We start from the raw sequence: 72,089 nt of genomic DNA, 5'->3' as shown, positions 1-72,089 counted from the left end.
ACTATCCCTTCCCACTCTTACTTCATGTGGTTCAGGGGGGGCTGAATCCACCCCTCAATTCTGAGAATTAACCAAGACTCATGCCTGGCCCACCAGAACATTCTAGTCTCCAAGTCAGTATGTTTAGTTCAGAGATAGGCTCATGATCTAAGAGCAGTAATAATTAGTCTGGGATTTTTAATTTCATTATGCTCTGCTATTAGTTGTATATTCTCCATTTGAGGATGATGTGCTTAGGGCTGCTCATCTAAAACAGTGGCAGAGGTTCTTATGCTCATTTCCTAATAAAACTCTACCTTAGCTCTTTTTAGATACAAGTATACCTAACTCTCAGGGTAGAGGAAGAAAAGTATTGGGAGGGGTGTGTGTGTGTGTGTGTGTGTGTGTGTGTGTGCACGCTCGTGTGTGTGTGCACGCTCATGCGTGTGTGACAGAGGGAGGGAGGGAGGGAGAAAGGGAGAGAGAGAGAGAGAGAGAGGGGGAGGGAGGGAGGGAGGGAGAAAGGGAGAGAGAGAGAGAGAGGGAGGGAGGGAGGGAGGGAGAAAGAGAGAGAGAGAGAGAGAGAGAGGGAGGGAGGGAGGGAGGGAGGGAGAGAGAGAGAGAGAATCACTTATGCCATCACATGAGCACCTGAAACCAGACAAGTCTGAAATCTCTCCCTGGACACTTCATTTATACACAAAGCACACATAGGATGTGTACTGCACAGCCTGCACAATCATATGTCTAAGCAAATAAATTGTTTTTGTTTGACAACATGCAAAGTTCTATGTGTCTAAGAAGTGAGGCTTATTACAAAGTCTTGCTAAGTAGCATCTACTTAAGAATCATCCTACTCTAGGTACACACTGAGGTCCATAAAAACATGGTAGAAGTCATGTAACTGGACTTCGGTCTTTTTCAGGAGTTTTGTCTTTACATTGAATTAGGTCAAATTTTGGAGCAAAGCTTCTTCTATCTCCTTTCCCTAACCCTCACTCCTCCCCATCTCTGCAAGAGGAGGGCAGCAAAATAATTTTTGTCCAGAGCAAATTTCCAGAGAGTGAGACAAAGAGCAAAGTGCTATACTAGTTACCCTCTGAACGATTCATAAGTTGGATGCTATGAATATTTATAGGCCTGAAAAGAAGCTACTGAGAATGAGAGTGGAGAGAGGTGAGGGACCTATTCATCTGACATTTAAGTCAACTTCAAATTTAGAGATTTAGAGAGGATATCTGAAGATTTAAAATAAGTGCCTCTTAAGCTTCAGTACATAACAGCTTACAGGACATTGTGATTTGGTCAGTCATCTGAGCAACTGCTCCTGCCCTAGAGAAAGACAGAAGTGGGAGAAAGAAAAGGCAGTACCATCTGCCTGATAAACTCTGTCCCCTCTTTTTCCTTAATCCAAATCCCTGAGAATATCACCCTCATCTCTGAAAATTGCAAAACCCGAATCCCAGTTCTCTCTCCACCAAAATACCAGCCAATTGGACTTTCTAGGGCTCTCCCTATTTTAACAAATGAAAAAGCAAACTTCTGAGGTCCTCCTCTTAATTTGGGATAAGGAACTCCAAAGATGTTCATCTTAGTATCTTTCCTGACACCAAGTGCCATATCCATAACAGAAACTCAATAAATGTATCACAGATAAGGAAAACACTTTCTATTTGGCTAAACAGACTCTTGTAGCACCAATGATTTCTTAAAACACTTTAACAATCATCACCATTTTTCTTATTTTTACAGCCTTAATACATTTATTTCATTGAAAAGCTAGCTAGCTCTGGGGAGTTCAGGCCCCAATACGTTACAGAACAGGAATGATCTATCTCTGCCAGATATAGAAGGGACTCAGATTCAGAGGTTTGCAGTTACAAATGAATACAAGCCTCTTGGTGTTGAAATGCATTTATACTTGGCAAATCATTGCTTCTTGTTTTTAGAATAAAAGTTTCTTTAAAAGGCTCAAAAAGCTTCTTTGACATCAACCAGCTTATAAAAAACACCATTTTGATTATTTAAATTTAAATGAATCAAAAACACATGGGTTAAATTTCCTTTAAAATACATATGGTTTTTAAAATGAGAGGAAAAGGTGCTTGGCAAAAAAGCAGCTTGGGCTTTATTGAACCCAAAACTTTTCAAGAACAGTTTAAACTGCTTGATGAGCCCAAACCATGGTTATTTAAATTATGATTTTTAAAAAATGAAAGCCAAAGATATATTTAATAAAAATACTCAAATTCTGACCTTCTATAAAATATTATTAATAAACAATTTGACTTTAAGAGAGTTCATACAATTTACTTAATGGATTCCACAGACCTACAGAATTCTTTGAAATTGTTACCCAAGAAAATTACACATGGCCTAATACCTTCAGATGTGTTCTTTTTTGTAAGCTATAGATTATCTTTAGCCTCTTTAATGTATGGCAACATGCATTATTATTGGAAACATTCCCAGACAAACCTGACACTTTTTGAAGCTCTTTTAAGGACGTACTAACTGCTATGTTCTTTTGTCATCTATTTTTTTAATTGCAATTAACCCAAATTGCTTAGATGATACTATCCAGTTCTCTTATCCTTCCCTACCATTCCCTTACCATCCTATTTCTTCCCCTCAACCAGAGAGTCTCTAAGAATATTTTCTCTAGGAATATATCCATGGCGTTAATTTCATAGATTCATCATAATTCAGGGAGAAAAAAAATGCCTCTGTTTTCTATGGTCAGTGCCATTACCAGTCATTTATTTAATTTAATTATATTAAGTATAATTAAATTAAATAAGTATATATTATTTGTTGTGTTGGGTTAGGCCTACTGGTGGCACAAAGATAAATACAGACATTCAAGTTTTCATGGGGGTTCCTAAGTAAAATTTGAATTGACCATAGGCTCTCAAAAATGGCCAAAAGTTAATCTGGAAGTAGACTCAGATTTCTGGTCTTTTCTACCCACCAACAGCATCCTCTCCCTATCTTTTCCCTGCCTCTCATCCTCCTAGTTTGTTATTGTTGAGGAGAAAAGAAACCTTTTTCAAGTTTGAGTCATGTATCTGTAGGGCTGGCCAATACAAGCCCCAATTTGCAGAAAGCCCCACTATATATGATGTGCGTGGGGATGGGTGTATAATGTATATTTGTGTTGGGGGACAATGTATTATGTGGGGGGGGGCTTAGCTTAAGTTATATTGCAAGAATGAGAAATCTTAAAGTCTCAGTGAGCTTGCAAAAAAAACAGTTTATTTCTTGCTTCTACTATTCATCTGTCACTGGCTACCTGTGACTCTGCACATTATTTTCTTCATTCTGGGACTCCAACTGAAAAAAAACAGTTCCCCACCTGGGACATTACATTGTCTGTGACAGATGGAAAAGAAAGAGGGCAAAGCCACATGATGGCTTTTAAAGCTTTTGCACAGATATGGCACATACCATTTTCACCCATGTTTCATGTTGGCCAATGTAAGTCACCTGACCAGGTCTGACACCAGTTTCCATAGGAGGGGGGTATTTTGAATAATGATATTCCTACCACACTATATGTAGACCCAGCTGTGGTGTCACGGTTAAAATACGACCCAAAGTATATCTTAGGTCTGTTCTTCAAAGAGTTTGCTAATTTATATTTTAAAACTGTGTCAAAACTCCTTCTAGGGTTAAGTCAATGAGGTACTATAGAGCTGGTTACTGGACACTTTTGTACAGGAAAGGATATCTTCTTAGACCATGGCTTTCCCACTAGTTGTTCCATACTATGTTGCTGTAGGAGATTTTCTATTTGTCATCTCCAGTATCCTATCTGAACATGAATTTTCCCCTTAACAAGCTTAAATTTAATAAATTTAGAGTAAATAAAACACTAGACTAAAAAACCCTCTACATTTCCAATGTTGCTAATTTAAATTTTCTCCTTGAGAATCATTATTATACCTAACTGAAATTATTTTGTTTACACTAGTCTTTAGATACTTCTATGAGATTGTTTTTCTAAAGCAATGAAAAGTACTCTTTTTCCCCTTTTCCCATAACTCAGCAAGGTTTAACTGATTTTAGCCATTTGCCTTGAAAAAAAAAAATCTCATCTTTTTGGTTTAAACCAAGTATGGAGAATTTTAGCCCCAAAGGAATATTTTGGAAGACAGTTGTATCAACAAAAGAAAAAAGAACTTGGATTAGAAAGACTTTTCACATTTAACTACAACAAATCCAGCTAGTTTAGGGCCATAGAATAAATACAGAAAATATTAGTTTGTTCTTAGTGATGATGATGATGATAATAATAATAATAGCTAACAATATATGTAACACTATCAATACAGCTAACTTTTATTGCACACTTACTGGGTATAGTATATTATTTCATTCCATCCTTATATCAGTCATATGAGGTACCATTATTCTCTTATTTTACAAAACAGAAAATCAAAGATTTGAGAAATAAGAAAAGGCAACCAGGGCACCTGGGTGGCTCAGTCGGTTAAGCGTCCGACTTTGGCTCAGGTCATGATCTCACAGTTAGTGAGTTCAAGCCCTGCATTGGGCTTTGTGCTGACAGCTCAGAGCCTGGAGCCTGCTTCAGAGTCTGTGTCTCCCTTTCTCTCTTTCCCTCTCCTCTTGCACTCTGCCTCTCTCTCAAAAATAATAAATAAACGTTAAAAATATTTTTTTAAATAAAAAAAATTTTTTTAATAAAAAAATTTTATTTTTAAATTTTTATTTAAAAATTTAAATAAATTTTATTTAAAATTTAAAATTTTATTTAAAATTTTATTTTTAAATAAAAAAATATTTATTTAGTTTTGAGACAGAGAGAGAGCATGAACAGGGGAGGGTCAGAGAAAGAGAGAGACAGAGAATCTGAAACAGGCTCCAGGCTCTGAGCTGTCAGCACAGAGCCTGACGCGGGGCTCGAACCCACGGACCGTGAGATCACGACCTGAGCCGAAGTCAGACGCTTAACTGACTGAGCCACCCAGGCCCCCATTAAAAATATTTTAAAAACTGCAGCTAAATTTGCACAGTGAAGGAAACCACCACCAAAACGAGAAGGCAATCTACTGAATGGGAGAAGACATTTGCGAATGATGTATCCTATCAGGGGTTAATATACAAAATATATCAAGAAGTTATATAGCTCAACACACACACACACACACACACACACACACACACACACACACCCCTTCAAATAATCCAATTAAAAAATGGGCAGAGACTCAAATATACATTTTTTCATAGAAGACATATAGATGGCAAACAGACACATGAAAAGATGCTCAACATCACAATCAGGGAAATGTAAATCAAAACTACAATGAGATATTACCTTATACCTCTCAGAATGACTAGAATAAAAAAGACAAGAAATAACAAGTGTTGGTGAGGATGTGGAGAAAAAGGAACCCTCATGCACTGTTGGTGAGAATGTAAATTTCTGCAGCCACTGTGGAAAACAATATGTGGGTACCTCAAAATATTAAAAATATAAATAACATATGATCCAGTAATTCCACTACCAGGTATTTACCCAAAGAAGATGAAAACACTAATTCAAAAAGATATATGCATCCCTATGCTTGCTGAAGCATTATTTATAATAGTCATAGGGCAGAAACCTGTGTCTATCGAGAGATGAATGGATAAAGAAAATGTAAGCTATTATGCAGCCGTAAGGAAGCATAAGATCTTGCTTTTGTGACAACATGGATGGACCTAGAAGGTATTATGCTAAGTGAAATAATCAGACTGAGAAAGGCAAATACCATATGTTTTCACTCATATGTAGAATCTAAAAAATGAAAAAAGGAAGAAACAAGAAAGGAGAAACAGGCCCATAAGTACTGAAAACAAATTGATGGTTGCCAGAGGGGAGGAGTCTGGGGGCATGGGCAAAATGGGCAAAGCAGAGTGGGGGATACAGGCTTCCAGTTACGGAATGAGTAAGTCATGGGGATAAAAGGTACAGCATAGGAAATATAGACAATAGTATCATAATAGGGTTTTATGGTGACAGATAGTAGCTACATTTGTGATGAGCACAGCATAACACGTAGATGTATTGAATCACTATGTTGTATACCTGAAACTAATGTAACATCATGTGTCAACTATACTTCAATAAAATAAAATAAACTTTCCAAGTGCCTACCAGTTGATTTATAATTTAATAATGGAAAACCTCACCTCTAAAAGCAAACAAAGAAAGAAAATTAACTAGTATTTAAAAAGAGAGAGAAATGCAACAAATATCTTAAAGTTAGTATATGGCTGAGTAGGTCTAACTCACTCTAGAATCTAAAACTAACCACTAGCCCAGTGGTTCTCAAGAGTGATCCTCTGGAGCAGCTGCCACAGCAGCAGCAGCAACAACAGCAGCCACATCTGGGTACCAGCTAGAAATCCACATTTTTGGCCTGCATAACTAGGAATTCTAGGGGTTGGTTCAACAATCTGTGTTTTAATAATGCAAACCTTTTGGGTAATTCTGAAAGTTTGATACATACTATATTATTCTATGCTTCCTCCACCAATACTTTTTACCAAAAACTTTGTCTTCCAGCTTTTTAATTTTTTATTGAGATATACATACAGAGTATATATAAACAGTATAAAGTACACTGTCTCCTGATTTTGGCATGTCCAAGAATTTTTCTTTGTTTGCCAGTTTCTATGACTGTTACGTCATTTAGTATTGGATTTTGTTGCCTTTCTTTAAAGAGGGTTTAATTAGTTATCATAGACTGTTAAATTAGTTGCATTTTATTTTAGTTTCATCTTTATGAGACTTGTTTTTAAGAATTTTTAGAGTGGGTCTAGAGTAGTTGTTACTGGATAGTTTAGCCCCACTGTAAAATAGGTGACCCTTCTGAGATCTCTACTGAATGTTCCAATTAACTAGTGAGGAATCTCCAATTTGGCTGTTGCAAACTCAATTCTAAGCCCTGTGTAAATTCTGAGTAGTTTGGCTCATGGCTTTTTTGTTCTTTTCCTGAGCTCAGAGGGTTTTACCTTTTGTGTGCAGGTCTTAGTGTTCAGGAAAAACCCAAGGGGAAACCTATATAGATTTCTGAAGCTTTTTCAGTTTGGCTGCCTCCCCTCTGGAATTCTTCCCTGCAAACTACCAGCCACCTCAGATTCCCCAAATTCTCATCTCTAGCTCTTCAATTCAACAAAGCTGCTGTGCTCTCTGAGAACCTTCTTCCTATTCTACAATTCAGATTGTGCCTCAAAGCAGTAAACTGAGGTGATCATATGGATCAGTTTATTTTCTTTCTCTTGGAGACCACAGTCCTTTACTGTCTGTTGCCTAGTGTCTGAAAAAAGAAAAAAAGTTCATGTATTTTGTGAGGTCTTCCATGTGGTTTAGATGAAAAGGTAAAGCTAGTGCCTGCTACTCCTTCATGGAGGGTAACAGAATTTCACCATACATTTTTATAAAGTCATTGACAAGCTGATTACAAAATTAATTATAAAGGCAAAGGACAAGAATAGCAAATATAATTTGAAAAAGAGAAAAAGTGGAAGACTTATACCACCTCATTTCATGATGGACTATAAAGCTACAATGTGGTATTAGTATGAGAATAGACAATGCTTTCTCAATGGGAGTAATATCACCACAAGGAGGTAGAAATTGGCTCTTGGAAGAAAATATTCTTATTCTTTTCATGTATAAAGCATAGGTATACCTAGAATATATAAATTAATACATAATATACCTCTGATATTAAAAGTTCATGGGGGAAAAGGGCTATTAGGAATAAAATGTCTAGAAAGGCTCATTAGAGGGGTGATAATAAAAAGGTTGAGAAACATTGGAGTAAACAGATAAACAGAACAAAAGAGAAAGTCCAGAAATAGACTCACATATAGCAGTCGATCGAATTTTAGTCAAGCCACTAATGAGGAAAGTCTTTTTTCTTAAGAAGAAATAATGCTTTTATTTCTTTTAAATGCTTATCTACTTTTGAGAGGGAGGGAGGGAGGGAGAGAGAGAGAGAGTGAGAGAGAGAGAGAAAAGGAGAGAGAGTACACACACACACACACACACACACACACACACGCATGTGTGAGGGAGGGGCAGAAAGAGGGGTGAAGGATCCAAAGCAGGCTCTATGCCATCAGTGCAGAGCCTCAATGGGGCTCAAACTCACGAACTGTGAGGTCATGATCTGAGTTGGAGTTGGACTCTTAACAGACTGAGGCACCCAGGTGCCCCATGAGGAAAGTCTTTTTTAACAAATAGTGAACTAGAGATTCATAAGGATGCAAATGAGCCCCAACTTCTATCTTCTGCCACTCGCAAAAATACACTCACATCCACTCATAGATCAAAAATAAAACTTGGAAACTTAAAGTTTCTCTAAGAAAACACTGGAAAATATCTTCGCAAATTTGGGAAGATAAAAACAAAGATTTTTTTGTTTAGAACACAAAAGTACGAACCTTAAAAAAATATTGATAAGTTAAACACTTCATTTCCTCAAAAGACACCATTAAGATCAATAAACAAGCCACAGTCTGGGGAAAATGTCTCAACATAATTTATCTGATGAAGGAATCATACGCAAAGGATACAAAGAACTCCTACAGGGGCACCTGGGTGGCTCAGTCGGTTAAGCGGCCGACTTCAGCTCAGGTCACGATCTCGCGGTCCGTGAGTTCGAGCCCCGCGTCGGGCTCTGGGCTGATGGCTCAGAGCCTGGAGCCTGCTTCCGATTCTGTGTATCCCTCTCTCTCTGCCCCTCCCCCGTTCATGCTCTGTCTCTCTGTGTCTCAAAAATAAATAAAACGTTAAAAAAATAAAAAAATAAAAAAAACAAAGAACTCCTACAAAGACAATTAAAAGAACAATAACAAAAATTGAGCAAAAGATGAACCATGATTTAAGTAAAAAGGCAAATATAATAAAAAGAACAAGAGAAGATGCTCAATAGCATGAGTAATTGTGAAAATCTAACAAAACATTCTTTACCCTCACTAGAATTGTTAAAACAAAAACGACTGACAGTACCAAAATGTAGGCAAATGTGTGGAGCAACTAGAAAGGACTCTCATGCATTGCTCTTGGAAGTGTAAAATGGAACAAGCCTTTGGAAAACTGGTTTTCAGTTACTCATAAAGTTAAGCATACATTTATACTATGACCCAGCAATTCTACTCAGGTATTTACCCAAGAACAACGAATACAAATGTTTACAGTAGTTTCTCAACTGATGGTGAATCTTGACATTCCCATGCCCCCTAATCAAGGAACGCTGGCAATGTCTGGAGACATTTTTTTATTGCTACAACTGGGAAGTACCACTAGCATCTACCACTAGTAGATAGAAGCTAGGGATCCTGCTAAAAACCTTATGATATATACAAGGTAACCCCCAACAAAAAGATTTTCCACACCTAAAGTCAATAGTTCTGATTTGAGAACCATAGTCTGTACAAAAAGTTGAAAATGAATGTGTTTTTAAAAAAATGAATGTTTGGGGCGCCTGGGTGGCTCAGTCGGTTAAGCGGCCGACTTCGGCTCAGGTCATGATCTCGCGGTCCGTGAGTTCGAGCCCTGCGTCAGGCTCTGTGCTGACAGCTCAGAGCCTGGAGCCTGTTTCAGATTCTGTGTCTTCCTCTCTCTCTGACCTTCCCCCATTCATGCTCTGTCTCTCTCTGTCTCTAAAATGAATAAACGCTAAAAAAAAAAAAAAATTAAAAAAAAATGAATGTTTAAAAAGTACCCTTATTCATAGTAGACCATAACTGGAAAATCCCAAACATCCATCAATAGGTGACTGGATAAGCAAGTTGTGAATGTATGAATAGCAATCTGCAATATAAAGAAGCAAGCTACTAAAATATACAAAAATATGGATGAATTTAAAAATCATTTTGTGGGGCGCCTGGGTGGTGCAGTCGGTTAAGCGTCCAACTTCAGCCAGGTCACGATCTCGGGGTCCGGGAGTTCGAGCCCCGCGTCAGGCTCTGGGCTGATGGCTCGGAGCCTGGAGCCTGTTTCCGATTCTGTGTCTCCCTGTCTCTCTGCCCCTCCCCCGTTCATGCTCTGTCTCTCTCTGTCCCAAAAATAAATAAAAACGTTGAAGAAAAAAAAATTAAAAAGAAATTAAAATCATTTTGTGATAAAAAAAAGCACAAGATGTAAACGAGCATACCTATTTGATTCCATTATATGAATGTCTAGGAAAGAGAAAACAGGAAGCAGATCAGTGGTTTCCTGGAACTGCAGGGAAAGAGTAGTGATTGGTTGTAAAGTCGCATGAGGGAACTTTGGGAAATGATAAAAATGCTTTATATTTTGATCATGGTGGTGGATACATTGGAGTCTACTTTTTTCAAATTTATTGAAGAGTACACTTAAAATGTGTGCATCTTATTACATCTTAATTGTGCCTCGATATAGTTGATATTTAAAAAAGAGTCCCAGGGATTGCATTGTATTTATAGGCCAATTTGGGAAGAATGAGTATCTCAAAAATACTCAGCCTTCTAATCCACAGGTATAGTTTATCTCTCCATTTATTTAGTTCCTTAATTTCTCTAAGGAAAGTTTTATAATTTCTAGAGTAAAGTTATATGTATATTTGCTAGATTTATTACTAGTTATTTGATATTTGATGATGATATTGTAAAAGGGATTTTAAAAAATCTCAATTGTTGTTATGTCTGTTTGCTTTTAACTTACAAAGCTGTGGAGAACTGATGATATGAGATTTTAGAATGCCGTAAATAGGTATGGCAGCACTACTTCAAAAACGTGGATGAAGAGACCTGGTCTTTATATAAGAGGTGCTCCAGCAAGCATTATGAATTATATTTTAGACAACGTCTGCTAGGTTTCCAGCACATTTACTACCAGAGTGTATTATGTTACAACACTTGTATAGTGAAGTGGACTCACTAAGACCATGACATTTTGTATGGTAGTCATGGAGGTTACGTATCTCCCTTCAAGAAGCAGCTTGATTCATCTGCAGAGATGTTAACAGCTTCTAGCTGCAGAGGCTTCAGTATTCTCCTCAGCTTTTGAGCTGAGGCCATGTCTTCCTGGGAAGTCTTCACCCAATGACTGGGCATGGCAAGGGTGTTAGGGCCTGGCCACTCTGCCTAACTTGGCCTCCACTAGCCAGTTATCTGCACTTGGAAGCTCTGTGCTGGGTTGGCCAAGACTTTGTTGGATTTCTATCATGGTCTGAGGCTCTTCCTTCTGAATTCACTTTCCCCAGGCCCCTTTCCTTGTGTAAGCCGGTGTCAGAACTGTATCTCTGTCTGAAGGCTTTCCCCGGCCAAATCAGCTTCCTCCCTCCTTTATCTTTCCTCACATGTATTCCTCCTCCACTCCCTGGTCTCCCAATACTATTTGAACTCCACTTTATCTCAGCATCTTCTTCTCATAGGATGTAAATGACAATTTCACAATACATTTAAAGAAATGAGGATCTTTGCTTCAGTTATCCCTGGTATCAAGCCTACCAAATTTTAATATTTCTTTTACACTCGAGGCCTTTTTCCTCCCTTGAACGTAGAAGCTTTTCCCCTTCTGAAGCATTTGTATCCAACTGCATGGCACATCCTACCTCAGTTCTGGGGTTACTGTGTGAGATTCCTCCTCTTTTTCCAGAAGAAAGCTCTGAAAGGTTCTTACGCACAGATTACAAATCTCACCCAATGAGTTTGTCTTGCACATGGATCCTTTGTGCTCTTCCCAAACTCTACATTTTATATTATCAGTGTGTCAATTTACAGCTGCATAACTCCCAAATTAACATCTCTTCCCATCATACTACAAAACCACTCTCTCGTTGGTGGGAAACACTGTTGAGTTTTCTTTCATCATAGAAAGGTTTTTTGTGTTTTTTTTCCTAAAAAAAAAAAAAGTACTGCCAATTCTTTATGCTTGGTTTGAGTTGTAAGGCTAAGATTAAGAAGGGGGGAAAAACAGTGTTTTTCTCTTCAAAAGTTCTTTCTTTAATGGAATATGTTGTTTGAAGGCTTTTGTCCAAGTCTCTGGGGTCTATAGAGTAAAAGATTTCTGGATTCCTCATCACTCATTGATTTTCTAAAAATGCCTGAGACATATAGTGGTTCCTATTTAGACTCTAACAACATTGCCATGCTCTCCTTCCATTCCTGTGTGGTCTTTTCAGGAAAGAGTAATTGCCCTGTGGCTTCCCCTCTACCATTCATTCATTCAACAAATATTTATTCAACGCCTACCGTGTGCCAGGCATTTTAATGCATATTTCACTTTATTAGACAAAATACAACTAAAAAGCAAAATTAAAGCATTGCACAATCATCATGTGAATTTTAAAACTTGTAATAAAAGAGGTTTTTTGTTTTGTTTTATACCAACAGGTCAATAGGAGGTTGTATAAAGTGGGTGGTAGGGAAAGGAGAGTTAGATAATCTGTTGTTCTCTTCATGTTCTGTAGTGTAGTAGAAGCTTCTAGCTAACATGCATCTCAAAATTCACTTATCCAAATGGAGCTCCTGATATGCATATCCCAAGTCTCCTTCTCTCACAAAAATCCCCCATTTTAGTAAATGTAAACTCCACAGTTGGCACTCAAAAAAGATTTGTTGAGTAAGTGAATCTAAGATAATATTAGCAAAATCCCAGAGTGGAATGTATTTTGCTTTTTTATTGTTTGTATACCACAATTTCAAAATCATCTCTTTGTTTTTGTTTTTAAACAAAATGAAGGGGCGCCTGGGTGGCGCAGTCGGTTAAGCGTCTGACTTCAGCCAGGTCACGATCTCGCGGTCCGTGAATTCAAGCCCCGCGTCAGGCTCTGGGCTGATGGCTCAGAGCCTGGAGCCTGTTTCCGATTCTGTGTCTCCCTCTCTCTCTGCCCCTCCCCCGTTCATGCTCTGTCTCTCTCTGTCCCAAAAATAAATAAACGTTGAAAAAAAAATTTAAACAAAATGAAAATCAATGCTTTATAAAACTTATATGCATGTCACTTTATACTATACTTAGCAGTCCTCCTGATTCCATAATTCCCTCAGGAACTCCCAATATTTAATTCTCATCATCAAAACCTTTATTCCAGCCCATCTGTGATGGTCTGAATGTTTGTGTCCCCTCAACATTCATATGTTGAAATCCTAATGCCCATGTGTTGGTATCAGGAGATTTGGTCTTTGGGAGGTGCTTAGATCATGAGGGTGGAGTCCACAGGAATGAGATTAGTGCCTTATAAAAGATATCTCAGAGAGATCCCTCACCCCTTTCTGACTTGCAAGGACACAACAAGAAGTCTGCAACCTGGAAGAGGGCCCTCACTCAATGCTGCTGGTACCCTGATCTCAGACATCCAGCCTCCAGAACTGTGAGAAATAAATTTCTGTTCTTTATAAGCCACTCACTATGATATTTTGTTAGAGCAGCCTGAATGGATTAAGACACTAAGACCTTTAGGTTTTGCTTAGTTTTTTTAATGTTTATTTACTTTTGAGTGAGAGAGCGAGCAAGTGAGGGAAGGGCAAAGAGAGAGAGAGAGACAGTGACAGAATCTGAAACAGGCTCCAGGCTCTGAACTGTCAGCACAGAGCCTGACGTGGGGCTCGAACTCACAAGCCGTGAGATCATGACCTGAGCCCAAATGGGATGCTTAGCCAACTGAGCCACCTAGGCGCTCCTTTTAGGCCTTTGTTTAGACTTATTTCTTTATGGCTGTAGAATTGGCACCTCTATGAATTATTCTCTACTCCAAACTGAATCATTCCCCTAACTCTTCCTCCAGGGTTGGATTCACCAATTCTTTAGTCAGCTACACTGTGGCTCTTTTGTCACTCATGCTCAAGATCTGTACCCTTTTGAGTGATAAAGTCTTTCTTGAGCACAAGGTTTTGTAACTCAGAGACCATTCCAGTGAGACAATGGGGGAAAAAACCACACACCCCTTCTTACTTGTCACCACAAACTGGCCTCATAATTAACACAATGAATGGAGTTTGCTTAATATCATGTAGAAACAAAAGGTAAAATTCATGCCAAAAGCACACACATAAATATTGTAAAGTAGATCCATCTACATCACCACTGCCCTTGCTTAGCCCCCATCCTCTCCTGACCTTTTATAGCAGCCACCCTAGTAGTCCTGTCTCATAATAATCTCACACTGCTCACAATTACCTCAGAAAAAAATATAGATTCTTCTGGGTGGCATAGAAGGCCTTTCTTGATCTGGCTTCTACCTGTCTGTCCAGCCCAATTCACCACCTAATCTTCCCTGGCCTTGTATTTCAGATTCTGGTTACAAAACTAACTAGAGATTCCTAAGTAGACCACAGCCTACTACTTTATGTTTTTGTTTATGATGTTTCCTTTGTCTAGACTATCCTTTCCCAGTTTACCTACATGACTCCTATTCATCTGGGGGAGGCAGTCTTTGAAGGGCCTCAACATAGAATATGCCTCTTCTTCATCATCAGTTCTGAATAAATTGAAAAATAAAAAGGATGACAGGGCTGGAGATCAAAAGAACACTCTACTTACTGTGGGAGGTGAGATTTGAGGTCACGGCTTTAAATCTGTGAAGATATAGTAAGGATGCTAGAGTTGGGCAGCTCGCCATCCTACTGAAGCAGCACTGGGTGGGACTAAGCTTCCCCCATGACCAAGGAAGACCTTACCCTGGTGATGAAGGCGGATGCTGGTAAAGCACAGTCACATGTGTACCCTGAAGGCAGCAGATCCCATGAGGAAAATAGAAACTGAGCCTAGTAAGCCCAGGGATCTTTTGTAAACTTTCCAATCAGGCCAGCCATTTCATTTCTTCTGGGACAGAGTAAATTAAGAGGCAAGGAGAGGCCAGGAATATGCTTTTAAAGATCCTTATACATGGACACTAGAAGTGGGAGAAAGGCAGTCCCATCTAACATTCTTCAGGCTTTGTTTCAATGTTTATTCCTGTGTGTCTCCCTCCCTAATTTTTGCTGAGATTTAGAAGCTCTTTCCCTAGTGGTTTTCAACTCCTAGTTGGAAGGGGATTTTCAACTCCCCTTCCCCCCAAAAGGGGGACATTTGGCAATATCTGGAGACATTTTGGGATATCTCAACTGGGACTGGGGGTGCCACTGGCAGTTAGTAGGTAGAGGCCAGGGATGCTGCTAAACATCCTACAATGCACAGGATAGCCCCCAAAATAATTATCCAGCTTAAAATGCCAAAGCTGAGAAACCTAGCCTTACATATATATTGCTCCTAACTTGTACTTTCCTATCCTTTGTCCCTAAAGTCCCCAAAGGCACATTATGTGTTTCAGTTTTGGATTTCCAGTATCTACTAGGTGATCAAAAAACATTTGTTGAAAGACTTAATGAATGAATGAGCCAGGTCATAAACATTAAAACTACAAGAAAATAGTCAACCAATCCTCTGGATGACTTAGATATCATTTATATCCTAGGACTGCTAATTTAGAGGCTGAATGCATGGCGTTTGTAAACTTCTAAAATTCCATGTAAAATGGTGTGTATTCATATTTGCATTTTTCTGAGTAGAAGGCCTAGATTTTATCAGATTTTGAAAGAAGTCTATTATTCCAACAATACTTAAAACCACATTTAAAACACTAGTTAAAAAAAATTATACTATGAGAATCATTGCATCAGCCCCTCTTTCTAGGAAAGGTTTGGCCATACCTGTCTGTCATGAAAGGATTACCTTGTGGTTCTGACTCATTATACCCAAATTTAAGAACCACAAGTGCTTTTTTTATGTCTTGAGCCTCCTGCCTTTGACTTTCTCATTGTACTGTTATTGTTCATGACCCTTAGATCAGATCACATTTGCTGTGCTGACACATAGGTAGTCTTCAAATATTGTAACCTGACTGTTTTCTTAATCTTATTCCATTTTGTTTCCAATTATGCATCCATTTTTCAGAAGCACACTAAGTTTTAATCGGGATGCTAGAAGTTATCTGCACAGTGCAGTCATTTTAAAGATGACAAAATGGATGCCCAAAAGAGATAAATCAACTGTTCAATATCAGGACTGCAAGGGTCTCTTGTCCTAGTTCAGTGGGCTTTTTAGCATATCAACTAATGTTTTAACTATCATGACTACCTATTTTAAGATGTGATCATAGCAAAAATCAAATTAAAAAAAAGGAGGGAAAGAAAGAAGATAATACAATAAACTAGAAATAATTATTGACCTTGGAACAAACCCCAAAGAGTTCCTTGCACAATATGTCTTAACTTACAGTTCTTGGAAAATAAAGGTTGCTTGGGATGTTCTCTATTCTTAGGTGAAAACAGAACTTAGTACCAGACTACAACAGGTCCACAGGGCTGACTATACATAGAAGTCTGGCTTGAATAGATCTACTGATCTGGGGTTTCATATCATGAGTTCCAGAGGGCAGGAAATGCATGTAGAATGGAAGTCAAAATTTTGATCAGGTAAACTATTTGGCAGCAGGGGAGCAGAACTTCGTGCCTACCAGGAAAAGACCTGTCTCACCTAGTATTAACACTGCAATTCAGAATCAGCTCCTCTGCTATTACAGACATATACAAAGGATTTCCCGTGAGGAAATGGAAACATCTCTTAAACCTGGTTGTTGTTGTTTTTAATTATTTTGGCCATCTAGTAGCTATGTAATCTTCAGCTAAATACCATTTCTAAGTCTCAGTTTCCTCATTCGTAAAAAAGATGACAATAATGGCAGCCACCTCATAAAGTGCTTGCAGGATGCTCAGCTATTGAAAGTTCTTAATAAATATTAACTATTAACATTTGAATATTTTAATGGCATTGTTTTGGAGAGTAGCAATACTCCAGCTAACTATTATATAAATTCAGTTTCTTGGGTAGTTAATAAACTCTGCATGAAAATTGAGCTTTCTCTTTCAATATTTTTGATGAAACATCTTCTTGACATTTTAGACAAGAATTTTACCACTGAGCAAGAGAAGTTTGGGGTTTAATTTCATGTTGGTAATCTACTAATCAAAATTGCTGTTTAATTACCCGATTCTTCAATTAACCTGCACAAAGAAGGTTCACTACATGGAGTGGGTACATTTTGACTAAATTAATTTGAATTCTATTTTATCTTTACAAGTTCCTTTTCAGCATTTGATATTATTGATTCACTAAGACTGTAGGTAGTAACTGATGTGGATGTGGTGCTGATTGGGCACAGAAATCTGTGTAAGGAGAAGATGAAAATAAAAGCACAAACCAGCTTAACTGCCTTAATTGATTTGGCTAGTTGTTAAACACAAAAATAAACCCTTCCAGTGAAGGCTTTAAAAACATTTTTGTCTGGCTTGGCTCCTTCAGAGGGTGTGTGTGTGTGTGTGTGTGTGTGTGTGTGTGTGTGTGTGTGTGTGTTTACACCCTATATTTGGGGATTATGGGAGAATCTGTGTCAATGGGACAAGGCATTGGCACTTTTTTTCTTTTGGACTCCAAAACACAGTTGTGTTCATTACACTCTTGGTTCCTAGCTCTATGCAGATCTTTTCTCGTTTTATTTCTTTTTTCTTTTCCCTTTCAACCCCAATGCCCACTCCTTCACCAATAGAGAGGCACTCTGATTTGCTTAATATGTCCCTGGATATGCACATACCTTTGAAAACTGTGTCAATATGTGCATTGTTTTTGTCATTTAACACTATTTTTTAAAGATCTATCCATGTTGCTGTATGTACACCGAGAATATGCTTCTGTTTGCTGTATGATATTCCAAATATTCATTTGCTACATTTTATTTATACATTTTCCTAGTGATTGCACCTAGGTTGCCCCAAGTCACTCTTATCACATACCATTTAATATGAACATCCTCATATGTAACTACTAGGGATCTCCAAGAATATCTTCTGAGGTATAGACTCAGGAATGGGACTGATAGGTCAGTAAATAGAGAATATATATATGTATATATAAAATTAATATAATACATGTTTTTATATATATGTATACATATGTGTATATATGTACATGTATTTAAATATAAGTAGTGACAGACTACTCTCCAGAATGGCTATTCCTGTTTCCATTCCTACCAGCAGTGTTCTGGTTTTCCTGTTTCCAAGTACATCTCACCAATACTTAATATTATCCTATTTCTAGTTTTTGCATCTCTGATCAGTAAAACATGACATTTCATTATTTTAATATTATTTTTTCCCCTCTTGATTATCATTGAGGTTGAGCATTTCTTTGTACATTCATTGGCTATCTTCCATTTTGTGTATCACTTCTATAGCCATGGTTCCTTTTCTCTGTATTTTCATTTTTTTAGTTACTAAGCACTCTCTTTAGAGCCAGTAAACATTTTCCCCAATGACCTCTCTATTAGCCTTGTCTATGGTGCCCTTCATTGCATAGTAATTCTTAAATTTTACATAGTTGTAGCCATCTATTTTGGGCAGTATTGTGTGTACTTCCTTGATCAAGAAGCCATTCCTCAGGATGAAGTTAGAAAACATTCCTTTACATCCTATTTATTAGCTTCATGGTTTAATATATAAGCTTTATACTTTATGGTGTGAAGGAGAGCTACTTTATTCTTCTTTATATGGTAAACCAGCACAGTCAGAGTCATACGTTAAAAATCTGTTTTTCTCTACTGCTTTGTAATGCTTCCTCAATCATATTCTAGTTTTTATATGTTTAAGGTCTATTTATAAGCTCTCTGTTTGATCACACTGGTCTCTTGTTTATTCTTTGCCAATACCACATTGTTTCTATTGCTGAGAGTCAGAGGTATATCTTACTGTCTGAGGTGAATCATCCTGTTTTGCTCTTCCATTTAAAAATTGTAAGAGTGATGTGGGGACTTTTATTCTTTCATACATTTTATTACCAGTTGGTTAAATTCCTAAAAACATACTGCTATAATTTTATTAATATTTTCAGGCCAACGTTGAAAGAAAAAAATGTTGTCATTTTATTTACTCAGACTTTCTTTTTACGTTCTTTTTTTTTTTTTTTAATTTTTGAGAGAGAGAGACAGAGCACGAATGAGGGAGGGGCACAGAGGAGGACACAGAATTCGAAGCAGGCTCCAGGCTCTGAGCCATCTGCACAGAGCCTGATGCGGGGCTCGAATTCACAAACCGTGAGACCATGAATGACCTGAGCCGAAGTCGGACGCTCAACCAACTGACCCACCCAGGTGTCCCTCTTTTTAATTTTTTAAAATATTTTTATTTATTTATTTCTGAGACAGAGAAAGACAGAGCATGAGTGGGGAAGGGGCAGAGAGAGAGGGAGACACAGAATCTGAAGCAGGCTCCAGGCTCCCAGCTGTCAGCACAGAGCCTGACGCAGGGGTCGAACTCACAAACCATGAGATCATGACCTGAGCCGAAGTTGGTCACTCAACCGACTGAGCCACCCAGGCGCCCCTAGGTGTCCCTCTTTTTAAATTCTTAATACAGCTCTAAAATTTTCCTTGAAGATTTGTTCATTATAGATTTTAGTTCTTAGGCTCTACAGTTTTGAATGTAACTATAAATGGTATCTCCTTCCTATTAATGTTTTTTGGCTAATTATTGCCAAAATTGAAAGTTGAAATTTTTAAACTAATTTTGGCAAATTTGTCAAACTCTGTCAAAATTCCCAATACTTTTATATTTTGTCTGCTAATCCCTTTGAGTTTTTTATACAGATACGAAAAATAATAGTTGTTCCATTTTAATCTTATACCTCTTATTTTGTTTCTAATATTATTGTTCGGCCAGCATTTCTAGTATTACACCAAATAATGGTAAGCACTGCAGCCAACTTTCAAAACTTCTCTATTCAGGGGGCACCTGGGTGGCTCAGTCGGTTAAGCGTCTGACTTCAGCTCAGGTCATGATCTCACAGTTCCTGAGTTTAAGTCCTGCATCGGGCTCTGTGTTCATAGCTCAGAGCCTGGAGCCTGCTTCAGATTCTGTGTCTTCCTCTCTCTCTGCCGCTCCCCCACTCATGCTCTGCCTCTCTCTCTGAAAAATAAAAATAAACTTAAAAAAAAAACCAATTTCTCTATTCAGTATAATGTTGGCTGTAGATTTTTAGTAAATAAGCTTTATTTAGGGAAAAAATTCCTTTAGGTAACATTTATTAAAAATAATCTTTATCAAATTTTCCCCCAGCTATTGGAATAACAGATTTTTTTTCCTTTTAGTCCCTTCATGTGTAGAGATTCCTATGCTAAATGACCTTTGTATTCTCAAGAGAAAAACTTACTGATCATGATGCTATTGTTTTTTAAAACAACGCCACTTGATCCCATAAGATAATAATTTTATTTATAATTTTTTAATCTACATTCATAAGTAAAGTAGATATATTTTTTTTTCTTACACTGTTTTCACCTGGGTTTGAAATCAAGGTTTTATTAGCTTTATAAAATTACTTAAACAGCTTTCCCTCTTTTTATATTTTCTGGAATTACTCATATAAAGTTTAACAGTTCTTTAATAATTTAGTGAAACTCAGCTGTAAAATTATAAAAATGCTTGATTACCATAAAGAAATGTAATTGTATTAGTCTATTAAGCTTTTCTATTTCTTTTTGGGCCAATTATTCATTTTATGTTTTTTCTCAAAATTTATATATTTTATCCAAGTTTTATTGTTGCTATTCTCTATTTCACTGCTTTGTTTTTTTCTTTTACTCCTTTGATTGAATTCTTAGCTCATGTGTTTTCAGACTTTCTTGTCTTCTGATAAATATATTTAAAATCTATATTCCACATTAGCTATATTTGATTGCCCTCTGGTAACTCCCTTTGGTGAGGGAGGGATTTTCCCACCCGAAACAGTATGAAATGGCCAAACATAAGACACCTGACATGAAACATATGAGACTGGCAGTTGTGTTAGTAATATACCTACAATCCAGGAGAGGAGGACACCACACCATGGAGGGCCACAAGGGTTGTATGTGGGAACAGAATGGTCTATTTTTTTCCTACTGGAAAAATTTGTCCAACAGCACATTTTATGGGAATCTTATGTTATCATTTTCTCAGCCTTACATTACTGAGAATATCATAAAACCCTAAGTTCAAAGATTTTTCCTTTAACACTTGTGTTAAACAGTAACACAAATATTACTCTATTGTCTTCTTCTATCTGGGAAAAGTTTGATAATAGCAATAGTTAAAACTGACAGAATGCTTACTATGTGCAAAAGTGTTCAGAGCAATTTACATACATTAACTCATTTAATGTTGATAATAGCAATATCATTCTTGTTTCTTTATAGATATAATACCCTGTCCCCACACTCCACTTCCATTTTGGAAGCTTGTAGAATTTTTCTGTTTTGGTTGATGCTCTTAAATGTTAGTATATTATGCCTGGGTATGATTTTTTTTTCATCCACTTTACTTACCAGGTCATGGCCTTTTTATTTTTATTTATTTTTCAATATATGAAGTTTATTGTCAAATTTGTTTCCGTACAACACCCAGTGCTCATCCCAAAAGGTGCCCTCCTCAATACCCATCACCCACTTTCCCCTCCCTCCCACCCCCCCCCCCATCAACCCTCAGTTTGTTCTCAGTTTTTAAGAGTCTCCTATGCTTTGGCTCTCTTCCACTCTAACCTCTTTTTTTTTTTCCTTCCCCTCCCCCAAGGGTTTCTGTTAAGTGTCTCAGGATCCACATAAGAGTGAAACCATATGGTATCTGTCTTTCTCTGTATGGCTTATTTCACTTAGCATCACACTCTCCAGTTCCATCCGTGTTGCTACAAAGGGCCATATTTCATTCTTTCTCATTGCCACGTAGTACTCCATTGTGTATATAAACCACAATTTCTTTATCCATTCATCAGTTGATGGACATTTAGGCTCTTTCCATAATTTGGCTATTGTTGAGAGTGCTGCTATGAACATTGGGGTACAAGTGCCCCTATGCATCAGTACTCCTGTATCCCTTGGATAAATTCCTAGCAGTGCTATTGCTGGGTCATAGGGTAGGTCTATTTTTAATTTTCTGAGGAACCTCCACACTGTTTTCCAGAGTGGCTGCACCAATCTGCATTCCCACCAACAGTGCAAGAGGGTTCCCGTTTCTCCACATCCTCTGGTCATGGCCTTTTTAAATCTAAGGTCTTATATATATCTTTAGTTCTGAAAAATTCTTGTTTATTATATCCTCGAATATTTCCTTTCCTCCACTTATTTGGATTGGTTTTGTGGGTTATATTTTCTAGCTTTATTGAGATATAATTGACGTATAACATTGTGTAAGTTTAAGACGGACACTTCACATATGGAATTTAAGAAACAAAACAAATGAACATATGGGAACAGCGGGGGGGGGGGGGGGGAAGAGGAGAGAGGGAAACAAATCACAAGAGGCTCGTAACAACAGAAAACAAACTGAGGGTTAATGGAGGTGGGGGATGGGTTAGATGGGTGATGGGTACTAAGGAGGGGACTTGTTATAATGAGCACTGGGGTGTGTATGTAAGTGATGAATCACTGAATTTTACTCCTGAAACCAGTATTGCACTGTTTGTTAACTAACTAAAATTTAAATAAAAAGTAAAAAAAAAAAAAAAAGATGGACATGATGATTTGATACATTGATATATTATGAAATGATTACCACAGTAAGGTTAGGTAACATATCCATCACCTCACATAACTACCTTTTTTGTGTGTGCTGAAGACATTTTAGATCTACTCTCAGTAACTTAAGTATATGATAAGGTACTGTTAACTGTAGTCACCATGTTGTATATTACATCCCAGAACTTATTCATCTTATAACTGGAAGTTTATACCCTTTGACCAATATTTCCTCCTTTCTGTCACTTTCAGGTCTTGGCAACCACCCTTTTACTGTTTCTATGAATTTGGCTTTTTTAGATTCCACATATAAGTGATATCATACAGTATTTCACTTTCTCTGTCAGATTTATTTCACTGAGCATTATAATCTAAAGGTACATCCATATTGTTACAAACAGCAAGACTTCCTTCCTCTATTTGTTCCCTCTTACCTTTCCTTTTATATTTTCTTGCCTGTTCCTTTCTAGGAGAGTTCTCCAGCTGATCTTCCAGCTTACTAATTTATTTTCAGTTTTCTTGAGTTCTTTCTTTATTTCAAGTCTCATGTTTTGATGCCCAGTTTCTTTCACTGTTATATTCATTCTTACAATGATTTGTGTCTGTTTTGTGTTCCTAACAATCTCTCTTATTTCTTTGAAAAATCTTTATTATGCTTCAAAATTTTTTTCTTCTATCTGGTACATTAAAGGTGCTTCATCTACTACAGGTTGTTCAGTTTGTCTTTTTTTAGAGTGCTTACACCTCAGAAAACGTCTACTTTGGCTGGTAATGTTTCCAAACTGAAGCAGCAAAAAGCCTAGGCCCTGTCTAGCACCATCAGAATGTTTTTGGTATTGGGGAGGGAATTCTCCTTGTAGAACAAGGTCTCTGATGTTATAATTCACTGTCTATCACTCACTCCACTTGTTTTCATCCCCACCAACTAGGCAGCTGGCTTTGAAACCTTCCTATACCTTGGCCTACTATTTATCAAAAACTACCTCTCTGAACTACAATCACCTATTTCACACGGTATTGAAAGGAAAAGGGAAGAGAGTGCAATAAATGCTTAAGGGTTAGCCTTCTACATGTATGGGTTTTGTTTGTTTGTTTGCTTGCTTGCTTTGTTTTTATCACTCTTCACCCAAGCTAGAGAGCTCTTCCCCGTCGATTGATGCAGAGCACAGGATGGCCCCTTGCTTTGAACTGTCATGCACCTCATACCTGGACCTAACCTCTTTCTGTCTCCCAGGATCTTCAATGTCAGCTTCTAGGATCCCTCAAACTTTTTTCTTTCTCTTTTAAGAAAGAGGTTGAGTTTCTCTTTTTTCCCTTTCTCTTTTGACAGGACCAGCCAAGTATTGTCTGGTATCCTAGTCCTCACTTATAAAATGTGTCATAGAAAACATGTCAGCCCAGAAATATATTAAGGCTGAGTTTTCACCCAGAAAGTTGTAGCTTTACAATGATAGAAGAAGGTATTTCACAGACTTGAGGTGGCAGTTTTGTGCCAAGGTATGTAGCTTTTAGAAAGAACATAGCCAGGGTAAGACAGTATGACAGGCCTTGATAACTACATATACCTCAGTCATATTATTAACCTCCAGTAACCCTGTAGAGAATTTATCATTCATTTTCCTTTTTTTCCTCTCCTCTCCCCACTCCTCTTTCCCTCATTCCTGACTGACCTCTTTTTCTGCATGTGAAATGATCAGACGCTGCTTGCCCACAGCAATAGGAATCCACGCAGTGGGGTGCAGGTAAAAGCGGATTTGCAGCAGGAAGTTTGGTGGAGGGACAGAGAAGCACTTTCCTCTGTAGTCAGAGGATTATGTCTAGACGAGGATGCCTGATTTGACTTCCAAATTAAAATACTGCAATGCAATTTCCCCAACAACAATAGGTGATTCTTATAAGCAAAGCATTATATGGTTCTTTGCTCTTCTAATTGTAATGTCCCCTCTGATTTCTTCCATTAACATGCTTCTTGCCAGAAGCAAGTCAGACAATTGAGTAAAGAGAGCTGGATTAATCATTCCAAAATATCTGTAGTCTACAAAAGAAAAATATTACCAGAAATCGGCAATTTTTATTTTCTCCCAAAGTAAAAATGTGCAAAGGACTATTCAAAAAATGTTATTTTATTTGTATTCTATGTTTATGTAAATTCACAAGAATAAATGGTTTCCTATGACATCATCTTCCCTCCTAAGTAGATAATTAACTGACTGGTACACTTTCCAAAAGAAGGCTTTTACCAAATAAGGACTGTTGCAAATGCAAATGCACAAAGTGAACACTCGATGAATAGAAAAATAAGAGAAAGAGAGGAGGAAGAATATACCTAAGTAACTCCTTCTTAAGAATAATAATGTTATTCATTTACTTCAGAATTTCTTATTCAGATAGTCTCAATTTATTCAATAAAGAAAGAAGGTTTATGAGGCTATTCTTCTGCATTCTTTAACATCTAAATTTATTTCATTATGACCAGAACCTATTTCAGCCAATTAATTTATCCTTCAAAAGTATGTCATAATCATTCCCTTCCTTCTTTCTATACCACTTATCACATCCTTATCCCCTGTCCTTATCCTCTGTTTCAGTTACTATTGCTGCATAACAAACATGCCAAAACTCAATGGCTTAAAACAATTATTTAGTATTTATCATGTGTTTGTAGGCTGACAGGGGTTATTTGGGGCTCAAATGCTTCCTAACAATCTCTCTATAGTCTGTATAGACTAGCCAAGACATGTTCTTCTCTTTGATGACAGCAGAATTAAGTCCAATCACACAAGTGCTTCTTGAGTCATACTAACATTCTAGCAGCCAAAACAGGTCACAATATCAAGTCCAGAGTCAAGGGGTGAGAGTGGTATGGTGGAAGAGAGAGGAAGTGAATATTTGGAATTGTAATTTAACTTACCTTATCCCCGTATTTACATATTTTGATATATCAACCTCTTAGCCACTCTTGATGATTGTAGAATCACCCTTGTCCAATGCCTACTATGTATATTTTCCAGATTAGTCTTCCTTAAACAGCACTTATATCATGTCATTCATCTCTTCTAAAATCATGAATGGATCTCAATTTCCAGCTGTACTTTGTCTAAAGTCTTCTTCCTGTCTTTCAAAACCCTTCATGATTTGGCTATTCTCCATTTCCTCAACACATATCCTCCACTCTGATAAAGCTAGGCTCTCCAATATATTATGAACATTCTCATCTAGGTACTTTTGTTCATACAGTTCCTCCCACCACAAATGCCACCTTGTTTTCCCCAGTCCTAATTTCATCTTATCCACAAAGTTCCCTAGGTAATTTTCCCCAATTTATATCCCTTTTACCAAACATTGCCTGGCATTATAGTAAGTGCTGGAGATACCATAGGGAAAAACACCCAGTTCCTATATGATAACAAATTGGATAACTTAGAAGAAATGGATAAAGTCATAGAAACACCCAACCTTCCAAGATTGAATCACAAAGAAATAGAAAACCTGAATAGACTGATTACAAGTGATAAAATTGAATCAGTAATTTAAAAATTTCTAAGAAACAAAAGCCCAGAACCAGACCATCCACTTCATAGATGAATTTTACCAAACATAAAGAGTTAGTACCCATCTTTTTTGAATTATTCCAAAAAATTGAAGAGGAAGGAATACTTTGAGGCCAGCATTACCGTGATATAAAAAGCAGATAAAGACACCACAAAAAGAAAATTATAGGCCAATATCCTTGATGAATGTAGATACAAAAATTCTCAACAAAACATTAGTAAAACAAATATATCGAGTGGGATTTATTCTATGGATGCAAGAATGGTTCAACATATGCACATCAATCAACATTCTACATCACTTTAACAAAACAAAGCATAAAAACCATATACGATTACATCAATAGATGCAGAAAGAGCATGTGACAAAATTCAACATTGATTTATGATAAAAACTCTCAACAAAGTGGATACAGAAGGAATGTACTTCAACATAATAAAGATCATTATGACAAATCCACAACCAACATCATGCTCAACAATGAAAAGCTGAAAACTTTTCCTCTAAGGTGAGGAACAAGACAAGGATGCCCATTCTCACCACTTCTATTCAACTTAGATAAGATGTCTTAACCATAGCAATTAGGCAAGAAAAATAAACAAAGTCACCCAAATTGAAAAGGAAGAAGTAAAACTGTCTTTGTAGATGACATAATATTATACAGAGAAAATCCAAAGGACTCCACCAAAAAGTTATTAGAACTAATAAATTAATCCAGTAAAGTCACAACACACAAAACTAACATAGAGAAATCAGTTGCATTTCTATACACTAATAATATACTGTTAGAAAGACAATTTAGGAAAACAATCTCATTTACAATTGCATCAAAAAGAATAAAATACCAAGGAATAAATTTAACCAAGGAGATGAAAGACCCATACACTGAAACTATAAGACATCAATGAAAGAAACTGAAGCCAATACAAATAGAATACTATTCCATGCTCACAGAATGGAAGAATTCACATTGTTAAAATATCCATATTACCCAAAGCAATCTACAGATTCAGTGCCATCCCCATGAAAATACCAATGACATATTTTTCACAGAACTAGAACAAAGAATCCTAAAATTTATATGAAACCACAAAAGACCCTGAAGAGCCAAAGCAATCTTGATAAAAAAGAACAAAGCTGGAGATATACCAGACTCCCTGATTTCAAACTATATTATGAAGCTATAGTAATCAAAACACTATGGTAGTAGCCCAAAAACAAATATAAAGATCAGTAAAATAGAATAGAGAGCACAGAAGTAAACCCATACATATATGGTCAGTTAATCTATGACAAATGGGGGAAAAGACATTCTCTTCAATAAATGGTGCTGAGAATAGTGGACAGCTACATGCAAAAGAATAAAACTGAATCACCGTCTTTACACCATAAACAAAAACAAATTCAAAATTAGTTAAAGACTTGAATGTAGGACCTGAAACCATAAAACTCCTAGAGGAAAAGATATGTTTAAGCTCTTAAACATATTGGCAATTTATTTTTAGTCCAGTCTCCTCAAGGCAAGGCCAATAAAAGCAAAAATAAATGAGATTATGTAAAATTAAAAATATTTTGTATAGTGAAGGAAACCATCAACAAAACTAAAAGGCTAAAAAACTAAAATATTTGCAAATCATACATCTGTAATGGCTTAATATAACAAAATATGTAAAGAACTTACACAACTTAATATCACACAACTTAACTAAACAATGGGCAGAAGACCTGAACAGACATTGTTTCCAAAGAAGACCTGATGGCCAAGACACATGAAAAGATGCTCAACATCCATAATAATGACGGAAATGCAAATCAAAAGCACAATGAGATACAGCCTTACATTTGTTAGAAGGGCTATTATCAAAAAGACAAAAAATAGCAAGTGTTGGCAAGGAGGTGAAGAAAATAGAACCCTTGTACACACACTGTTGGTAGAAATGTACATTGGTGCAGCCACTATGGAAAACAGTATAGAGTTTCCTCAAAAAAACTAAAACTAGAACTACCATATAATCCAGCCATTCCACTTTTGGATATTTATCCAAAGAAAACAAAAACACTCATTTGAAGAGATATACGCACATTGTAGCATCACTACAATAGTCAAGGTATGGAAGGAAATTAAGTTTCCCTCAACAAATGGATATATATATATATATATATATATATATATATATATATATACATACATGCACCCAACACAATGGAGTACCACTCAGCTATAAAAAAGAATAAAATCTTGCCATTGCAACAACATGAATGAATCTAAAGGATATTATGTTAAGTGCAATAAGTCAGTCAGAGAAAGACAAATACATGATTTCACTTACATGTAGAATCTAAAAAACAAAACAAATGAAAAAAAAAAACAGACTTATAGATACAGGAAACAAATTCTTGGTTACCAGTTGGAGCAGGGGCTGGGGAGAGGACAAAGTAGGTGAAAGAGATTAATAGGGACAAATCTGCAGTTATAAAATAAGTAAGTCATGGGATATAATAATGTACAACATAGGGAATATAGTTAATAATATAATTTTGAATGGTAAGAGTTACTAGACTTATTGTGAAGATCATTTCATAATGTATAAAAATTGAATCACTATGATATACATCTGAAACTAATAGGATACTGTATGTCTATTGTACTTAAATAAAAAAATAATGAAATAAATATAAATAAAAGTCAATAAATATATTAGGTAAAAAAAAATTTCCTAGTCCCTGTCCAACATGCTGGTTGACAATCTCTTAGGAAATAGTAAGGTGATAGAGCTGTAGAGAGGTGAACACAGAGGACACAGAAATGCATATGAGGAGCATTTAATTCCTATCTTGGGAGACTATGGAAAGACTTGGAGGACAAGTTCTCTAGAGTTAAGTCTATGTGGTAAGTGAGAGTTATTCAACTGAAAAGGGATTAGTAGAAAGCATTAACAGTAGAAGGAACTAAGAAAGGAAGAAAGACCCAGCATATTTGAAGTGCTGCCCACAATCCTGCATGGCTGTGGCATTGAATGTGAGACAGAGAGAGGTAGGAAATAAGGCTGGAGAGGAAAGCCATGTGTAAGGAATACGAAACTGACTGAAGTCAGCAAGGAAGTACGTAGCATGCTTAAGCAGGGACATGACATAATCAGATTAGTGTTTAGTTTTTTTGTTTTGTTTTGTTTCATTTGAGATATAATTGAAATATAACACAGTAGTTTTAGGTGTACAACATAATGATTCAATATTTATATATATTATGGAATCATCACCACGAATCTACTTAACATCCATCACCATACATAGTTGCCATTTTTTTCTTATGATGAGAACTTTCAACATCCACTGTAATTTTTAAATACACAATATGGCGTTATTAACTATAGTCACCATTCTGTACATCACATCTCTATGTCCTGTTTATTTTCTATTTGGCAGTTGGTACCTTTTGACCCCTTTCACCCATTTCATGTCTCACAACCACCCACTTACTGCTGGCAAACACCAATCTGTTATTGATATTTGTGACTTCATTTTTTAATTCCACATATAAGTGTGATCATATGGTATTTGTCTTTCTTTGACTTATTTCACTTATAATGACCTCAAGGTCCATCCATGCTATTGCAAATGGCAAGATTTCCTTTTTTATGCCTGCATTCCATTTTCATATATTATACATCTATATATTATGATTACATATATAACAGTATTTATATTATATATTATAAATTTTATTATACTTATAAATTATTTATAAATGTTATAAATATAATATATATAATATATATGTAATAATATAGTATAATATGACCTAATATAATAATAATATGTAATATGCCTATATCATTTTCTTTATCCATTCATCCACTGATGGACATTTAGTTTGTTTTTATGTCTTGGCCATTGTAAATAATGTTTCAATGAGTATGTGGGTGCAGGTATCTTTTTGAGTTAGTGTATTTGTTTCCTTTGGATACAGAATTCCAAAAGTGAAATTGCTGGATCGTACACACAAGTACACAAGTGTTCTTTTTTCTCCATATCCTCCCCTGTTTTAAATTTTTTTAACACAGATTAATTAGTATGTTAAAAAGATCACTTTGGCTGCTTTGTGGACCATGGATTAAAGGGAGATAAGAACAGAAGCAACACTCATACGTGGAATTTAAGAAACAAAACAGATGAACGTATATGGGAGGGGGGAAAAGAGAGAGGAAACAAACCATAAGAGATTCTTAACAGTAGAGACAAAATGGAGGGTTAATGGAGGGAGGTGGTGGGAGAATGGGCTATATGGGTGATGAGTTCTAAGGAGGGCACCTGTTGTGATGACTGCTGGATATTGTATGTAAGTGATGAATCATTGAATTCTACTCCTGAAATCAATATAGCACTGTATGTTAACTAATTGCAATTTAAATAAAATTAGAAAAAAAAAAGAGAAGAGAACTAAATCCAGTTCAGGAGGTTGTTGTAATAATCCAGGTGAGAGATGAGTGTGGATCAAACTATAGTAGCGGAGAAAGTAGATTATTTCAGAGATACCTAGAAGTGGATTTAACAGGTCTTGGCTACTAAAATGAAATGAGGGTACAAGGCAAAGAGCAGTGCCACTAGTTTGGGGAGCCAGAGAGGGAAAAGAGGAGATATGGAGAAGTGGAAAGTAGTGCAGAGCAGGATGCAGAGGTGGACAATAAAGGGGGGGGGGGGCTGCACGCCACACCTTGATGCTAATTAAAGAATGATGTTTGTTGTAGATATCATCAAGTAGGCAGATAAGGAGGTCCTTCCTAGCACCCCTGAATCACTCCACATAGGTGAACACTTATAAGTGTCCTGCTGGTGAGTGGAAGTAAGTTCAAGTTGGAATGGGCCTAGGAGGAGTGCTATGGCCCAAAGTTGCCTGAGATCCAGATCAGCCCAGTTATGGATACCAGGGGTGGGGTACAAAGTTGCTGAAGGTAAGACTATGGGTCTATGTGTACTTTCTCCTTACTTGACTTAGAACACTGATAGTTAACAATTCCTCATTCCTTAAATACATATCCAGTGATAGTGTTCCTGAGACTTGCAGCTCAACCTTACTCATTTGATGTTGCTACACTAATAGTGTTCTACCAAACAAGAAATGAAAGAATTAACTCCAAAAAGTCAGTTTTACATTCAATAAAAATTTATATTCCTTTTAAGGAAAATGAAATTAATAATCATTTACATCTGGAGAAATAAAATTTCCTTTGCTGGAAGAATGGTCAAAATATACATATTGGATCTTAAAAACAAAGACAGACATGGAGTTTTTATGTTAATATCAGTGATATCGGAATGTTGCCCCAAAAAGAAAATAGCATCCATAGGAATGACAGCTATACACTCAAGGGAGGGGACTGTGTGCTTGATGGTTTACAATGCGTTCAATTACTGGGTAGATCAGCGACTCAAGGCTTTTAGCAGTGCAAAAGGCTATTAGATCACTTACCAACCCCTATTCCATACCCCCACCAGCACAGGATTCTTCTCTTTGGTATGTTCATAAGGACTCTGTTCAGTCTCGTTTTAAAGGTCTTACGCTTGGAGGTTTTAATCACCTTCTTTAGAAGACTCTTCCCTCCTATCATAGGAAGTATGTCCTTAAGGGAAATTCACTGATACTTAACCCATATTTTACTTGTTATAATTTCCTATTACTCTAATTAATACCTTTCTCTGAGCTTTTCCTTGTGACTCACCCACCCTGTATCACCTCTTCCTCTGTGGTGTTTTTGCCATTTAGATCCCTTGCATGTGGATAGTCATCCTGAATCTCTAGTCAGTCTTAATAGTTAGGAAATGTTTAAGCCTGTAGTACTAATAAATCAGGTCAAGGTATAATTAGAGGCTTAACTCTGCGAAGAGAAGATGTAACCCATTTGTTAATAACATCACTTAGGTCTTTTGAAAACATTCCTGCCTAAAATAACTGAGTCAAATTAAGAACTAGCCTTAAACAAAATGTCAAAATAATGGGCTTTGAGGACACTGAGAGCCCAATTCCTCTACTGAAAGTGTAGCTAAGAATGCGCTGCCGCTTTCTGCTAGTTATTCCATAGGCAAGTTGACTTTTAGCTTCTCCAAAGTTGATTAAAATTCAGTTGTGATTAATATTCGCTGATGTACTAGATACTTTCATTTAACCCCCACATTATACTCATAGACAGTACACTACAGCTAAGAGATGTTAAGTAACATTTATGATACCATACAGTAGAAAGTGAAAGACTCAGGATATAAATCCACGTCTTTTGACTCCAAATCCTGAGCTCTGGAAATGTTATTCACCTGACTCGGAGATGATTACATTATTACTTAGTGGGCTTGAGTCTCTCCACTACACCCTGAGGCCTTAGCAAAATATCTGCTTTGTATTTTCTGCTGTGCCATAAAGCATCTGGGCACGAAGAACAAGCATGTTTATGGATGTATATAGAGCTATGGAATTCATATTCTCCACTTTGTAGTAATCCATACTTCCTTGCTCAACCTACTTCACATTTATTCCTTTTGTGTTCTTATACAAAATGGCCGCTGCCCCCTTTTATGGACAAGGTGCTCTTAAAAGTTTTCCAAAGAGCACAGAGTAAGTAGAAAGTGGCTGAGTTCAAAATCAAACACAAATCTCTCTGATTCCAAAGCTCTTCCTTCATTTGTTGAAAATAAGTGAAGGAAGCCTACTTTGCTTCCTCATCAGGAATCTTGTGAGGGGGGCGGGGGGGGGGGGGGGCGGCGGATAACCAAAGAGTGATTGCAACATGTTTTGCAAAGTAAAATATGTCAGGGAAGAACTGATAGTATCAACAAGCTCCATAGGAATTGTGTAGATGATGAACTTTAAGACTCACTAAACTAGTTTTTCTGTTGTGTAATTCCTTTTCTTGTCACTCTCCTAAATATGCAATGTCATCTCTTATGTACTGTAACCTGTTTAGTGATAGCTAGTTCTAATTTTATTGCTACTTGGGTAAATTATGTTGAAAATTAAAGTTAGTAATTTTTAATGAAGAGAACATTTTCTATGACTAAGTAAAATATCAAAAGAGCATGTAACCTGACAAACACTACTTCAGCCAGGTGGTCAAGGTGATTATCAACAGTGATAAATCATGGGATTAAATTGGCACTTTATGTCTGTGGTCTTGCTTCCAAAGATTGTAACTTCCATCCAATTGAGAAAAAAATTAGAAAAATCTCATTAGAGGGACATTTTACAAGATACCTAATATAGATATAGCTAAAACCGAAAGTACTCCTCAAACCTGTCAAGGTCATCAAAAACCAAGATAGTCTAAAAAATTGTCACTGTCAATAGAGGCTTAAGGAGAAATGATTAAATGTAATATGATATCCTGGATGATATCCTGGAACAGAAAAAAGGACACTGGGTAAAACTAAAAAAATCTGAGTAGAGTACAGACTTTAATTAAAAACAATATATTGATATTGGTTCATTAATTGTGACAAATATACCATACTAAGGTAAGATGTTAATGACAGAGGAAACTAGTTGTGGGTTATATGGGATTTTCCATACTATCCTCATAATTTTTCTATAACTCTAAAACTGTTCTAGAAAATAAAGTTTATTAGAAAAATAGCTAAAATGAAAGATTATGTAAATAGAATTTTGCTTTGAATAAATTCCTTAAAATATATATTCTCCTCCCATTCTCATGGTTTTGTTATTTTGTTAAATTTTTTCTAATATTTTAGAATATTCTAAATAAATAAATATTTTTGGGAGAGCGCAAGTGGAGGAGGGGCAGAGAGAGGGGGCAGAGGACCCAAACTGGGCTCTGCTCTGACAGGCTGACATCAGTGAGCTGATGTGGGGCTCAAACTCATGAACCGCCAGATCATGACCTGAGCCGAAGTCGAATGCTCAACTGACTAAGCCAACCAGGTGCCCCTCATGGTTATTTTTTTTAATTGCAAGCACACAGGAAAAATAGCATTTTTTAAGTTCACAGTAAATGTGTTTATCATGGAAGTGTAAAAAATTACCTTTCCCTTGCTATCATGAACAGAGATTAAGAAACTCAGGACTATTTTTCTTTAGCTTATCATTGATTAATTATGATCTTTAAAAAGTCATTTTTCCATTTGTAAAATAGATAAAATTCTACTTTATGGGAGGCTTATATAGTTTAGTGAAATGAAATAGATAAATAGTGCCTAAAAGAGAATTACTTTAGGGCTAAAGTTATAATATCAGAGCTTTTTTTTATTTTTTATTTTTTTATTATTTTTTTTTATTATTTTTTTTTATTTTTGGGACAGAGAGAAACAGAGCATGAACGGGGGAGGGGCACAGAGAGAGGGAGACACAGAATCGGAAACAGGCTCCAGGCTCCGAGCCATCAGCCCAGAGCCTGATGCAGGGCTCGAACACACCGACCGCGAGATCGTGACCTGGCTGAAGTCGGATGCTTAACCGACTGCACCACCCAGGCGCCCCTTATATCAGAGCTTTTTAAAAATAATCAATGATCCATTTCACCCACTGACCAGAATATTTGACTTTCCTGTCAATGAATATGACTATAATGATTTTATTCCTTTGTTGAATTTTCTTCACACAAATCAGATGCACTTAAACTTGGCTTAAATACCAAAACATGCTGACACAAGTTGAGGACAGAATTGCATAGACAGTCCACACCCTGGCTCCTGCTCAGTTTTTAAAATCCAAGACACAGTATAACCCAGCAAGTCACTGTTTCATGAATCAGCCCCTCGATGTGAGGGGGAAAGTCCTTGGCAACCTGACTGTGCTGTTCTAAGGTAAGAGAAGTGATTGCCTAGGGAGAAGACATCAAGGCCACCACATGTACAGACTTGCTCTGCCCAGGATATGGGGAATTTTGCTTTGCTTGGAATCAGCCCCAGAATTCAGAAGTAAGCTAACTATAGCTTGCTTCTCTAATATCCTAAAAATTCATGCTTTTCATAAGACCCTATGTGCTGGTTTTCATATCTGTGCTTGCTTTGCTCTGCTCACCATCCCTGAGCCCTTGGAGTTGACACTCCATTGCTTGATCTAGTCAGGTAATGTGAACTGGAGTGAGGCAATCAGCCATTCAATTCAGTCACAGGTGTGAGTGTAGAAACAACCTCACATGTAATCAAAGGAAGTCACAAGACAGCAAAGGCAACTGCAGGTTTTGAAAAGAGACCTGATTAGGTCTATACCAGAATCTAGGTAGCTAGAGTGGGGTATGGTCACCACTTCTGTGGTGTCTGTTGTTGTTATGGTTTATGCTATCATTGCTTAATTCAAGAGAATCTCACCTGGTGGGACCAACAGGAGATAGAGAGGCTACTCTTCTGTGGGGTCCAGTCTCTGACCTAAGGTTATTTCCAACTGCTCCTTTTATTCCCTCAAGTAGGCCCATGGAACTCATGTGATTAGACTTATGACTCATGGTAGTTACTAACAAGAATTTTATGGAACATAAATTCACCACATGACTTTAAAGTTGTAAGACTGAATTTCATAGCCTGCATTCCTTTTCTCTTTATTGCTGTGCCTACTGCATCTATCCCTAGAGATTCCTCTTTTTTCTCATCTCCAAGACTGGCTGTGAGTGGATCATGTACTCTCTAGTACTTAGTTGTTAACAGTATGGACATGAACACCATTTCTGCTTTAGAAGTTTAGACCAAAGTACTATAGGAATGCTGACACCAGAAAAGAAAAGAATGTAGTAAGCATGGGGGAAGTTGTAAAACAAAAACAAAAACAAAAACAAAAACAAAACAATAAATTATATAAAAGTCTTCCAGTCATAATCCCTAGTCTGAAGTTGTGGGATAACACCCATTGGTATTCAGTTCTTGTTCATAAGGGTGAAGTTTGAAAGAAATAAACTTATATTTCCTATCTAGGGGTAATGCTTATTTTTCAGAAACTTTCAAATAAATGTTACCAAATGTAGTGGGCATTTTCACAGGAATGGGTATTTAAGGAATTACCACCTCCTTAAACATACTGAGATACTTACATCCCTATCCAAAATTCTTTGAATGCTAAGGAGTTATTCAGTCAATATACTCAAAAAGAAGAACTTGACTTCAAATTTTACTTCTATCATTTGACTCATGAGGGTAACTAACCAGAATTTTATTGAATATATATGTGATTCTGAAACAAATGCAGAAGGCTCTGTGGCTTGGTTTCTAATTTCATTATCATGTCTCTACTCAGCAATGTTGCTTGGACTCAATGCTAGTCTAGGGTTTTTTTCCTCATTTAGATACAGAGCTTCATCTGACAGAGTTTAGGCTTATGTTCGATAAAGTTACTAGAAAACTTTATTAATTTATAACACTAAGAACATTAATTTTTTTTCTCTAGATACTGACCTCAGAAATGAACCAAGGACAGACACAGGCCTAATGACTATGGAGGTAGGGAATAAAGCAAAGAGAACGTTTTTTAAGCTGAAACAGCCTGAGGAAACTTCCCCTTACAATTATGGCACCACAGACTTATATCTGCCCAGGAGCCTAAATATTCCTGTCACTAGTCTGGGGGCCCTTAGTTTAGAGACATGCCCACAAATTCTTACTTTATAATTCCCATCTTTCTGGATGCCATATGTACCCACACTTTCTGTATCTTCACCCTCAATGCAACCCTCTTACAACCTTTGAACAATGTCTTCTACGTTCCATTTAGCTGACTTCTTATGGGAAAAAAGTACCTATGTATATTAATTGCTGTCAGTCCCACAGTAGGACTTGCCTTTTTTTCTCTCTTTTTAAAAAAAAAAATGTTCTAGCATTCATCTTATTTTGGTCTGTTTTGTATATCCAATTATTACAATTGCATACAGCAATTAACTCACCACATTTCAAATTTGTAGTTATATCATCAGTTGACTAGGTACCATAAGCACAAACAAGAGCAAAAATGGTATTATAAAATCACAAAGGAGAATCATATAGGATATACATTCCTTTTTTCCTCATCCTATATATGTGAATGGGGGAATTAATATAGGTTGACATAATGGTAGGGATCTTGGCACTTTAATACATAACAGTAAATGAAGGAGTGTAATTGAACAATTGCCAATCTTGTGTTCAGTCATTACTGACTTGGGGTTTTATTTTTAAATGTTTATTCATGTTTGAAGGAGAGAGTGTGGTAGGGGAGGAGCAGAGAGAGGGGAACAGAGGATCCAAGGCAGGCTCTGTGCTGACAGCAGTGAGCCTGATGTGGTTCATGAACCATGAGATCATGACCTGAGCCAAAGTCAGCCACTCAACCCACTGAGCAACCCAGGCACCCTACTGACTTGAGATTTTTAATTCAATGGACATTTGTTTCGTTCTAAATAGGAGTGTTTACAAATCTTTGACAGAATAGCAGAGAAGCACCCAGAGTGGGGAAATCGTATTGTAATTATTATTAATAAACACACTATAATTAATATAGCCTCTGAAGTATTTTTACCTAAATTTTGAAAGGATCCTGTGATTGGGATAACTGGATATGAAAAAGAATAAAATTGGACCCTTATTTCACACCATGTATAAAAATTAACTCAAAATGGATTACTGACCTGAATCTTCATGACCTTGGATTATGCAATTGTTTCTAGACATAACCTAAAGGCACAAGTGATAAAAGGAAAAACAGATAAATTGGATTTCATCGAAAAAAAAATTTTTAAGTTTATTTATTTGAGAGAGACAGAGACAACGTGAATAGGGGAGGGGCAGAGAGAGATGGAGAGAGGGAGAATCCCAAGCAAGCTCTGCACTACCAGCACAGAGTCCAACGCCGGGCTGGAAATCAAGAAACCATGAGATCATGACCTGAGCCGAAACCAACAGTCAGATGCTTAATGGACTGAGCTGCCCAGGCACCCCAAGCTTAAAAACTTTTTAATTGTAACTATGTGAGATATGTTAATTAGCTTAATTGCAGTAATCATTTCACAGTCTATATGTATACCAAATCATCATGTTGTACACTTAAATATATACAGTTTAAAATATATAAATTACAAGATTAAAAGCTTTTTGCTTCAATGGACACTGTTGAGAAAGTGAAAAGGCAACCCACAGAATGGGAGAAATTGCAAGTCATATATCCAATAAGGGACTTGTACCCAGAATACATAAAGAATTCTTATACCTCACCAATAAAAAGACAACCCAATTTAAACATGGGCAAAGATTTGGATAGGCATTTCTCCAAAGAAGATATATAAATGTCCAATAGCACTTGAAAAACTAAACATCATTAGTCATACAGCAATGCAAATCAAAACCCTAATGAGACACTACTTCACACCCATTGGGATGGCTATAATCAAAATGACAGACAATGACAAGTGTTGTCAAGGTTATGGAAAAACTGGAGCTCTCATACATTGCCAATGGTAATGTAAAATGGTACAATGCTTTGGAAATAGTTTGATAGTTCTTCAAAATGTTAAATATAGAAACACTATAGGAGTCAGCAATTCCACTCCTACTGAACTCATTCCCAGTTATATCCCATGAAAAAATGAAAACAAATCCACACAAGTTCATAAATAACCAAAAAGTGGAAACAACCAAAATGTGCATCAACTGATAAATGGATAAACAAAATGTGGTATGCCCATATAATTTTATATTATTTGACCATAAAATGGAATTAAGTATCCATACATGTTATAACATGGATGAACCTTGAAAACCTTATGCTAAGTGAAAGAAGCCAGACACAAAAGACCACATATTATATTTTCAATTTGCATGAAATGTCCATAATAGGCAAATCCATAAAGAAGGTGATTAGTGGTTACCAGGACCTGGGGGAAGGGGTAATGGAGACTGCTAATGGATATTGGGTTTCTTTTTGGAGTGATAGAAACATTTTGGAACTGGATAGCAATGATAGTTGCAAAACTGAATATACCAAAACCCTGGAGTTGCACCCTTTAAAATGGTGAATTTCATGGTTTGTGAGGTAGGTATATGAAATATCCACACTTTAAGGTAAAGAAACAATGGTTCAAAAATGCTGAGGACTTTATTAGACTAATGGTTCTCAAAATGTGGTTTGCAAATCAGCAGCATCAAAATCACCTGGAAGCTTGTTAGCAATGCACATTCTCAGGTTACTCCCCAGGTCAAACGAGTCAGAACTTTCGGAGGAGGAGCTCAGCAATCTGCGTTTTAACAAGCTCTGCAGGTAATTCTGATGACACTCAGGATTGAGAGTCACTGGGTTAGTTATAGCTTTAAAGCCATATTGCTCTCCTGGTCACTAGATGTATAGCCTTTGGCAAGTTTCTTGACCTTTCAGTGCCTCAAATTATTCATCCAGAGAAATCGTTCTTCACAGGGTTATTATGAGGATAAATGTTTAAACACAAGTAACTTGCTTGGAAGAGAGTTTGCCACTCAATGAGCTGAGTACTCAGTAAGAATCAGCTTCTGTTATGTAACAGTACTGAGCTGATATAGGAAACAAATGTAGATCCCCTCACTTGGGGAAACTGAGTCACAGATATAAGTTTTCTAGTAGCCACATTAAAAAAGTAAAAAGAAATGATAAATTAATAACATTTTATTTAACTCAATGTGTTAAAAATATTAGCATTTCAATATGTACTCAACACAAACTTTTTGGATAGCTTACACTTTCTTTTTCAAACTGAGCCATCAAAATCCGTGTGTTTTATACTTAGGGCACGTCTCAATCTGAACTAGCCACGTTTCAATTGCTCAGTAGTTACCTGCGGCTGGTGGCTGGTGTACTGGACAACACAGCTCTTACTCAAATGCTATGCTCTTTTCCTTACCTAAAGTTCCTAAAAAAAATTCAGCATGTAGTCTTTGAGGATATTCAAAGAGTGGAATGATGAGGTGGGGACAAGCACAGAGCATCCTTTACTAACATATTCCATCTTAAAAGGTGATGTTGGGTTGCAGATGAGCTTTGAATCCATGTCCTCAATTGCATATTATTACACAGGAATTATCTGGTGAACTGCCTGAGAAGATTTTTTTTAAGCTTTAATTCACTTTATTTTTCTTACAGCTGAAGTCTGGGTCCTCTGCATGGAGACTCTGGTGTGGATCTTTACAAGATGGTCAGTAAATTCCTCATAAGGAGACTTGGTGAACACAGTCTCTTTCCAGAGGTCAGGGGTAGGTCTTGGAAATGGCATCAAAAGTGGCCTTGGCAAGGTTGCCCAGGGTGGCAGTGCAGCCCCTCACTGAGGTATAGCAGTTGTCCATACCGGCCATCATCAGTAGCTTCTTTGGCACAGGGGCTGAGACAATGCCAGTGCCTCGGGGGGCAAGGATGAGGCACACCAACAGAGACCCACAGTGGTCATGGGACAGTGTGGGGCTTGCTGATCTTGTTCCCTGAGTAGCCTCCTTGCACAAGGACAATGGAAAGCTTGGCCACGATGATGGCCCCACAGATGGCAGTGGCTACCTCCTTGGAGCAGTTAACACCCAGACCGATGTGTCCATTGTAATCTCTGATAGCAACAAATGCCCTGAACCTGATCGGCTGGCCAGCATGGGTCTGCTTTTGGACAGGTATAATCTTCAATACCTCATCCTTGAGGGATGCCCCCAGGAAAAAGTCAATGATTGATGGGCAGGGAGAAGACAGAGATTTCCTCCAGGGAATTGATCTTCATGTCCTTGACCAGGTAGCCCAGCTTGGTAATGGGGATCCACTCCTTGTCCTCCTTGAGGAGAATCTTACTGGAATAACATAGTAGACTGCAGGCCTTTGCGTATTGTTTGTTCTTGTTCATTCTCGTATCCATAGAATCTAGAAAACTTGCTAGGCACATTGCAGGCACTCAGCACACTTTTTTCAACTAATGAATGAACATTGAGAGTGATTTTCTAACTTAACTTTTAATTTTATTACAATTTTTTTCAAATATCTGAAAACATCTAGTAATTCCTTTCATATTGTCTTTACTTCTCAAAAGCAAAATCCACTTTTTGTCTTCTAAATTGATTTATGCTTTTCCTTATGTTTAAATATTTATCAAGTCCCTAGTAAAGATTAGATTTCAAGAACATGAGCCTGTAACAGAATTGCCAATATTAAGGGTTTATTTTCTGTGACAGAAGACATAGTTCATATATGTGCAAATATCGTACAAAGATCACAAATGCAATTTTGTTTGGATTTTTTTATTGCTGGTCTAAGAATAAATGGAAGCAAATATCCAGAGATTCTTTTTTTTTTCAACGTTTATTTTTATTTTTGGGACAGAGAGAGACAGAGCATGAACGGGGGAGGGGCAGAGAGAGAGGGAGACACAGAATCGGAAACAGGCTCCAGGCTCCAAGCCATCAGCCCAGAGCCTGACGCGGGGCTCGAACTCCCGGACCGCGAGATCGTGACCTGGCTGAAGTCGGACGCTTAACCGACTGCGCCACCCAGGTGCCCCCAAATATCCAGAGTTTCAATATTGATGAGTCTTCCTCATTCTCAGTAGCAGTAATTATAGGACATACTTTTACATTAAGGGCCCACATCCCTGGATAATGCTGACATTAGTAAAACTTACAGACTTAAGTAACCTGAAGAAACACTATTGATATATGGGTGGAATGGTTTCCTAGGAAATTTGATACCTGGAATGAATTAGTTTCTTACTGAGTTCCTAGAATCCTAGAAGCAAGATATTGTGGGTAGTTAACTCACATGGAGTAAAAGACAAGGTCCTGTTAACAACCTAGGCTTCCTTGACTCACTCTATGGTTTTCTTTATGCTCACTCCCCTCCAGCCACACTAGCCTCCTTCCCGTTCCTCAGACACACCAGGTTTGCTCTGACTTTCCTCCTATACTTAATGTTCTTCCCCCCAAATTCACCTGGCTACCTCCTTTCACTTCCAGTCTTGCTCAGATGTCTCTCCTCCATGAGTTCTACCCCAGTTGCATTATTAAATACAGTCACCTGCTGGGATTCTACCCCCTGTCCCTCATCTTTTTACCCCACTTAGCACTCATTACTCCTTATGATACACCATCCTGTGTTGTTTATTGTTCATTGTGCTAGAATGTAAGTTTCACAAGAACAGAGATCTTGTCTGTTTTGTTCACTGATGTACCCTACCTAGAGTAGTGGTTGGCTTACAGCAGGCACTCCACAAATCTTTGTTGAATGAATAGTTCACTCATAGACCAGATTCTTTAACAGATTTCTTTTCCTTTTCACTTTTTTAGCCTGCTCTAGTATTAAGATCAGCTGGAAGGTTTTGCAAGCCTAACTGTGAAGCTGAACTCTCCCAGCCTTCTAGTTGGGCTTGCTCCCTGAAGGGTCCTGTCTCTGGAATTCATTTCTCTGGGCAGGTTGCCAGGAGCCTGAATTTGTCGTCTTTGGTGTATGATGCAAGATTTAGGGTTTTTGTTTTTCTTTTTGGAGGGGCGTGTTTCAATTTTGGCTAACTTTATTGTTTTGTCTGGAGTTTTATTCTTGTGTTGAGTTTTGTTTGTCTGGGTTGATCAAGCAATTTAGCAACTATTCTTCACAGAGCTATGGAATACTAGAAATTAGAGCTGAAAAAGACCTCATGGTTGATCCAGTCCATCCCCCTTGCCATTGAAGTCTTGCTCTGCACAATACAATGTCCACGGCTTTGTTCAATGAGGTTTTAAATGTCCTCAGAGATTCCTTTGGGCACCCACTCAACTAACCTAATACTCTCAACAACTAACAAAAATTCCTAGTGTATGTCTAAACTCTCCCTTTCTATTTTCATTTTATTTCTATGTGTCCAAGATGTCAAGCCTTTTCCCTTGTGGGATTTTATATCTTTCAAAGAAGTGTGGACTTATATTTCTGCTATATCAGTTCTTTAGCCAACTATGCATGCATTCCTACCTTCATTCTCTTCAATTTTGGTTTTGCTTAGTGAATTCTTTCAAACTCCTTACCTTTTTATTTAGTATGTATAGTTTTACTAGTCATCCATTGAATGACTGTAACATAATGCTTTTCCTTCTGAAACCTTAAGACAAAGCACTGCCATCTACCATAAGGAATTGCAAATATATCCAATTTGCTGCCATAATCAACCTAGGGTGTTTTTATTTTATTCATCAGACTACTAAACAAGTTCTATGCAATGCTCTTCCCTTGACTTTAAAATTTTGATGATAATTGTGTAATATCAGACATCTCACTTAAGCTCTTTGTACTTTTGTTTTTCCATCTGCAAAAGGAGAGAATATTGGCTTCAGCCTGCTTTGCTGTAATCTTATGAAAATAAAGATGTTATATTAGGGCTAAAGAGAAATCTTTCAGAGATAAAAACCTTTCACTTCCTAGCTTTCAGAATCACATGGAATAAATTATTGTCAATACTATGAAGTTCAAATGGCACTCTTTTTTTTCTGGTTTATAGTAATTTATGCTAGATCAATGCAGCTCAAACTAATTGTAGTAAAGGGCAGCTTTCAAAAATTTTCAAATGCCATGGACTGATTTTTTCAAAATACAAAATCACAGGGTTCGATGAAATAGGAAGAGTCAGTTTTTATATTTATCTTTTCCCAAATGGGCAATGGTTCATGGACCCTACTTTTAGTAGCCCTAACCATCATTGTCCTCACTTTCAGATTCGGATACTTTATAAATATTTCTCTTATGAAGATTAACATAGTACTTGCTTTTACCTTTCAGCTTGTTTTCTGCTTCACTTGAAAATCAACTTTTAGAAAAAAGAGCCAATTAATCATTTCCCCAAAATATTTGGTTAGATGTTTCCCATTTATTTATCTTCACTTTTTTTGAAGTGTAATAATCCCTAATTTATTTCATAAAATCAAATCTGAATGCAAAATATGTTTATGAAAGAAAAATACATCTCTTGGAGTTTACACCAAGTCAGCATCTTACAGGATAGTCTCTTGGTCACACAGTGCCAGTTGCTTCACTGCTCAAACTGTCACTAGTCTCTAGCAATCCTGACCACGGCCAGGGCAACACTGTTGACAGCAGAAAACCACCAGTCCAAGAAGGTAAAAAACAATCTCGCTTATTCCACTTTGTCTGGCACTCTGCCATCAACCTGCACTTTTTGGATTTAAGACGCAGATTATATGTCACCAATAACTGGAGTAGCTATTACATAAGCTGGTTATAAGATGCCATGTGCTTTCAACCGGCATCTTTTATAGTTTGGGCATAACAAAAATTTAGTTTTAGCACTCTTTTCTGAAATAGGCTTCTCTTATTTTTAGTGGGTTTTAATTACTTTGAGAGGGAATTAAATAAAAATATACTGAAATATCATTTCTCCAGGGAATTAAAAAAAAAGTTTATGGGAAAACATGAAATGTAAGGAAATATTAAATATAGTAAACTGCACAAATGTAACATAAGTTACACATTGGGCTTTTTATGATCTAAAAATCTATTCCAAGAAAAAGAAAAAATGAAACTTGAAGACTTATGAGCTTGTTTCAAAAACACTAAAAATAAGTTCCAGCTGGTGTGAGAACATGGTAAAGGTATAACATAGTACTAGGATAAATAATAGCACAGGATGGGTGAGGCACTGGCAGAGGAAAACTTTAAATGCATAACATTTTATACTGTTTTTTAAAGGAATTTTTACAAAAGTAAGAAAGCATATATACACACATCAATAGCAGAGAAAATGTATTGAAACAATATATCAGATATGTTTTCTTTACATAAGAGAAAGCACAAGGCCAATATGGATTAATCACTAATGAATTTAATAAAGTGAACAAATTATTAGCTCCTAAAGCTAGTTATTTTATTTTCTAATGTTTCAATGTGCCAGATGTTTCATAAAAATAGTTTTTATTATTTAAAATGATTTATGAAGCTAGAATGCCCAACTTTTATTTCTGTGTTAAAATTTAAGAGTTAAAAACCGTTAACAAACAGAATTTGCAGTTCAGTTAGCAGTCACTGAATGTGAAAAGAGTTCTTAAAATGCTCCTCTTCAGAGCCATTCTTGTTCCCATAGAAACCAATGTGAGATCCTGGAAAACAAGGTAAGTTCTAAAATAATCACCATTATAAATACCCATTATATAAATGTAAATACAGGCAATTGAAATGATTTAGATGATTTTGAAATTGCATATCATTTCCCAAACCATAATGATTCCTTCAGAGTGGTTCTTGTCTGTCATATAAATACAGCATTTACAAAATTTTTAAAATTCTTATGATTTACTTGTGAGACCATAATCGCCTTTTCAAACAAGACTTCGGCATGCAAATATCGATTTTTGAACATGTATTTTGGTGCAAGATGAGTATTTTGGCTGGGCTTTTCCTTTGGATAGATTAAGTACTTACCATTATTAGTATTTGGATTTTATATAACCACTTCTTTATTCATTATTAATTGCTCTACAATGAGATCTAGATATTTTAGAGTTATTTTACAATTATAAGTTTTCACATTTTTATTTATCCAAGCATTTTGTCATGTTAAAAGAACCAAGAAATCTCCTTTTATTGGGATTGTAATTCTTTCCAAAGTCCAGAACCGATCATTGAGTATAGATAATAATATTAATAAAGATGTGTGAGTTGCTCACAGATATATCCCTCTAAGAGATAAGCTTCCTAATGTTTAAGGAGCAAGAAAATTTCAGAGGTAAAGTTCCAATAGTAAGAAGCAAGCATTTTAATTTAGTATGGCTGTTGAAGGAGTTCTGGATATGCTACCCCAAAACATGACACTTTGGTATAGTGATTATTTTGAGGTGAAGGCACTTGAAAAACAACAAATGCAGGGAGAGGCTTTCTCTGAACTTCCCTCAGCTTCATTAAAAAAAGAGCCTTCAAAAGTAATTCAATTGTCATAAATTCCCTCCCTGGGATTGACTCCTACCATTGGGAGGAGACCAGAAGTCAACACCACAGCCAGACAAACTTTGTCACAAACTATTATATCTCCCATCTATTCTTCTAACGGCCCATTCATTTTCCCTAAAAATAATTTACTGTCCCCAAGTTGCCTATATCCTCTCCTTCCTCTGTTAAAGATGGCATATAAGTTCTCAAATCTCACCACTTTTTTGAGTTTTCACTTTTTTTTCCCTCTGTGATGTCCTAATAAACATAATATTAAAAATTAATAAATTACCATTTCTCCTGTTAATCTACCTGTTGTCAATTCATTTTATAGACTCAGCTATTGAACCTAGTAGAAGAGTGAAAGTCTTTTCTCCCTTACACTGTTAAAGGAGCCACAAGTTATAGACTAGTCACGCAATGTTGTTAGCTGGATCAATGTTCAGAAACTCGGATATTTTCTCTTCCATTTCATCTAACCCTTGCTTCTTAAAACTTAGTGTCCAGAACAGCAATCTGAAAGCTTGTTAAAAATGTAGAATTTCAGGGGCACCTGGGTGGCTCAGTCAGTTAAGCATCCAACTCTTGATTTCGGCTCAGGTCATGATCTCACGGTTTATGAGTTTGAGCCCTGCCTCAGGCTCTGCCCTGACAGTGTGGAGCCTGCTTGGGATTCTCTCTCTCCCTCTCTCTGCTCATGCGTGCGCTCTCCCCCCCCACCTCTCAAAATAAATACACAAATAAAACTTAAAAAAATTGTTTTAAAGATGTAGAATTTCAGGCCCTAGGTAGACTAACTGATTCAAAAGCTGCATTTTAATGAGGTCACCAGTGGTCTGAATGCACATTAAAGTTTAGAAACACAGCTAGTCTCAAATATTTGCTCCAAACAAATTTTTGCTTTATTCCAGTTGGACTGATGGAAGCTACTAGGATATAAACTCTGAGAGGGGAGGGACTGTGTCTGCATGTGGCATCTGTCCATCATGTAGGTTTAGAATAAAATCCATAAACAACGTTAAGTAATTTTGAGAAAAGAGAATGAAAAAATATCCCTTTATTTCACAAATGACATATTTTCAAATTTTATCTGTTTAAAAGGAAATGTTCTTATATTTCATTTTGTTTTTACCCACTCCCCACAAATCAAACCATTAAATATATATCATGTGCAAAAATCAACTCAAAATAAATGGAATATTGAAATGCAAGACCTGAAGTTGTAAAACTCCTAGGAGAAAACATAGGGAAGAGCTTCAAGACATTAGTCTAGGCACTAATTTCTTGGACATGATACCAAAAGCACAAGCAACAAAAGCAAAAATAAACTAGTGGGGCTAAATTAAACTAAAAAATTCTGCACAGGGAAATAAACAATCAAGTGAAAAGGCAACTTACAGAATGGGAGAAAATATGTGCAAACTATAATGTAACTAATAAAGGTAATAAAGGGTTAATCTCCAAAATACATATGGAACTCCTACAATTCAATAGCAAACAAACAAACAACCCAATTAAAAAATGGGCAAAGAATTTCAATAGACATTTCTTCAAAGAAAACATACAAGTAACTAATAGGTATCTGAAAAGATACTCAACATCCTGAATCATCAAGGAAATGCAAAAAACAAAACAAAACAAAACAAACAAACAAAAAACCCACAATGAGATATCGCCTCACATCTGTCAGGATGGCTATAATAATAGTAATAATAATAATAATAATAACAACATATATTGGCAAGGATATGGAGAAACCGTAACCCTTACACACTGTTTTTGGGAACGTAAAATGGTGTAGCCACTATAGAACACAGTATGAAGATTTCCCCAAAATTACAAGTAGAACTACTATATGAACCAGCAATCCCAATTCTGGGAATTTATTCAAAAGAACTGAAATCAGGATCTCAAAATCATATCTGGATTCCCATGTTTACTCTGCAGCATTATTCACAATAGCCAAGATACAGAAACAACCTAAATTCCCATTGACAGATAAATGGATAGAATATTACTCAGCCTTAAAAAAAGAAAGAAATTCTGACATATTAAACAACATGGATGAACCTGGAGGACATTATAATAATAAAATAAGACACTCACAGAAGGACAAATATTGCCCTTACATGATTCCACTTACATGAGGTATATAAAATAGTCAAACTCGTAAAAACAGAAAATAGAAAGGTGATTTCCAGGGGCTGGGAGGAGAGGGCAATGGGGGAATTGCTGTTAAATGGCTATAAAGTTCAGTTATACAAAATGAGTAAGTTCTAGAGATCCTCTGTATAGCATCATGCCTATAGTTAACAGTAATGTATTATGTGTTCAAAAATGTAAGAGGGTAGGGGTACCTGGGTGGCTCTGTTAAGCATTTGACTTTGGCTCAGGTCAGGATCTCATGGTTTGTGGGTCCAAGCCCTATGTCAGGCTCTGTGCTGACAGCTCAAAGCCTGGAACCTGCTTTGGATTCTGTCTCTCGCTCTCTCCCTGCCCCTCCCCCACTCACACTCTGACTCTGTCTCTCTCTCTCAAAAATAAATAATAAAAATGTAAAAGGGTAGATATATTAAGTGCTCTTACCACAATTTAAAAAAAAATAGATCACAGCAGGGTATAGAGCTAGCTGCACATGTTCAGAGTATGACTTCATAATTATAGTTCACTTTTCTTAAAGACCTTAAAGATCTGTTTCAGGGGAAAGTGAATAAAATTTAAAAGTCCAGAAAGAATGAAAATGTGAACATGGAGCTATAGATTTATATGAAATAAGAGATGTTCTATAAACTATATCCCAAAGACTTTCTAAATCTCATCCTTTCTACATTTCCCCTGCTTTATTTCCATTGCTGAAAATTACATATGGTTTAGTTTACCCCACCCTTTCAAATTTTCTCCTAACAGAGTTACACCTACATTTACCACAAATTTATGTAAACTCTGTTGATGGTGTTGATAGTTGTCTAAATGTTGTGACCTGGTGTGTAGAGAAGGGTCCTAAAAGTGTGCTTTACAGATTTAATTTCATCTAGGACCTGTCCCTCGGAGACTGAGAGAAAAGCTGAAACAAATAGTTGTGTTCTGGATGTTAGAAAGGGCAGATAAAAAGATAGATAAGACATAGGAAAAGTTCAGTACTTCTTGATGACAAGCATGGATGCTGTTGGAAATAAACTCTTGAGGAGTTTTATGCATTGCTAGAGGGCAGAAATCAGCATTATCATTCTCTTTTCTACTTCAAACTTACTATTTACTGCCTATTTACCACATGCCTTCTGAGTGTTTTACATGAAATAGTTCATTTAATCCTTGTAACAACCTCACAGGGAAAGTAATTATTCCTCCCATTTCAAATCTAAAAAATTGAGGTCCAAGAGGGAAAGTAATTTTCTAGGGTCCCTCAGCTGGTAAGTAGCAGAGTGTGAGTCGGGTAGAGTGACTCTAGAACCAAAGCTTTTTACATACCCTGAAAGGATGTCTTACGAACTTGATATGTAGACGTGCTTCTTCAGTCTTCATGGCTGGCTAATTAGCTGTGACCCCCTGAAGAAAAAATGAAGGTGCATTTGAAATCATTCCTTCCTCCAGCTATCACTCACTTAGCAGTCACTCACCATTTCTTCCTGGATAGAAACAGATACAGAAAGGTCAATTTTGCAGAATCCATTCTGCCTCATTAACTCAATGGTCACTCTATAGCAAACTTAAGGATTCAGGTATTTGTGGTACAACTAAAACTATGTAGATCCCAAATGAAACTTAAGGGGGGGGGGGAAGATTTGCCAGAGACAAATGGAATCATCTACTAAAATATCTGCTGCTAGCTTGATTTCTTCTGAAGTTAAATATAATCAACCAATTACAGATATGATATGTAAAGGCATAGTTTTGACTATAAACAATGCTTCTCTCTCACATTGTGGAGGGTTTCCTAGCCATACACAGCTAAATCAATATTAAGATTTTATTTTCTTCTTCATTCTACCTCTTTGCCTTCTGCACTTCTGTTGACATTTACATCTTTGTTATTTTCCTATATATGTGTATGTTCAGCAGTGTAGAAATGATTCCAGGGGTTCCTGTGTCAACTGTCTGCCTCTCTACACACTGAGATGCTTTTTTTCTTATCCTTTTAAAAGCCCTTAGGAAATACAAATCAAAACCACACTGAGCTACCACCTTACACCAGTGAGGGTGGCTAAAATTAACAACTCAGGGAACAACTGATGCTGGCGAGGATGTGGAGAAACAAATGCAAACTGTTGGTGGGAATGCAAACTGGTGCAGCCACTCTGGAAAACGTGTGGAGGTTCCTCAAAAAATTAAAAATAGAACTACCCTATGACCCAGCAATAGCACTACTAGGAATTTATCCAAAGGATACAGGAGTGCTGATTCATAGGGGCACGTGTACCCCAATGTTTACAGCAGCGCTTTCAACAATAGCCAAATTATGGAAAAAGCCTAAATGTCCACCAACTGATGAATGGATAAAGAAGACGTGGTATATATATACAATGGAATACTACTTGGCAATAAGAATGAAATCATGCATTTGCAGCAATGTGGATGGAACTGGAAGGTAATACGCTGAGTGAAATAAGTCAGAGAAGGACAGCTATCGATAATATGTTTTCACTCATATGTATCTTGAGAAACTTAACAGAAGACCATGGGGGAAGGGAAGGAGAAAAAAAAAAGTTACAAGCAAGGAGGGAGGGCGGCAAACTATAAGAGACTCTTAAACACAGAGAACAAACTAAGGATTAATGGGGGGAGGTGGGAGAGAGGGGAAAATGGGTGATGGGCCTTGAGGAGGGCACTTGGTGGGATGAGCACTGGGTGTTGCATGTAAGCGATGAACTACAGGAATCTACCCCAACCACCAAGAGCACACTTTACACACTATATGTTAGCCAATTTGACAGTAAATTATATTAAAAAATAAAATAAAAAGCCCTTAGAATACAATAGCTCCGTCACTTCTTAGCACTGTGACTTTGGCCATATTACAACCTCTCTGTGCCTCAGTTCCCTCAAGTATTAAATGTATTTCATTCGTACTCACTTAATACATAGAAAAGGCTTGGCACGGTGACTGATACAAAGTAAACACTAAATACATGTTAGCTATTGTTAACTTGTGGAGGAACTGACTTCTTCCTTGGAAGGAAGGGAAGGAAACAGAACCCACATTTAAAGACTTTTACGGTTGGTATAGAGGGTCTGAGATAATTAAAATTGAAGTCCCTTATTTAATAAGAGCTAACATGTATTTATCAATTATCACATGCCAGGTATTGTGCTATGCCCATTATGTATATCTATAATGTACATGTATATCTATATAGAGATAGATACAGTCATTTAATCTTTGTTATCTCTTCAAATCACTATAATATATTTCGGAGAAATTAAGCAATTTGCCTAAACCCCCTATTTAGTAGGAAATGAGCCTAGATTTATATGCTGGTTCATCAAATATGTATTCTTATGCACTTAAGTTAGCAAAGCAATAATGTCTCTTACACTTTAATAGCTATCATTTTCCAGAGTTTTTCCATGTGCCATGACCATTTAAGTGAGAAGTTGCTCATTGTGGAATGTGCCACATGATTAAAGTAAGTTTTTTCAGTGGTTCCAACATTCTGGACTTAACAGATCAAAAATTGAAAATTTAACATAAAATTGTTATTTGTAAATTATTCCTTTACATTAAATATATTCAGTTTTAGGGGGGAAATCACTATACTGCTATTGATTTTTTCTTTTTCTAAGAATTCATACAAACATCAATTATATATCAAATAAATTAAATAATACACACAGGAGTTAGAATTTGGGACCCCTGACTTCTTGGCCAAATTTTTAATAACATTTACAAAAATTCAGATATACTTCACATACCATAAACTTTATCATTTTGAAGTGTACACTCAGTAGTTTTTAGTACATTCACTATGTTTTGCAACCATCATCACTATCTAGTTTTAGAATATTTTATTACCCCACAAACCCTATATCTATTAGCAGTTTGTCCCAAATTCCGCCCTTCCCCATCTCCAGGTAGCTGTTAATCTTTCTGTCTCTATGAATATATCCTAAGGCAAATCTTTTATCTCTGCACAAAAATGGCCATCTCAGACCTGTGATTTGTTTTTTATTCCTTGCTGCCTAAATCAAACTGCCTGCCCAAAGCTTTACCTTGGTATGTTGTTCCCAGTGGCATATGTAATATATATATATGATAGAAGGCATGAGAGTGTGAAATTCTAAGATAGCTCATCAAGGTTAGCAAATGCTGCCATATGTATGGATTTTATTTTATTTCATTTCATTTATTTATTTTTGAGAGAGAGAGAGAGAGAGAGAGAGAGAGAGAGATGGAGGCAGAGAGAGAGAGAGAGAGAGCGAGCAGGGGAGGGGCAGAGAGAGAGAGAGAGAGAGAGAGAGAGAGAGAGAGAGAGAGAGAGAATCCCAAGCAGGCTGCATGCTGTCAGCAGAGCCTGACCCAGGGCTCAAACCCATAGACTGTGAGATCATGACCTGAGCCAGTATCAAGAATCAAATGCTTAACCGGCTGAGCCAACCAGGCGTCCCAGTATGGATTTTAGTATGAAGAAATATACTACATTCTTTCTACATTTCCACTGTCTACATTTACTTACGGTTTTAGTTTACTTCCAATTTACTTCCAATTTTAGATTTTCCTCATCTTTTCTCTTCTTTTTTTTATGGCATCTATTTATATAATATGTCAAATTATATACACTTTGAACTTGAGGACTGCTAATGTTTTTAGTAATGAATAGAAATCAAAATAGTATTATAATACTCATCTTATTTTTCCTTTAATTTATATCTAATTGTAGGATCCCAAATTCTAGTCCAAATTTGTGCTATATTTAGTTGATCTGTACACCCATACACTCTGTTCATTTCTCAGATAATTTCCTTTTAAGGTAGACATTCAAATGTATTGCTATGTTCCACTGTGATTTATCTGTTTACATGTCTCTGAACTCCTGGAGGGTAAGGACTTTGTCTATACATCTTTGATTTCCAGTATAATGCCTGGTGCATGACATAAACTATTGTTGTTGAATGAAGGAATAGGACTTAAATATACAAACATTGTATCAAAATTTATAACACTCAATTACATGTTATATTACATAATGTCCATCTAGAATATTACATACCCATGTAACAGATCTATATAGTTCACAGCTACATTAAAAAGTTTTTAATATTTGAAAAATTCAAAATGATACATTTTGAACACCATAAAATGTTACATGTATCAAATTTTACATAGTATTATGTTATAATAACCTGTAAACTAGTTATTACACACACAGAAACACACTGTTTAACACAGTATTCACTGCGTCATTATAAGATGGAGACACTGAATAATGTAAAAGTTTGTGGAGATTAAAGTCAGGTAAACAAACCTGTATTTGGATTGTCTAGCACTGCCTTACTGATTTTGCCTATTTCTTTCTGAACCTGAATTTTCTGTGACTGCAAATATTTAATATCAAACCGCTTAGGGAATGGTTTAAGGATGGAGCTAATCCATACTAAGGGCCTGACCTTTAGGCCCTTCAGGAATTTTAGCGGCCACTTTATCCCTCAGACGTGAACTAAGTAAAGGTGTTTAATTTTTTAACACGAGTCTCTCTTCCAGTGAGGAAAACCTACCCGGACGCCAAATTTGTCAATTCAGAGAGTCCAGATAAAACGGTAAATGCTCAAAATAATCCGCCTCTAACTCTGACGGACTGCTAAAGCCGCAGGTAGCGCTGGGCGGACTTCCACTATCCCAGCATTCCGCGCGCCGCTCCCGTTACTCTTCTATCCCGTCTCTATGGTAGAGCCGGTCTCAGAGGCGGCAGTGGTGTCGGCGACTTCGGTGAAGAAAAGTGAGAGTTCCAACTTTGCTCTTGGCCCGGGAGGGTTTTGGCGCGGAGCGTTGTCATGTCAGAGAAAAAGCAGCCAGTAGATTTGGGTCTCTTGGAGGAGGACGACGAGTTCGAGGAGTTCCCTGCGGAAGGTAACTGGCTGGGCCCGGGCCTCTGGGCCGCGCGGACGGTGACTCAGGCCTCCGGGTAGAGTCGGCGCGCCGGGCGCGCCGGGCGCTTGGGCTCGGCCTCGAGGCGCCCACGGGAAGTCTGGACCCCTGCGGCCGGCTCTGTCGAAGCTGTGCACGCACTGCCCTCCGTGAGAGCTGCTTCGGGATCGGAGTGTCACGGTGGGCCTCACCGGTGAGCGTCACCGGTGAGGCTGAATGCCTTCTGCTTCCTCTTTGGGAGGAGCCACGGTGACCTGGGTTAGCGCCGTGTCTGGGATGGTTGGTCCTTCTGCTCTTCAGTCGGGTGACCCGCCACCTCGTTCCTGTCTGTATAAACCTCTTTGCCCTTTATTTTCTCGCAGTGTAGCAGCCTGCCTTTGTCCTTAGACAAGCCAGAATTAAATTGTTGTTTCCGGTTAGGCCAATTTTGCTTACTTTTAGGACTTTACAAATGAAGGCTGTGAAGAAGGATGGGAGGATCAAGTGTTGGGTAATACACGTTATTGCCTTATCCTTGTTCCTCATTTTGGATCACTTCAAACTAACAGAAGTTGAAGGATCTGTAAGACCCTAAAACGTGTACGTTTTTATTAGTTTAATGGTTACTAAGAGAAACTGTAGGTTTTTCATTGTAAATAATAGCAAATAGCTAACATTTATTGGGTGGTTACTTGCGTAAGTGCTTTGCTTGTATTAGTTCATTTTCATAGTTCTGGCAATTATTAGGTACTGGTGCTACCATTTTTCAGATAAAGAAATTGAAGTTTGGAACTATTTAAAGAAACTTGGCCAATGCCATAGCTGGCTAGAAATGATGGACACCTGGCCCAGTTGACTCCAGCGGTCTTAAATCTTTTGATGTACTGCTTCTGTTTATTTACTAGATCGTTGTTACCAGGTGTGTTTTCAGAATTATTTGCTTTATCGGCTGGTTATGTATAGGATAAATGCTTGTAAGAAAAGACTACTGTTGGGTAGCCTTTCTGAAGGTGATGGGAAGAGAATTGGTTAATGGTGTACAAATCTGTCAAGCAGTTACTGCTTCACTAAAGTTGTGTTTAATTGTACCCCATCGTGATTCTGTTGTGCATAAAACCGCATAGCTCGAACATTTGTTCTTTTCATTTATGATGTACTCTATTTTCCTTACAGAAGAAGACATTAGTGTGCATAGGACATAAACTAACCCAAGTCACATTTCAATTATGGGATTCATTATATATTGAGGGGATTGTTTTGTTTTTGTTTTGATAGTGGATTTATCTGTCCAGACATGTTTTCTGTACCTCACTTTAATGTTGGTTCATAATCTAACATAGAGCCAAACAGTAAAAAAACTCATTGAGGACAGGATCCACTTTTTACTCAAACTTCATATTTCAGATAGTATTTATCCATTGTTTATCACATACAAGGTAGAATGTTAGGCATTTTATTTACATTTTATAGTCTAATTATCACCATACCTGGGAGGAAACTGTGGCTTAGATTTAAAAAGTTTCCATTAAGTAGCCAAGCCAGAATCTGAAAGGTCTAAGTGACTCCCCAACACAAGCTTTTATTTTTACCTTTAGCAAAGTACGTGTCACATAGTAGGTGGTTAATAAATATTTCTTGAATGAAGTTGAGAATTTACTACATCGCAAGCTCTGGAGATAACGGTGTACCTAATGATACACATGATTTTTCTCAGCAACTTTCATCAATTTTGCAGAATATGTAGTTCTTACTCTAAGTTTATGTTGTGTGAGCAGCAATTTGTTCAGTTTGGTAGTTACATAGTAAAAAGTCTCATTGAGAGGAAAAGCAGAGAATGTTTTTGTTTTTGAAGAGGAAGGCCTCTCACAACAGACTAGTTTATTAGCATTAAGTAACTCACCATTTATTGGTCACCTTATAGAATATTTGCTGTCTTCAGGTTTGAATGTGTAGAACCTAATTCATTTAGGAATTTTTCCATTTAGAATGAGAAATAACATTGCAATGCCATTGTTCTGTTCAGTTTTCTATGTTTCTCTTGTTTATAATTTAGACAGGTTTTCTTTTCATGTTAATTTGAATTGAGATTTTGCTGGATACAAAATTACCCCACTAGGTGAAATCAATCAATATTTACTAATAAAAACTGCCCTTTAAAAACAAAACTAAAAGAAAGAAAAACTTGGAGAAATATCATCAAAGAATTATTTCTCTTTTGAAAGTATGTGTGTGTGTGGCGGGGGGAAGGGGGGCACTTAGCCATGGTTTAATCTCCATTGCTGCTTAGTGTGATCCATGCAGTTTTGGCATTACCCGGCAGCTTATTAGAAATGCGGCATCTCCGGGCACCTGGGTGGCTCAGTCGGTTAAGTGTCCAACTTCAGCTCTGGTCATGATCTCACTGCTTGTGGGTTGGAGCCCTGCATCTGGCTCTGTGCTGACAGCTCAGAGCCTGGAGCCTGTTTCAGATTCTGTGTCTCCCTCTCTTTCTGCCCCTCCCCCACTCACTCTCTGTCTCTCAAAAATAAATAAATGTTAAAAAAAGAAAAAAAAGAAGTGCAGCATCTCAGTCTAGAACTACTGAATTGGTTTAGACTTTTGCAGTCTAAATCTTCCTAAAAGATTTGTATGCATTTAAAGTTGGAGAAACACCCAAATGGCCTATTTTGAATATTTTAGTATTTAAGTTTTCAGTTCAACTATTATGCCCACTTCTCAAGTTCTCTGCCTTTTTTTGGAAATTGTCTTTCTTGTGATTGTCCTTAACAGTAAATGTACCATTGACAAACTCACTAACAGATACAACTTAAAATGGCCTGTAATCATCTTTTCTATGTATAGGAGGTCTGATTTTCAGGGGCCTCGTCTCCTGTCTGATCCAGAAAGTGGATGATAACCATTGTCTAGGGCAGAGACTGCTACATGAAAGCCATTACTGATGTTTGACTGGTTTGACTAATGGATTGTCTGTCTTTTTGGGGAGTGTTGTTGGCTACATCTCATCCTGGATAAGAACTTGTTTGGTAGAGTGTCATTCAGTCATTTTAAGAAAGGGGAATTTCTATTTTAAAAAGGAAACTAAGATAATATGTTTTCATGGAGGGCTCTTTGTTTCTTCTGAACAGTTCTTCAATGGAGGTATAGCTGTGGGAGGAGGAGGGTAGGGGTGATTCTCTGAAGGTACAAAGAAACAATTGCTTTTTTTTTTTTTAACTTTTTACTTTTTTGTCTGTAGATCTGTGTTACATTGGCAGTTCACAGTTATTCTAATTGATGGGTGTGTAATCTGGTCCTTAAGCAAAAACCATTTAAAAATCTTGTTTAGGGGGTGCCTGGTAGCTCAGTCTGTTAAGCCTCTGACTTCTGCTCAGGTCAAGATCTCAAGGTTTGTGAGTTTGAGCCCCATATCGGGCTCTGTGCTGACAGCTCAGAGCCTGGAGCCTGCTTTGGAATCTGTCACTCCCTCTCTGTCTGCCCCTCCCTCCCTCCCTCTGTCTTTCTCAAAAATAAATGTTAAAAAAAATTTTTTTTAATCTTGTTTAGGATCTTTGTGAAATGCATTCTGCAACTTTTTGACTGTTTAAACTGATTGAGAATAGGCATATATTAAGAATTTCAACATACTGGGTGTGATTGATTATAATTAAATTTGAAGGCTTTGGCATGGTTAGAATTTTAGAACTGGAAAGCAACTTAAAGTCTAGAGAAGATAAAACTTGTCAAGCTTATACAGCTAGGTTGGTGGTAGTAGAGCAGGATCTAAAACTGAAATACTTTATAATTTATTTGAAACCAAACAATTTTTCATACCAGATATTGAAAGGGTATTAAAAATATTTTCATTAATCTCCTCCCTCTGACAATTTGAAGTGGGTGAGAGTAAAAGTGGGAAGAACAAGTGGGCCTTTAGGTTCTTTTATTCTCTTCTTTCTGTGCCAGAATTGAGAGGGGTTATTTTTTTTCTTTTTTTGAGGAAATAACTTTTTAGAATATTTAAAAGGAAACTGAGTTTGCCTCCAGAAGCAGTGATATTTACAAGAAAATTGTTAGATACTAAGTATTCTGTAATTTTTCTACAATCATTGAAACTGCTCTATTATTTGATAAAATCAAAAGCAGTATACTACCTAACTTCCTACCCTCCTTGAGAAATTGCTGACGAAGAGACTGTTATTGATGGTGGTCCCCTCTGGAATAACTGAAGTACTTCACCTAACAAAGTAGAACATCTTATAGTGGTTCTTATCCAGGGAAATATTTTTGGATGTCACATTCACTTGACATGCAAATGTGAAATCATGATCATGACCAAAATTTAGGAGTAGAGATGAAGGATTTTAAAATGCTTGTTGTGCATAGACCAGTCCTGCACAAGAAGAATTGTCCTATGAATAATGCCACTGAGGGGCACCTGGGTGGCTCAGTTGGTTAAGTGTCCAACTTCTGCCTGGGTCATGATCTCACACTTTGCGAGTTTGAGCCTGGCATCAGGCTCTGCACTGACAGCTCAGAGCCTGGAGCCTGCTTTGGATTCTGTCTCCCTCTCTCTCTACCCCTCCCCGGCTCATGCTCTGTCTGTCAAAAATAAATAAATGGTAATAATGCCACTGAAAAATATTTACATGAACATTGGATACCAATTGGACTAAACCAGCGATAGGGTTCCTTAGAATCTTTAAAATTTTTTTTAATGTTCATTTATTTTTGAAAGAGAGAGAGAGAGAGAGAACCCAGAAGGGCAGAGAGAGATGGAGACACAGAATCCGAAGCAGGCTCCAGGCTGTGTGCTGCCTCATGAGCCATTGGATCATGACCTGAGCTGAAGTGGCTCAACTGACTGAGCCACCCAGGTGCCCCCTTAGAATCTTAAATGTAAAGGTAGATAGAACTGATACTATGTCAGATAATATACTAGTCAGTTAACTAGTGCCAAAGGGGCTCTGCTATTTTCACTTATTAAATATAATATAATGGACCTATAAATAATGCCATCACACATTTAAATTATTTACATGGTGGTAGCAAGAAATAGAGAAATCACTCCCTCTCTCTCTGCCCTTCCCCCGACTCGCACTCTGTCTCTCTCTCTCTCTCTCTGTCTCTCTCAAAAATAAATAAACATAATAATAAAAAAATTTTTTAAAAGGGGCGCCTGGGTGGCTCAGTCGGTTAAGCGTCCAACTTCAACTCAGGTCCTGATCTCACACTCATGGGTTCAAGTGCCGCGTTGGGCTCTGTGCTGACAGCTCAGAGCCCGGAGCCTTCCTTCAGATTCTGGGTCTCCCTCGCTCTCTGCCCCTCCCCCACTCTCACTCTGTGTGTGTGTCTCTCAAAATTAAACATAGTAAAAAAAAATTAGAGATATCATTTTTATTAAAAATTAAGAGAAAAGATAAATACAATGAATGGCAGAGTGCCTGTTGAGTGTCCATTCATGGTAATCATACGCAAGAAGAAAGTTTTTGAATCCTGAGATGGAAAAAGCACAATGAATCTAAGATCAGACCTAGGTTCAGAATCCGTCTTTCATCAACTTTTTTTAGCTTGCCGACTCATGCTGGTTACTTAACTTCTTTAAAATACTTTTATAGTATAATAATATATAGCATAAAAGGGCATAAATTAAAAAATAAAAGCACTGTTTCTCCCTGCCTTCCCCCCAAAACATTTGTTATGCTCCAGGGTAGCCACTGTTAAATGTTTTTTTTTTTTTTAGTATCCTTCTAGAAATTATGTATATATCGTGTGTTTGTATATATTTTAAAAATACAGAGGACTATATTATATATACTATTTTTCATTCTAGAGCAGTTCTCATTCTCAGTTGGTCTTTGACTTTCATGATTTTGACACTTTTGAAGTTTACAGGCCAGTTATTTTGTAGGATGTTCCTCAACTTGGGTTTGTCTCATGTTTCCACTTGATTAGATTCAGGTTCTACACCTTGGCAGGGATATCATAGTTGTGATTCTGTGTTCTCATTGCATCCTATCAGGTGGAACATGATTCACATTTGTTGCATTACTAATGATGTTCACTTTGATCACTTTTCTAAGGTAGTGTCTGTGAGACTTTTCCAACATGGCTCATTTTCCCTTTGTAATTAGTAGACATTTTGTGAAACTACAGAAATACAATATTCATTAGCAAACTTTCAATTTATTCACTTGGTTATGTATATTCGTACAAACTCATGGATTCTCATTTAATGGGTTATGATTTTTTGCTATTGTCTATTTTGATCCTCAAATTGTCCTATCTTTGAACATGGAAAACCCCTTCATACCGTCTTCTGTGACCTTTTGACATATCACCATCATTCTTTGTGTGTTTTCAAGCATTCTGACACAAAAAGGTTCCCCTCCTCTAATCCTGGAATTAGCCATTTCTCCAAGGCTCATTTCTTTTAGTGGAGAATGATATTCAGAAGGCAAGATCTTAACTCCAGTTGTGGTCATTGCTTTGGGGAATGGAAGGAACTAGGAAATACACAAATGTGTGTATACATATATACACTTTTACATTTATGTATGTGTGTATATAAAATCATGAGTTCACACGGAATCTCCATTTACATTTCAACACTACGGAGTTCATTCTCATTGATTTCCATATTTGTAACTCCCTTCCCAAACAGTGAGAAACCTGGCTTTCTTATCTTAAATATATCATGTATTTGTTATCCTCTTCCCTAGCCAGTTTTTGTTGCCCTCTCTGCCCACAGATACCTTCCTTTTGTCACTTGGGCTTCAGCATTTTTTGCCAGGCCACCCACTTCCCTCCTAACTTCAGCACTGTATGACTTCCTCACCCTGTTCAGGTCTGACACACCAGTCACGTTGTGCTGCCTCTCTATAGGAATGCCCTCTTGGCTCTCCTTTGGGCACTGACACCTTACCTGAGATGAGGTGCATTTCAAATTTTGACATACATCTTCACATTGCCTTTTAGAATGGATATACCAATTAATATTTCTATCTACAGTTCCCTTTTCCCTCGTAAGGTTGCCTACACTCCATATTAAGCGTTTTAGTCATTGTGAACATGAAATGAAAAATGGATGAAAAATGAAATCTCATCATTTTGATTTGTATTCATTTGAGTGAGATTGACCATTATGTTTTTCCTTAAACTGTTAACCATCTTAATCCTAAATTTCTTCATATGTAATTTGTGGATAATAGAGTCATACAAGTACTGCATGAATATGTTAATCTATTCAAACTACCATAGCAAAATATTGTAGACTAGGTGGCTTAAACAATGGAAATCTATTTTCTCACAGTTCTGGATTCTGGGAAGTCCAAGGTCAAGGTGATGGCTGATTCAGTTACTGGTGAGGACTTTCATTTTGGCTTGCAGACTGCTGGCTTCTCACTGTGTCCTCACAAGGTGGAGAGAGAGAAAGGAAGCTCTGTAGTGTCTCTCCCTGTAATGGCACTAATCACATTATGAGGACTACACCTTCGTGACCTCATACAACCCTAATTACCTTCCAGAGATCCCATCTCCAAATACCATTACATTGGAGGTTAGGGCTTCAACATAAGTATTCTGAAGATTGGGAAAGGAGACACAAACATTCAGTTCATACCAGTGATAAATGTAGAATGCATAGGACAGAGTTTGGCACCAAGTGGTACTTATTCAATAAACATTAGTCCTTTTCTTTTCTTCCCTCAGATCTTCTTGGGGAATTGGATTGAATATTTGGTATTTACTTAGAATTTGAATTGTTTTTGACATTTTATTTGTAATTTTAGGTATATCCAAAATTAAGCTTGTTTATTATTTAAAAATTGATTTATTGTTCAGTATTAAAAACTTTTAAATAATATTGCTAATTTTCTTTCCAAAAGTATGTTAAAAATAGTTTTATTATTCATATAGAATATAAAAATATTTATAAAACAATAGCATATATTGTTTAAGGATGCATACAGATGTGTAAGAGGTATAAAGAAACACAGGGGAGTGAAAAACCCCCAAATCAAAATACTAGTGTTTCTCACGGGATAGTGAGAGGTGTGCCTCAGGGATATTAAACAGTAAAACTTACTTTGAAAGCTATCTGATTAGCTGTTTCATTGATTTTATAGAATGAACAAGCAATAAGCAATTGCAACTTCGGTATTTAACCTTATTACTGGTTTGTTGTTAAATATTTCTCATTGAAAGATGTGATGAATTGTTGAAAACACTGAGGGGAAAATAAAAGTTTTGAAAGCTATATTTACACTCTTTTTCTGAAGTATTAAAAATTCACCAAATATTTTTTTTTCCTGTTTTGTGTTGTGTTGTATATGTAACTATTTGGTAGAAATGGTATTGTCTTTATTATGGAACATATTTTTCTTACTTTCTTTACCCCTCAAGTTGATGTGAAGTGATTAGCACCCAATAAATGATTTATTCATTCAATATATGCTTGTTGAGTGCTTCCTATAAATCTGGCACTGAAAAATGCCAGAAAGAATGATGTTAGCTGCCATTTATCAGTGGTAAGTGCTGTATATACATAGTTTTATTTAATCCTCATAGAAGCCTTTTGAAGGTTTTATGCTTGGGGCTCAGCAAAATTCAGTAGCTTACCAGGTCACAGTTAACTAGAGGCTGCACTGAGACAAATTTGACTCCTTAGTTAGATACATGTCTTTGAACTTAGAAATATCAATGCCCAGGGAGATAGGGCACAGTGATTTTCATAGTCAGCTTGAGCTTTTTAGTATTGTAGAGGTGCTTATCCTGGGAGGTGGGGCTCCAAGCTTTTCCTTCTCTGTCCCCAGTTAAACCAGAGCAACTTTACTTTTGCCTATCATTATCTTTTGGGCTTCTTCTGGGTGAGATTTTATTGAGTTTCCTTCCAGTGGTGTGGCAGGGAATTAGACAATGTGGTAGTAAAGTGTAACAGCAGCTAAAAAGAAGGGAAAATTATTTCCAGTTCTGTACAACGTGAGATAGCGACATTTGAACAGAGTTTTCAAAAGATAGAAATGTAGAAAAAGGGTTTCCAAAGATAGAAATGTAGAACAACGGTTTCCAAAAGAAGGGGAAAAGAGTAGATACTTGGAGGTAGAAAAATAATGTGTATGTGTTTTTAATTTGTCTGTGAAATAGTGATTGCAATTGCAGGTAGTTTGGGGCCTAATACTGGAAGGCTTTAAGCCAAATAGCCAGTTTGGACTTTATCCTTAGATACACGAAAAGACAGTTTTTTTGTTTTTTGGGGGTTTTTTTTGGTTTGATGTATGTGAGCTTCCTTTACGCAGTAGGCAGTTTAGGAAAAATCAACCCAGCAGAATTAATTTGAAAAGATAGAAAAGAGTCAAGGAAGCTGATTAGCAAGTTGTTAAAATAGCTTAGCTGAGGACTAAGGGCCTGAAATAGGTTGTTATTAGGAAAGAAGTGAAGAGAGTGATGCAAGAATAGCAAGTGAGCTTTTTGGCAACTGGTTTGATAAGGACTGTTGGGAATAGGAAGAAATCGGAGGTTGTGATTTTGCATTTGTGTGTCTAGTGGAAGACAGGTGGTGGGGTTCACATCTTAATAATATGGAGGATTAGAATGAGGGAATTGAGACGTGTTGGGCATGAGGGCTTGCAAAAAATGAGAATAATGGCTTTTGAGAATTCTGTAAACATAAGAGACAAACACTAAGCACTAACAAAGAAACAGAGTCAGCATGACTTCGTAGTGGAATCATTCTCCCAGAGGTGTGTATTTTTTTTTTTTAATTTTTTTTTCAACATTTATTTATTTTTGGGACAGAGAGAGACAGAGCGTGAACAGGGGAGGGGCAGAGAGAGAGGGAGACACAGAATCGGAAACAGGCTCCAGGCTCTGAGCCATCAGCCCAGAGCCCGACGCAGGGCTCGAACTCACGGACCGCGAGATTGTGACCTGGCTGAAGTCGGACACCTAACCGACTGCGCCACCCAGGTGCCCCCAGAGGTGTGTATTTTTAAATTAACTGATGAAAAGAATTGTGTCTGAATTTCCTTTTTTTTTTTTTTTTTGTTTTTTGTTTTTTGTTTTTAATGTAAGAAAAATTATAGAGGTGCCTGGATGGCTCAGTTGGTAGAGCGTCCCACTTCGGCTCAGGTCATCAACTCATGGTTCGTGAGTTCCAGCCCCGCATCGGGCTCTGTGCTGACAGCTCAGAGCCTGGAGCCTGCTTTGGAGTCTGTCTCCCTCACTCTGTTCCTTTCCTGATCACACTTTGTCTCACTGTCTCTCTCTCAAAAATAATTAAGAAAAATAAATAAATAAATAAATGTAAGAAAAATTATAAATGGTTATGTAAGTTATTTTGAGCCTCTCTTTGAGCTCAAATAACTGTTGACCACAGATAACTGAAAGCTCATGAGTAATCTGGTAGCAGCATCATTTATGACTTGCTTTTCACTGTTTGGTCTGAAGTTCCTCACTGACATTTTTGGTCCTTGTTGGAGAAAATACAGTAGTATTATGGTTCTCTCCTAGGTACTAATTTTTTAGCCACTGAATAGACATTAGATCTGTAGGGTATAGTTGTTTTTGTATCATGATAACCTATAGAACTTTATTTTTTAAGTTTTAATCTATTTTATACAGTTTAAGCAGGAACACATGTATTTCAAAATGACTAGATTTAGTGTGGCTTCATTCTCATATTCATAAACATAATGATGTTGCTATTGTCATTTACACTTAACCTATGATGGTGAGTATACAATTAAAAATTTTTCAAACTTTCATCTGTTTTTTAAAATATTTTTCTTCATGTAATGTTCTGTATATAGATGCACATTTTTTATTTGAAGAAACTTTATTGAAGATTAGTTTGTTTATAATCAGAGGAGTTTTACTATTAAGGAATGAATGAGAATTTGATCTTCCTGAAAATCGTTAATAGAATAGGGCATTTTCAGGGACCCTGGGTGGCTCAGCCAGGTTGAGCTCCCGACTCTTGGTTTTGGCTCAGGTCGTGATCTTACAGTTCATGAAATCGAGCCCAAGTGGGGCTATAAGCATAGAGCCTGCTTGGGATTCTCTTTCTCTCTCTCTCCCCCCCCCCCCCCCGCCCTTGCTTGCCCTCTCTTTCTGTCCCAAAACAAATAAATAAACTTAAAAAGGAAGAATAGGGCATTTGCAACACTATTTGCTGTAAATGTAATTTCTTCTTTACTTTTCTTCAAGGATGTATATTTCATACTTTTAAGAAATTTTAGAATGTTTATTGAAGAGTCGGGAGAGTAATTTCAAAAATAATTGAGAGAAAACCCTTTTCCATGTCAAGGTGATACTTAGATTAAGTATGTGGGATCTTTGATAGTTCAGATTTATGAAATTTAAAGCTAGTCACAGATGTAATTCTCACTGGCAAATGTGAACAAAGCCAAATTTGGGGGCAAAGTCTCAAATAATGTAGAATTCCTAGAAACTTATGTATTAGGCATCTGTTATTGGTTATTTCCAATTCTGACTTCTTAAAATATGGTAATTTTTTTTTTTTTTTACCATTACACATCTGGAGGCCTGCACACTGAAGTAAACACAGCTGTGGTTATTTAAACAATTAATCACAATCCTGGAAATGCATTTCATGTTGAAGATAAAGTGTGTATACTTTATAAAGTCATCTACATATTGAAGGAAAGCATTAGATATGAATCAGGTATCCTTTGATTTTATTATTTTGCCCTTTTCAAAAATGGTGTTTTGGAGTTAAGTCTTTAAAAAGGAGTGATTGAATAAAATTGCATAGTTATCAATGTAGAGTTATAATTGAAAATTAAAACACAAATCAGGGATATATTACACGAAATGTCAAATACCATAGATTATAACAATCATGGCTTTTTAACTTACACATTCATTTAGTATGAGCTTGCATATATTGTAATTTACATATATTGTAACATATGTACAGTATGGGGAATTTATAAGTGTTGGAAATAATATTTGGGTGCATTACACTTTATCACTTAAAATTTTTAAATAATATTTTTTAAGTTTATTCACTTACAGAGCATGCACAAGTAGGGGAGGGGCAGAAAGAGAGAGGGAGAGAGAATCCCAAGCAGGCTTTGCACCATCAGCACAAAGCCCAGTGTGGGACTTGAACTCACGAACAGTTCAAGGCACCCCTAAACTTTTTATATAATATGTTCAGTACATTCTTTGTTAATAAAATATTTTAAAGATTTTAAAGAATCTCAAATAAATTATGGATTCTGGTTTGTCAATGTGAATGAACACATACTTCTTAATGGTGCTCTTGTTAATAATTTAAAATGCTTATTAATAAGTTGTAATTCAAGAGGTTATTTTGTCTTAGATTCTTTACCTGTGATAGTCAGAAGGCTAGTATGTTCAGGGCATCTCACTCCCAGGATAAGGCATTAAGGTTAAAGAGTAATACATTGAAATTCATATGATTAGTGAAGAATTTAAACAGTTTTCCCACTTTTTCTATCCTTGTATACTCAAAAGTGTCAATTATAAAGTGCTGTATAATACTACTAAAGAAATACAGAGTTATCATTATGAACCTTTTTGTGTGTTCTCTGTAAAATTTTGCTCACAGTACTGTCCCACTGCACCCTCATGGGCACCTTTCTTTCTCTTGGGACTTTATTTCTACCTTCCTTTTCCTGTCCTTGCTACATTGCAGTTTAATGATATAGTTGTATGTGATTTTTTTTTTATACTGGAAAGCCTTAGTAATTAGCACAAAACAAGAAGCATAAAATCCTGAGCTGTCCACAGCTCTAATAGCTAATACTATTAGATAGCTACAGAGCTATAGGTTACAGTAAGACTGGAGGGAATGTGGAGGAAATAGCATTATAGTCATTGTTTACTTGCTATAAAAGGGATTGTGGATTTAGTTGTCCCAATACAAGTTCAATATACAAGAATACACATTTTGGGAAAGTTACATTTGAGATTATTTGAAGTGCTTTATTCAGCTTTAATCTTAAACATTAAAACCATTCAGTATCTGAGAGAAATAGATCTACTGTTTGAAATGAAGCTCCTTAATTTACAGTTTGATCTTAGCTGCACCCAGTGCCACCTTTACTTAATGTTTCTCTCATGTACTTAACATTGCCATTTCTGTCCCCTTATTTGTTCCTTAGAATAGCTTATTCTTTCTGAAATTTCTCTTATAAGGAAAGAAAGTTTATACCTAACATTATAATGTGTATAGTAAATAGTTCATTATTGATTGAGATGGCAATATGAGAGTTAACAGTACTGTTTTATCCAAATAGCTAATGATCAACTCTTGACTTAACTAAGTCACTTGTCTAGTCTATGAAGGTACAAAAATGTTATTCTTTCAGTTTCTTTTAACTTTGGGAGTATATAGATATATAAAAATGGGTTGCAGTAGCTTTCTGATTGTACTTCTATAGACTAAGGGAAATCCTTAATGTGATTCCCTATTTTTTTTAACTATCTTAATCTACTCTCATTATAAAGTGTAGCTAGTTTCACAAACAGAATAAAAATTTTCAGCATGAGCTTCAAGTTACTATAAGAAAGGAGAAAATGGAAGGCTGTCTCTAGCCCAGTCAAAATTGAGATGTAATTAATACTACTATTAAATGTTACTGTTGTTAACGACCTCAGAGAATAGTGTAGGATTTGAATTTAGGTAATTACAGTATTCTCTGTTTGAGAATAATATTGCTAAGGGATATAAGAAAATTTATGTGGGTAAAAATACTTCTGATTATTGAGAATTTTTATTAATGAATATACATTCACTGATCTATATCCAGTGATTAAAGTTGGGTATACATTGTGTGTGTGTGTGTGTGTGTGTGTGTGTGTGTGTGTGTGTGTGTGTGTGTGTGTTTTAAGTAAGCTCTATGTGCAACGTGGAGCTTGAACTCATGACTCCAAGATCAAGAATCGCATGCTCTACCAACTGAGCCAGCCAGGTGCCCCTAAAGTTTGGCATATATTTGAGCTTCCTAGCAACCTGAAATAAATTGCCTAAGAGAAACTTTGTCATCTTTTCAGGTACTGGGATCTTAAATTTCCCATGGTCTCTTTTTGAGGAGCATTGAATGAGGTGATCACTATTCTCAAAAGAATTTATAATAAATGAGAATTCTACATGACCCATTCACAATACGTGATATCATTTGTCTCTTCTATCTTGAAATATATACTTTTGGCTTCACTGAAACTACACTGGCCTCTGTTTTCTTGACATTGGCCACTTGGAGGGCACTTGAGAAATGTAGTTCCATTTACCCGGTGTTGAGTGTCTACTATGACTGCAGAACTCAGTGCGGGGCATCAGAGTTGCAGATTTAATAAAATGTGGTTCCTACCTGAAGGTTTTGAATAGTAATGAACAAGAATGGTGGTGGTATTTTAGACATCAGTGGAGGATGGGTATAAACTATGTAAGACTGGGGAGGAGGGGACAGAAAGAAGACTACAGTAATATTTACAAGGAGAATAATTCTAACAAGTGGCAGTAAGAATAGGGAAGGGGAGACTTAACTCTGGAGATAATTGGGAGTTGAAATGGAAGGGACATAATGAGAAAGTAGCTAAGATGCCGCCTAAGTTTCTGGTTTGGGGGACCAGGTAAATAAATGTACTTCTATTCTTAAATCATGATGATGACATATACTGCATTTAAAAATTTTTGTCAGTGACACAACATAATACCATGCCCATATTATGAACCATTGTTGAATAGATTTAAATTTATATGTACATTATATAAGAAAGCCTAAATTATACCTTTTGTTACTTAGTTACTTTTCTTTTCAAGTTGAAATGTTCTTAGCCATGTTTCTAATAAGCAATTACTATGGTGAAGCTTATGGCTAGGATATACTTAAGAGAGAGTGTAACTCATAATTACTGTTTTTGAAAGGGAGGGGGTCATACAAAAATACACAAGGCCTGATTTAGAGTTTTGTTTCATCTTTCATAGCCATTTGTTGTGCAAATGCTAGGTACTGTTTTTAAGAATACAAAGGTAAATAAAGCTGTTAGTCTTGAGCTCAGACACTAGTAATGGACAAAGACATACAAATTGATAATTATGATTGTACAGTATGTAGGTGCTATAATAGAAATAGACACAGAAGAGGGAACCTAATGTCTGAAGGTAAGGAGAAATGGGAATAGGGAAAGCTTCCAGAGATGATTCCAAACTGATTTTTTTTAAAAACTATCTTTCACACCTTTTAATTTTGAAACTTTCAACCTACAGAAAAGTATCAAAAAAGAGGACAAGGTGGGGGATGAACAAAGTGGGTGAGGGGTGAAAGGTGCAGACTTCCAGTTATAAAATAAATAAGTCATAGGATGTAATGTTTAGCATGGTGCTTACAGTTAATAATACTATATTGCATATTCAAAAGTTGCTAAGAGAGTAGAGCTTAAAAGTCCTTATCACAAGATAAGATTTTGTAACTATGTATGGTGATACATGTATACTAAACTTATCATGGTTATCATTTTGCAACAAAATGTACAATTGAATCATTATATTGGATACTCAAACTGCTATAATATGCCAATTGTGCTTCAATTAAAAAAAAAAAGCAACATGGGGTGCCTGGGTGGCTCAGTTGATTAAGTGTCTGACTTTGGCTCAGGTCATGATCTCAACGGTTTGTGAGTTCGAGCCCCGCATCGGGTCTGTGCTGACGGCTTGGTACCTGGAGCCTGCTTCAGATGCTGTGTCTCCCTCTGTCTCTGCCCCTTCCCCACTTGTGTTCTGTCTCTCTCTCTTTCAAAAATAAATGAACATAGAAATTAAAACAACAACAAATACCTGAGTTTTGTCAGTTGCTAACATTTTATTGTGTTTATTTTTATTATCCCTCATGATTAGATTAAGGGTCAACATTTTTAGTGAGAGTACTGTACTGAATGGGTGATGTTTATGTCTCACTGCATCACATCAAGAGATACATGTCAAGTTGTCACAATTTATTGGTGATGTTAAGTTTCATCATCGGTTAACATTGTGATTACCAGATCTCTCCATTTTCCTCTCGTAAGAAGTATGTAATCTATCCTGTAGTCCCAACTATTTTTTACTTAACAGTTTTAGTATCCATTGTTGACCCTTGCCTAAATTGTGCTGAGGGTTGCAAAATGGTGATTTTCTAATTCTGTCATTCTTTCTGCATTTATACACCTGAGAATTGTAAAGAGGATCTCCTCCCCAGTGTCCATCTCCCAACATATTGCTATGAATGCAAGCATTTTTAAATTTAATTCAGTGTGTCATTCTTTGTGATTATCAAGTTATTCCAGATTTGGCCAGTGGAAACACCTTTAAGCCAGTTTTTGCACCTTTTGACATGTTTTCAGGCATTATAAAAAGGAATTTCATACTTACCTATTAATTGCCTTATTCCAGATCTGAGATCAGTCCTTTTAATGGGCAATGGTATTTTAACTAATTAAGGTGTTTTAACTAAGTACAAGTCAGTGTGAGTGGTAGGTTTGAAAGATGGCAAAAAGACAGATGAGGAACAGCATGTTTGATGAATAGAAATTTTAAGCAATTTCAAAACATGAAGTAAAGTTAGGGCTGAATAAAAATGAAGAGCTTGTGGATTGTTCTTCACTGTTAGTTTCACATTGAGGAAATGTGTGTGAGTGAGTACTTCAAGCCATGTGACTAACACGAGTGAATTGTCCAGTGGTTTTAAATTTAGATAATTTAAAAAATTAGATAATTAAAAATACATATTTTAAATCAAATATATAAAATCATATTTTTTTGTGATAAAACCTAAGGCTATGTCAAGATTATAGTAGGTGGTCCATCTTAAGTAAGAAAGCAGAGTATGCATAAACTCTCTTGCTTCTGGGATGGTTTGATGTCATTAAAAAAAAAAAAAGAATATATAATGATATTATTACCCTGGAGACTAGATTTTTATCAGGACCAAGAGAGTAGAAGGAAGAAGACCTGATAGAAGAATATTGCCATTGTATAGGTAAGAAATGATAATGGGAAGGTCTGAAGTAATAGGGAAGGAGATGTTAGTTTACATACATGTTTTCTATGTTTTCTGAGTATACTAAATAAAAGCTAAAATCTAATCCATCCCCCTGTAACCAGAAGGGAAGGAAGAAAAAAGGAAATTGAGAAAAACTAAAAGCTACAGCATTACTCTTTGAGCATATTTATATTTGTGCTTCCTTTAAAAATAAAGATTTTATATTAATAGTAGGCAAATGTTAATTATACTTACATGTTAGTGATACTTAACAATTTCTTTTACTTTTCATTTATGTATGAGTTATCCTTTTTTTATGTTTAGCAGTTTTGAATTCCAGGCTGGTATCTTCCTGCTACTCAACTTGCTTTAGCAGGTTGGTGCTGTTTTGAAAGATTGTAAAATAGACCTTGTAAAAATCAGCCCAAGGAAAAATCAGGAAAGTAAACATCCTCCTGAAATTATATTAAATTGTCATGGCAAATAGAATGTATTGTATTAACTTCTGTTTTAGATTATCAGCCAATATAAGAATTGAGAACAAGACAGTAAGTATAAATTGAGATTTAAAGAGGAAGATTACCATTATTTTATAAATATAAATATTTATTTTCTATTTATATATATTATAATTTATATTATTTATATATTTATATGTTTTTTATATTTATATTTAGATGTTTTTATAAATATTAGATGTTTTGGATTGTGAGAATCTTCAGTGGACAACTTTCTGAAGTTTTTGTATTTATGGAAATAACATATGAGAAGAATTTAGACAGTGTCTGTTTCTGTTTTTAGACTGGGCTGGTTTGGATGAGGATGAAGATGCACATGTCTGGGAGGATAATTGGGATGATGACAATGTAGAGGATGACTTCTCCAATCAGTTACGGTAAGTTTTAAGCCAGTTTTTACATAACTTAGTATTTATTATAAGGACGGAATATGTAGCTTACATATGATAGCTGACCTCTTTAAAAAAAGATAATCTTTGAAATATGTTTTTGAATTATGAAAAGGAAAACCTATTACCTTCATCTCCTATGTTTCTAAACATGAATACTTTGTGTAATTGTGCAGAATTTTTATTCTTT

At 36.6% G+C, this 72,089-nt stretch overlaps 1 pseudogene; it reads right to left on the bottom strand.

Moving 5' to 3' along the window:
- Window positions 1-39,670: 39,670 nt before the first annotated feature.
- On the bottom strand, window positions 39,671-54,412 carry LOC109497288 (annotated as a pseudogene).
- Between the last annotated feature and the right edge of the window lie 17,677 nt (window positions 54,413-72,089).

Source organism: Felis catus, chromosome A2 (genome assembly GCF_018350175.1).
Source record: "Felis catus isolate Fca126 chromosome A2, F.catus_Fca126_mat1.0, whole genome shotgun sequence".
Taxonomy (NCBI): Eukaryota; Metazoa; Chordata; class Mammalia; order Carnivora; family Felidae; genus Felis; species Felis catus.
This window is presented reverse-complemented; position numbering and strand designations above follow the sequence as displayed.